Source organism: Amblyomma americanum, chromosome 8 (assembly GCF_052857255.1).
Source record: "Amblyomma americanum isolate KBUSLIRL-KWMA chromosome 8, ASM5285725v1, whole genome shotgun sequence".
In the NCBI taxonomy this organism is placed as follows: domain Eukaryota; kingdom Metazoa; phylum Arthropoda; class Arachnida; order Ixodida; family Ixodidae; genus Amblyomma; species Amblyomma americanum.
In genome coordinates, this window is record NC_135504.1 from 43732399 (window position 1) to 43793346 (window position 60948).

At 42.4% G+C, this 60948-nt stretch overlaps 2 long non-coding RNA genes across 4 annotated transcripts; both read left to right on the forward strand.

The window, feature by feature from the left end:
• Window positions 1-31719: 31719 nt before the first annotated feature.
• LOC144100268 (uncharacterized) lies at window positions 31720-40716 on the forward strand. The gene is made up of 3 exons (XR_013307579.1): window positions 31720-31796; window positions 36101-36158; window positions 40502-40716. It is a non-coding gene; the product is annotated as an uncharacterized LOC144100268 (long non-coding RNA).
• A 10279-nt stretch (window positions 40717-50995) lies between these two features.
• Window positions 50996-60584, forward strand: LOC144100269 (uncharacterized). Of its 3 annotated transcripts, none has more exons than XR_013307580.1 (4): window positions 50996-51211; window positions 51364-51419; window positions 55780-55837; window positions 60179-60584. It is a non-coding gene; the product is annotated as an uncharacterized LOC144100269 (long non-coding RNA). The 3 variants fall into 3 exon arrangements; XR_013307581.1 differs by having other exon boundaries at window positions 50996-51206; XR_013307582.1 differs by having other exon boundaries at window positions 50996-51131.
• The last annotated feature ends 364 nt before the right edge of the window (window positions 60585-60948 follow it).

The window sequence follows — 60948 nt, forward strand, 5'->3', positions numbered from 1 at the left end:
ATCAAATGTTTTGTTTGAGCTCTGGCGGAACTGCTACACCCTAAAAGATTGGTCATATTTTCTTTCTTTTATTTCAATTTGAGTTTATTTGTTTTAAGACTTTCATGTACAAAAAACTAAAAGGTCAGGGAGAAATGGTACGGTCTACCTCACTGGGTCCCTAAACCTTTAACTTAATTTAGAAAGAACACAATTTTCTTCTAAAAAAACAGAAATACGCACTTATAACGCATCTAGTTGTAATGCAGAAATAAAAAAGATCGTTAATAACAGCACGTCACAGCACCCGATACGTGCATGCCCAGAAATTTTGAACAGCAGAATTTTTAACCGGGAAATCCTTTATGACCGCAGTTTTTTCATATCATTTAAGATTACACTATAACAAACAACATATCTGCAGACCACCCGGCGGCAGTATTCAATTTTTTTTTCTATTAACGTTTTTGGTATTCCAAAAGCCCCATTGGTTTTCTATGGTATTCTTAACTGTTCTATAAGACCAATCGAAACACTTTAAAAGAAAGATTTTGCTACATGCCAGAAGAATGAACCTTTACCATCGATATTTTCATAACAGTATCTTATAAGTTTTGAAATTTCAAAATTCTTGTCTGGAATTGCTGAACATGAAGCAAAAATTTCTTGAATCACTCCTTTCTGAAATACAGTTGGGGGTTACAGTGGTAAACAAAAATTCAACATATAAAATACAGCACTAATGACAGGACAGTGCAACAAATGACTCAGAATATATAAATTAGAACAAAACATTTTGCACGAAAAAAATGATAATTTTTATTCTTGATTTTCGATGTCTTTATCAAATAGAGGCAGCAAGAAAACAGAAAAGCATTTTATCTAATCATACATTGAAACGCTGCTAAGCAAAGTATTTAACTTAATCTAATCCTATTACATACATAGCTGCGTCTTTGTCTCCAGCTATTTTTTCTCCCACCTCCCGGTCAACGGACAGTGGCACCTGATATTTACCGGTATTTAGGCCCAGAATACGAGCGCTAAAGATTTTTACCGCGGATTATGGCCTCAAGGCATACAAGGGGATGATTGTGTGAACAAAAAAGGTTGCTTGAGGTATTGAAGTCTTGGATAGATCGTTATTCTGGTTCCTGCGTGTAAGGAGTACTGGAAGTTTACGCAAACTGTCAGATACGTTTTAACATGGGCTAATGCCCCCCACCCCCTCCCTGCCGCCAAAAACAGAAAGAAAAAATAAATTGGAAGTTAAATTGAAACTCATTTTCTTTCTTTCGGACAGAAAGAGGGGGCCGAGACAAAAGGCCAATTGGCCAAACGAGGTCCCGGCACCTGAAACAGGTATGAACACTATAGTGAGGAACAATATAGAGGCAGTTGCAAAGAACACACCAGACCCATAGCAAAGTTAAGAATTTATGAGGTTAAAATAAGACCTTAACACTTCACCTACTTCCTTCGATGCCTACATGAGCTGCAATGAGCCTCGACAGGGGTCTACGTGGGCTCCACTGCACGCATACTCACTCACACTCCAATCAAGGGCTCAATACTATGGGGCCTTTGCGCCGCTTAGACTGACGGCACAATAGTGGTTTAGAGGCATAAAGACCACACCACCCGAAACGTATGAGAACCTTACTACAACACTAAGTAACATCCCAAATCTGTCCGCCAGGGCTAAGTAGCAATGAGGGATAAGGAGTTTGTTTGCTAGGATGTATTTCACTTTCCACGGTAAATTTCATTTTTGATATTCGCCAATTTGTCCATTATTTTTTTATAAGGCAGCCATCTTTCAATATAACCACTTTTATAGATGTGGGTCGTCTTTTTCTCTCGTCGGTTGTATAGCACCCCGTTTTCTTTGGCTGTCGAACTCGAGCTTCGATTCTAGAGGCATTTTTTAGGCATTGCAAAGATGGTCAAATGGGCTATAGTTGTTAATTTTCGAAAAAAAAAAACAGGGCACACTTAATACACGGACCTACTTTTCCTGCACATATTATTTCGCTCTGCACTAAAAGCACCAGCTGAAGTGAGAGCTGTGTGGTCCTATCTTTCTCGGTCCGTGTCTTAACGGTGCGCTGTTTCTTCCAAAAATTTGACGCAGTCTTTCTTGTCGACGATTGCTCATCAGTGAACAAAACATTGGACGTAGGTATTTCAATGTTAATGGTGAGCCTGAGTTTAGCCTGAACGCACAAATCGAGCTATTATGGCGGCAAGTTGCTGCATCTTTTTTTTTTTACTGCAGGAGAAGCTGTGCAGTGTCGTCGCACATTCGGCCTAACCCATCCTGCAAGTTGCACGTTTTAGAGCACCGATTCCCGCCGTAACATAAGCACTTCACTGCTTTCAGTGCCAATTAATGGTGTGAAATTCAGCTCGATCTGCGTTTATTACGGTGTTACTGTGAGATTCTAGGTGCTCATGCAAAAGCACTGAAAAGAGTGAACTTTTAAGAGAGGAATGATTTTGCTTTTCCATATTCGCAATATCGCTCCTAGGGTGTCCTTCGTTGACTGTTTTAAAAGCAGAAAGGAGCGGAATGAAGTCTTTTATTGCCGAGGCGGAAGCAGCAGACAGCCTGGAAAAAGGAAAACAAAAAGAATACAAATAACCTCCAGAAGCAAGTGCATTCGCTTTCAAGCGATGTCAGTAATTGCTGAGAATATAGAGCAGTAGTCAGGCGTTTTTATAAAAGTTACATTCATCATGAAAACGCATGAACTTTTCTAGTATTGAAAACTAGCTCTCACTTGCCTTTCAGAAAATTCTGCCCGGGGGTGATTTGTTGTATATTAGATTTTGGTTGAAAGACTTCCGCTTACAAAACATCAAGTCCAGTGCCTTCTGTCTTACCTTCTTGCCTTTGAATTGAAGGTTCTCGAAAGTTCCCGGGGTGTGTCAGTAATGAACCAAAAAATATAAAACTGGTTTCCGGACAGCTGAAAAAGCAAACGGCGGAGCCCAATTTTATCAAAATGAAACTAAGTTAAGTTAGAGAAAAACGGCAACGAAAACAAAATAACACAATATATCAGTAAGAGCCTCCTGCGCAGACATGGCTAGGTGTTCAGCAAAATGGTCCCTTGGAAGTTAATTTACGGTCTACGTTGAGTGACCCGGTGTCTGACTAAACCAGTGCTTAAAAAGCATAAACGAGTGCTTAAAAAGCAAGCTGCAACTCGCCCACAGTCACACCTGATAAAGGAACAGAGTAGGCTCTGAAACGTCGCGTTATTTGATTTGTTCGGTGGGAGTTGTTTTCCACCTTAAATTAAATTCCTTCTACAAGCAGACAGCCCTATTCGGAATCTGTTTTTCTTTTAAAAGACAACTAAGAGCGGCTTGTTCATATAAGAGGATTTGCTGGGCATGAGGCTGTCGTCGGGTTATTGCGCACTTCTCTTGGTCTGTGTCGGAAGGACGAATGCATTATTTCAACTTTTATTATTTTACTCCTGAAGAAACTCAGCATCTTCGCCGATTGCATTGTTGATCATTGTTTTACGTGCAGCATTGTTGAGCAGGGAGAAATGGGGAACATATTCTTTAGGAAGAGACGCGCCCACCACCGTACAATCTTGCCGGTTCTGTTTCATTGCTCAAGGTAGGCCAAAATGATTGCGTGCTCGTGAAAAACTTTTATTGAATGGGCGTTTAAGGAAACTTTTTACATCTGTTGACAAAGGAAAAAAACGTTACATTATGAATAAAACATCGCCCGAATCCCGAGGACATTCCTTCAAATTGCGGCAAAATAAAGAAAAGAACTGAGGAGAGGAGACTGAGCAACAAGAAATATAACTAGCGAAGTTTTTTATTGGCTCTGCAAATATGCCCCAGTGAACTGGTCTCGTTCATCCAGAGCCAAATTTTCACCGATCCTTTTCTTCTCACTGCTGCTTAAGGCTAACAGTAGCGGGGACAGAAATCTGTTCATTTTTATCTTGAGGCGCATGTGAGAACAAACAAAACATAAATAAAATCAAGACATAAATATGAATAATTATTACAAAATCTTGGAGGTTCCGTGCAACAAAATGAAGAATAAGCTTAAGGAAGGGCCACGGTGTGAAGAAGGGGTTCTTGCACTTCGTCTAACAATGCGTTCAATATATAATTTCATGTACAAAATTAATTCTATCCAGTTTGGTGACATAAATTATGCGCGGGTGGAAAAGGGCCGGAGCAGAGTCTGCTGCATCGAAGAGAGATACGGAGGACGTCTCCTTCAAAAGCGTGCGCGTGAAGCTTCAATGCCTGCATTTGCCGAAGAGAATGTGTCTGCGGATGTACAGATCATAAAGCATTTGTTAAGCAGACTTACAGACCAAACATCAAGTGCTATCAAGGAAGATGATTCAGATTTTTTACTAAGTTAAGTATTCTTAATACAAGCTTGTTCTTGAACGAAAGTCGCTTTCTCTTCTATTCTTACATTGTGTCGCACATTACATGACTTGCAAAATGAAGAGTTGATTTAACTGATGAATGCGATTTCTTCTTGCCTCACTCGCAGTAATGCGTGCCCATGCCCGTTTTGCCAGCAGGCGGCGCATGCAGGGTCTATTTATTTGTCTGTGTTTTTCCCGTTCATTTATCATATTTAATGCATGCCACGTCATTATTCACATATGAATATAAATAGCATGTAACGAGGACATGCTATGAAAGTGTGCCCCGTGCGCATTGAGAGCATGAGCACAAGGTGGACGCGACCATTGAGATATTTGCACACTGAAAGGCGATGGGGGTTATTGCCAGCAAATCGTAAGAGCGCCTCAGAAAGTAGGAAGGAAGTTGAAGAAATTGTTTGCCATTAGCCAATGCAGCAATGTGCTCGAGTATCAATCCCCTTGTCTATACGACAGAATTTAGCAGTTAGTTTGAAAATAAGGTTGATTGGACAGCATTGGTTGGTCATTTTTACTCGCCAGAATGGTCATGACGACCAGTCTTTATAGGGTCTGTGGGAGGGTTGTCAGCCACTCATTTTATAGTCGGAAGAAAACGAGAGAACGTGCAGAAATTGTGTTAAAGGCACCGTCAAAAGAGGGCTGTGACCCGTCCTAGTCATCGAGGTTTTTCAGTACTCATATAGTAGGGAATAAATAAAGCCGCCCTGTTTCTTGGCACTGCTTCTTTGCGACGATATATTGCCTTAATATCAGTTGCGCAAACTTAGGCGCTCCAGGCAGCGCAGAATTCTACCAAGGCTCTAGTTTAGATTTAAAATTGCTAGGGTACACTTTCGCGAACTCTCCGGCCAGTCTGGCTTAGAACCCTTTTCACAATGAGCTCCAGCACACTTGTTGCGGAATGTTGCTTTTACATTTTATTTCCCCATTTTGTACGTGTTTCCAGCAAGCCAGCAAGCACGTTTGTTGGCGAATTCCGGACAGAGCGATCTTTATTCCTCCAGTACTAAGCGAATCAGTGGTGATTTGCGGGAGTTCTTGCGCCGTTGTGAACGTATTTCCCGAAGTGATGTACTGGGTAACTCTCTTCTTTGTTGGGGTAGATTACATTTAATATAAAAAGAGGCATTCACTGTTGTTGATAAACAAACGTGGACCCGCTGGTGGCAATAAAATGCTGTACAAGAAGGCAGGTCAGAGGAACTAATAGAATGTAAATAGGTTACGACCTTCAGTGAGCTGAAGTTTTCAGTCTGCACGTTTTTCTATGAAAAAAAATTATTAAATTTTATTTTCGACTTTGAGCTTTCGCAAGACGCTCTTATTTGAAAGTAAACCTGAATGATTACTAGAAATGAGCTGGTTAGAACTTTATTTTTGTTAATTTACTTAACGGGCACCTAAAATTCTGTCAACAAAACATGTTCTTCAAGCCACATTAGCAGCTTTACCGTTTATGGCTTCAATACGGCGGAACATGCACAAACTGCCACGAAAGAGGCATGAATCCAGCCAAATTCTTGGATTTTTTATGTACCTGTCCTCACACCAAGAATTTTGTCCTATTTATTATCACAGACCCGCCACGGTCTCTGAGTGATTAGGGCGGTCGCCTACTAAGCCGGAGTTCTCGGTGCCGCACCCGGCCGCGGGAGCCGCGTCTCAGTGGAGGTGAAATTCAAAGGCGCCGATGTGCTGTGCTTTGTCAGTGCACGTTAAAGATTCCCAGGCGGTTGAATTTATTCCGCAATCCTCCACTATGGCAGCATTTTCTTTCTTTGTTTCGTTCATTCTCCCTTTCGTCTCTTCCTTTACGATGCGGTTAGGGTGTCCACCGATATGTGATACAGATGCTGCGCCATGTCTTTTAATCAAAAAGCAATTTTATCACCATAGACAAAAAACAACTCTCACACTATAAGTAAGGTATCAATGAGAGAACTGGCGTTTCGACGCCAACTCTGCACCTTCTTCAGGGTTAACTGTGTGCGACGAAGAGGCGCGCTTTTTTAACCTTCTTTCTGCCCAGTCCGACAGGCGGTTGCCCCAGTATGAGTCACAGTGGGTAATAATGTGGCCCATGAAATCACATATATCATATTTGCCAAGAAATGACAGCGGGGAAACTTTAACAACAGAATTATGACGCATGCAGCCTTACATATGATAGTGAATATCGCTATAAGGCGAAAAATAGCGCTGAGGAGAATGAAAATTTTGCCATTAAAGTTATTTTTTTAGAAAATACAACAAGAATAAGCGACGAATTATCACCCTGCAGAAACAAGACAACAGGCTCATAAAAAATCTCAAGAACAACGACAACCATGAAACAAATGGCAATCATGGTCTCTGACCAAGGCTGACACTTAATTAATGATAAGGAAGTACTTTCTTTTGGGGGACTGTATATTGAAAGGCAAGTAATAGCATAATGCTAGCCGTGTCTTTTTTAGCAACTGCTTGGAGTCAGCACCAATGATATGAGCGTGTGCGGATAGCCTTTGAATAAGGAAGTGCCCGCACACTAGCAAATGCGCATTCCTTGAAACAGATGACGAAATCCAGAGCCGGTGCTCAGTGCCTCATAAAGCAAATAATTTGATTGTTTACAGCAATAATAGGAGTTAACATCGTGAACCACACGATAAACGTGTACTAAGACCAGGCGGTTTGTCCACGATCACGGGCAGATGACCATGATTTCTACAAAATGTGAGAAGGAAGTAGTCTGTTTATTTCATTTTTGGTGGGGTGAAATAATCATCTATATAATTTATTCGCAAGTTCTTAAATTTTCTGTAATGATCATGTCTTATTCCGTTTACCCGCCTCGTCTGTTGAGGCGAACTGCTAACAACTGCCACCAACTCCTAACAATTGCTAGCAATATGTCACAGAATTTACACATTGACAATATTTGTTCTTCGGCCTTGCGTAAATTATATTTTTCGCGACATTAACATAAATACTGTCCACCTAACGTAAAATTGCTTGATTATTATTCCCTAATTAGACCTAAACATGAAAAAGCGTACGTTGTTTTGGACCCGTTTACAAGACAAAATATAAAATGTCTTGAGACGGCACAGAGGAAATCTGGGCGATTTGTCTATTAAAATTTCTCTCGATATGACTCTCCCTCAGAAATGATGAGTTATAATGGTACTGAGCACCGAATGAAAAATCTACGATAGCGGTTCCTTTTATGCTTCATAGTAGAGATTTAACAATTAACCCTTAATCCTATTTGTCTCGGTCAACACCAGGCTTACTTCACACCATCATTCGGACTCAGTGACCCCTTGATTTGCAAGGATGGATGTATTCAAGTTTTTATTTTTCCCCCGAACTATAACAGACTGGAATGATTCATTGTTGCCTGTTTTCATTTATTGGTGCATTGTTTCTTTTGTATTATTGAATTTATTGTTCTTTTTACCGCCTTGCTTGGACCTGAACAAGTTTTGCAGTATGAAAAAAAAATAAATTTGAAAGAATGCTTTCATGGCCAATTTTGTACACGAATTAGGCTTGTGATACTAATAGCAATGAAGGAACAACTCAAGACTAAAGACTCAGCCATGCCATCACCTGTTAAAGATGTGAAGTTGTTACCGTGTTATGACTCTCGCATATCTGTATTCCCTCCCGATAATAGTAACGTCATGCATAGGGAAGCAGCGTCCAATCGCGCGACACGTTTAGAAACGCTAAGAACACGTACGTTGTAGGTACGAACAAGAACACAACACAGGCGAAACAAGTGACCAAAATATTTGAAATTGACGCCACTTCACAGCCCAGCAAGAACGGGTTGTGAAAATCATCGAGCCACCGGCTGCATGCCTCGAATTGACATGATCCAAAGTGGCCACCGTTGACTGTCATCTAGGATACATTTATCCTTGTTGCAAGGTTGTCCGAAGAATACGCAAAGTAATGATTTATTAAGAAGTTTCTACTGCCAAACTTAGTGCGCGTGAGATAAATGCGATCCTTGGCCAGTATATTCTTTAAAGGCTCAATCCTTGTGGGCCAAAAATATATACAAACTAAATGCTGCAAATTTTTTTCCCGCACACTCCAGTGACCCATCAGTCACTCGCCAGCCAAGAAAGATCATTTCCGGCCGACCTGTTTGAAACTATTTCGTTCCGCCTTGAATCAGACTGGCTGGCCCACGGGGCTTTTCATGAAGTCGCTGCATAGAGACAGTGACGTTTACGACGTAACTGGTCATCATTATCCTGACCATCACGGCGGATGGGGCATTGGCGTTCTTCATGCGGACAGTTTTGTGCTTAGAAATTTAGAATACAAACAATACAGTGATGTCTTCAGGCTGGCGATCGATTGTACACTTCGATATCCTGCCCGGCATGCCCCGACGACAATATTCAATATTGATCTAGAATATTGGTTCTAAGTTAACGACCACTAAAAGCTATTTTAAATAACGACAGAAATGTTTCGGCGTTCGCAATCACGCAGCGAATGAAAAAGACTCATTTTGCGCAATTACAGTGGAAGAGCTTAACATTTTATACTAAAACTTAAAATCCTTTGGTAGCGAGAGAATTGTGGTGGGTTTAATACATGAATTCAAGTACGAATGCCTCTAATTTTCTGATATAAGCATGCACACTCACTGTCGCGAAAGAAAAAGTTAATAACTGATTTCATTTAAACAGAGGAATAACACGGACGTTTATCTCTAGTGTTGCGACCGCCTTGTTGTATAACTTACGAACGTAAAGATATCCAGTTCCCTATTCATCGTTTGTATTACACGTAACGTGAAACGCTAGTTCTGAACATTTTGTATATGTGAACTAACTTCTTCACATGTTATATGTGAAAATAGTAATGCTCACATAGCTTGTAGTTTCGCATGACAGCTCATAAGCTGATAAAATTCAGACACGGTTTCGCTCGCGATATTTCAGACGAGATGAGTACATTTCTCGCGCTTTATGCCAAGTCTCGGAGAATTATTCTACCCACTTGTCGGGATGTTTGGAGATGGCAGTCCGCTGGGCGAAGAAACGGTTCCATAGGTGATAAGTGTTGCTATTCTAGCGGAGTGCTTTCGCACGTACATTGCACGCCTGGGACAGCCATTTTCCTGTCGTCCATTCTTAGCGCCTGTTTCCCTTGCTCACTACAAACAGCAATCCGCTTTTCCTAAACGAAAAATGCAGGTCCTCTGGAATAGGCTGTCAAACGCATTATAGACTATGAGTAAGAAAGGTTTCTCGCAAATATAAACATAACTGTCTCTCGTCCGCTGTTTGCCTGAGATACACTGAAGTGCTCCGATTCTAACGTCATTCGTTAATCATACATTCAACCTCCAAATTCATGCAGGCAGTGATTTTGAAGTACAAGTTATATATAACTGGGTGTCGCCCCCGGCTGCTTTCTGGGTCCTGCTCACTGAAGCAATAACACAGCAAAAAAAAAAAGCTTGCGATAGGAAACCAGGCTTTCATTTCTCTTCACTTGCGGTGATAGCAGGAAAGTACAATCTACAACAATGGCGAGAACCTTCATCCTGCCTTGCTTTGTTTGTCCAGGCGGGTCTGTTTCAGCCGCTTCACGTTCACATCATTCGTAGATGATGGTTGGTGCGTCTAGACTTGAGCAAGTTTCAGCTCTATGCTTTTAGATTACCCGTGGCCGGGCGTTTCCTTGACAGCCTCATCTTTCTTTGCAACACTCTCATTTTAGATAGTGCTTTTATTTGTGTGGAAGTATGGATGTCAGGGCATTATTTCAGCGCGGATACCGATGCAGACAGCGGGTACACTCAAATTTTCTTATGGACCTCTCACTGTATCCTGACTGAGAGAAAGGGCACAGTGGTGTTTTGTTCTTGACTCTGTCCGTGAGATTTCCGTGTAATGCTATTTTTTGAACCCGAAGAGCAAGCGTTCATGAAAGGTTCCCGACAGCTATTCGATTGAGGTATTTTCACACGTATCGATGACACTGAGCAGCAGCTCTAAGCCCGCTCTGCCCGAATCAAATAAAGAAAGACTGGACGCCATCAAAATTTATTGTCTGCTGACGGACGCCGCTTTATTTTTGTGCTTCATTAGTATCATTCTGCTATTCAGGGTAAAATTGTGATGCAAACAGATCTTTCCGAAGGTTGACTTCTGCTGAGATTGCGAAAAAAAGAATCAGGGCAAAATAATGCCTGTAGAAAAATTAAGAACTGCCGTGACTGATGCTCAGTTCTGGCTAAATTTTTGTTGTGTTAAGCTTTTGCTAGTTATCCGAAGAAACGTTCGCTTCGAGCATTTCTGGACTTGGTTCAACCTAAAAGTATCGCCGAATCTTCCCGCTTTTAGCACACCGATATTCGAAACACAGAATGGTCTTTCCCAGCGGAACATTTTTCTGGCTTGCGTCCAATTTAATTAACGGAAGCACCCGAGATTTTTCTGTGATATCTCCGGAACACGAGGTAAGATTTTTTCCCAATTGTTTATGGCCTCACGGTACAAAATGTAGTCAAGGTAACGTTATATGAGTACGAAAAGTTGGTTGAGGTGCTGAAGTATAGGAGGACTGATGAGCAGCTGCACAGTATAAGCAGTATTGTATCTCTGTGCGAAATCTAAGAAACATACAAACATCTGCCAATGACTCCTTTCTTTCCTCCGAAAAAAAATACAAGTGCTATGAAAGACAAATTTAGAAAACACAAGAAACGTCGCACACTTAAGAGTTTATAATGTGAACCCAGAATCGCTTAACATCCACGTACTTCTTTCGATAAGTACTTGAGCTGCTGTTAGCCCAAAGAGAAGTCTACGTAAGCTACACTACGTGCATACCCACGCAAATTCCCAACAAGTTTTCCCATCACACAGTGGTCAGTGCGCCGTTTTGCCTGCTATCTCGATATTAGTTCACAGGCACAAAGATAAAACGTCGCTGAATGTTGCTGAAGCCGACCATACCACAAAGGAATGTCAGAAATGTGTCCACCAGCACGGAGCAGCCTTAACGGTTAGGGTTAAATACCTTGTTTCTTCGGGCGGTTTTTGTTTTCGGCTTTTGATTTTTATTTTATCCTTCGATTCTCTGCTTTTCGTGACTTTTTGCGTTTTTATACCTATGGGGCACACGGTTTTGGATATGAGTACTTTTTAGTGGCATTCCGTGTTATTCTCTTGTCCATTCTATTGCTGGCTCTTTAGCGCTGTGATGACACACTGTTCTTTTGCTGCTAGGTTCGTGCCTTGAGTCTCGAGTTATTTTTAATGCATTCTTTATAATGTCGATTATTCATCTTTGTTTTGTGCAGTGTATAGACAAAATATAGGAAGGACGCATTTAAAAGTGCTTAGTACGCAAGAGATTCGCCGAAACATCAGCAATTTCGGCCAGAAAGGCCGCCAACTGCTGTGCCGACTGGGAAGACGTCTCATCCCATAGCACCCACTAAAAAGCACCAAGGTCCGCCTTCGGCAACGTTAACGTTCATCTCATAGAGAAGTGTTCTTGAGGTGAATCCGTTTCTGGTTGATGGCATATATCTCGATATGAAATCATAAACCATGCCATGAAGCATGCTACACTGCCTACTCAGCGTAGAATTAGCCGTAACTGTTTGACCGGTTCCTGTATTGTCCCCATAACCCTCTCTCCATTGGATGCTGAGCTAACACTTACATATAGATGGAAATGCAGGTTCACCGAAATCTTCTGAATATGAATATGAGCGCCACGTGTGCATATATTGCATGGGAACGAGGTAGATCAAAACCTTGCGAAGTCTGCTGGCAAAAAGAGCAGCAAGCGTTTGTTGGGAGGATAAGGAGATCAAACATAAAGTGCCTACAAGGAAGATATCTAAGATTTCTCTCTCAGATCTAAGATTTCTCTCTCAGACTAAGTCTTACTGATGCAAGGCCGTTAAGTCAGCGCAGTCGCTTTAATCTTCCAAACTGGGATAAATGAATCTTAACCGCCGGAGACAATCTGCGGTACATTACACCACCTGCACAGTGCAGAGCTGGTGGAACTTATGAATGCGATTTCTTGTCCATACTCCTCTAACCGTAATGCATGTCCATGCCAGTGGGCCTACCGTTGGTGTGGGCAGTGCGTGTTTACTTTTCTTAGTTTCCTGGAACTTTTAACGTGTATGATGAATGCCTACCCATTACTCCGACATAAATTTATATAGCTGGTCATTAAGACATGATCTTAAAGTTAAAGTGTGCGCTGTGTGCACTCATAGCGCAGGCACGTGGAATATGTGGTCACTGAGATGCTTACAGAACGCAAATGCACACGTTAGGCAGAAAGATGGGGGCAAACATAATGAAAAACATAGGTGCCGTTTCATTTTTCTTTCATGTTGCTGTTCAATGAAAGGCCTTATTTTGTCGCAGTGCGGTAATCACTTGCTAGATATGATGCGCGTGTGTTTGCCATTGCACCAGTTGCCTGCCAGGGAGAAGAATGTCCCCAAATTTCGAATAGGAGGTTTGCAAGAACTTGGGGAGAGAGAGGGGGAGGGGAAAATAGGAATTGTCAACTAGAAAGCTTGCTCTGCATTGCTTTCTCCTGACCTGGTAGTGGGCTTCTCCGTTGTAGTGCTTCGTAAAATATGCCCACAGGCCAATTTCCTGCTAATCGAAAAACGCTGACAATGCCGCTGTTTGTAGAACAAGCCTTCGCTGCATACAGTCGATTCATCTTTTGTTGCTACCACTTGGATTATTATTTGAAAGGCCTCGGGAATGAAATCCACAACCGGCTCTCTCTAGTCATTCACTCACACAGTGCGTTGCTTGCGGCCCAGAGCAGTTTGCTCACACACTGCGCGTACATTCGCGAGTAAAAAAAAAATCGACATTGGCTTAGCTCTGGTTAAGCCTGGATATACAAGCGAAAAGCTTCAGTTACGCTTCTATATCACGGCTTAACCAGAGCTAAGCCAATGCCTATTTTTTTTCTCCTCTCGTCTCGCCTGCGCACGCTGCTGCAGACGACAGAATCCCAGCGGCCGCCGGGCTACCCCCCTTCCCCAATGGAGCCGAGCGTAAGAACGCGTTTTGCATCGGCAAATATTGTGTGTATGTGTGCGTCTGTGTTCGCGTTACGAACGCGATGCTTCCTTGTAAAGCGACGGGGGCGGTAAATCGAGTAGCCACGACACCGGTTCGGCCGGGTGGAGGCGACGAGGCGCTGTTGCGACATGCGCGGCGCGTTTCCGAGATCGATATAGTCGAGGGGCGCCTGCGAATGCGGGTCTCTGTGTCATGTTTACTGGTATGTTCACAACTGGCCGTTTTATTCCATACTGTCCGTTTCTCCAATTTAGTAGCCGTCGTATTTGGACGAACGGGATGCGTGGTGAAATTAGTCTTTCGGCTATATCGTTTAGCAGTGGCAAACCAGGTGGCATAGGTGGATAGCAATACCCATTGCTAGCATTGTAGAGAGGAATCTTCTGTTTCAACAGAGATCCCTTGCACGACGCGCACACCCTAGCCACGGTACCACTCAACTCGACAGATGCTAAACTGAACGTCTCACGGATATTGTCACTTAGCGGCGTCAAATCTCGCAAGTGCCAGTCTTTTGCACACATCACAAACATGGCCGAATGAGCTGTTCACAAAGTCTGTCGTAAACACCCTAGTCGCACTCGCACTTTCACTAAGTCGTACCACGTGGTCGGTGGAACGGCAATAGAGTCTTGGGATTTTCCTCTTCTGACTCTCTTGTTTCCTCTTCCTCACTCGCTTGGCTGCTGCTGGCTGAAGATGCGGCCAAGACACGCTTTTCGGCTTCTTTATGACGTCGTTTAGAAAGGCGTATTTCCCGTTGTTCAGGCGTTTCGGCTGCACGTTTAGCTTTTGGCTTTATCATTTTTTTCCCTGTTGTGCAGCCAACTCCCAATCGAGTACTTTTGGATAGGACGAATTTAGTTTCTCAGCTTTTCTGCGTAGTCTAGCAGCAGCCGCACTCTCCTCCCCTTCCATGTCGAGTACGCACGCCTATTCTATGGCAAGCGCATAATATCGCCTCCTTGCGCATGCACATGACGCACATGTGCAGTAGCGCGGCTGTGCCGAAAGGTCAGGCGACGGAGTCGGCGGCGGCGACGGCTGAGGCAGCGGCGAGGAGCGACCACCTGCGCGGCGCGTGAAATCACTCGTTTTCGCGCATGCGCATAACTCACCAGTTCGGCTCACGCGAAGCTCGCCTCTGAACCGCGTAGTGAAGCTTTTTGCTTCAAAATATTAGCACTAGTGCCGTTTCCACAGGAGCGGCAGCCAGCAACACTCGGTGCTGCGATTACGAACACAACGATAATAGAAGTGCCAGCGGTGTTCTCAAAGATCAGCGCCGCTTTAGCCGCGCCTGCGATTTTCATCGCTCCGGTGATGTGAGTGCGCTAATCTATTTACTCGCCACTTTACACGCACCCTAGGCAAAATCCTAAACAGGAGCTGCACTATTGTTCACAACAGCACGCTGTGAACATACGATTTATGTTTACAAAAAGTGGTCATACTCGTGATTTGTACTATGAACACAGTTACGTATAGGATAATAGGCCGCACCATGCCTCGGTGTAATGATAAACTCGATACGTATACTGGAGTAAAAGTCATATAAGTATCAACCAAGACTGTGGTTTTAGTCTAGCTAAAGAAAAAAAACACTTTATTCACTCAATATTTGAGAACGAAATAGAGGAGCCAAAGAGCAATAGGTTCAAAGGGTCTGAAGAAAACAAATCTTGCGTCACGTCTGGCGCATGTCAGAGTGAACATAGAGCTAACATTTAATGTGAAGGTCGCACTGGTTTTGTTCGGATCACACGCAAACATTTCGCATTTTGATGAGGCTGGTGAGTAGAAGCGTAAAATCAAATAGGAAAACAATATTTAGCTATGAGTTTCTTGCAGAGTGGTTTAAATAGCGGGAATTTTTTCATTGTTCATTGAATAAATCAAATAGTTTGTTCCGTTAAAATGTATTGCATAGGCGCCTCTAGTGGTACTTATAAAACTGAGTGAATAAAGATTTCTTTCGCATATGAAATACTACATTCGAGTTAAGTAATACAGCGCAGATAAAATTATCTCTCATAAAATTTTACTTTCACATGCGGGATCATTGAATTTTAGAGAATAGTTGGCTGGTAAGCCTTAACGCGAAATGCATGATCATCATCCGGTACGTTAAAATGCAAACTGTAAACAAAGCATGATTGTCAGAACACAATGGCTTAATTTTTGCTTTGCATATTAGTCGGATCGCTGCCATGGTTCGCTCCATGGATCGCTGCCATCGCTGCCAGCTCAGTGGTTATGGTACTCGGCTGCTGTCCCGAAAGACGGTGGTACGAGCTTGGCCGCAGCGGTCGCATTTCGATGGAGGAGAAACGCTAGACGCCCACGTACTGCGCGATGTCAGTGCACGTTAAAGAACACTAGGTGGTATAAATTAGCGGAGCCATCTACTGCGGTGTCCCTAATAGCCTAAATCATTTTGAGACGTTAAACCTCAAAAAACCAAACCAAAACCACATTAGGCGGATCTCGGCCTGCCATGTTAAAGGGAAAAAAAAAGAATTGACTGTCGTCTCATATACTTAAGTGGGTGTTGATCTGCAGTAAGGATCAAACTAGTGGCTATCTTCTCAATGTCAGAAAGTATATAACATATTTCATGCCCCCTTTTAAACAATGTTAGTATTCTTTCATTGCCATGTAATTTCATTTTCTCATGGGAAAAGATTTTTATTTACTGCACATCTCATAGAAGAGTGTAGCCACGTTAATTGCTCGTGGTTATTGCATCCGGGGGACAATGCAAATTTTTAGATAATTCCAGCGGGAAGGAAGACGATAAAGATCCTTTAATGTTCTTTAGCATTCTGGGATGACACATTGTTAGTCAGGATAACAATCATAGTCCCTTCTTCAGAGTCCCTACTTCAATTTTACTCTTCGGTTGTCGCATTTCATGTGCTTTAGACGGCCTGCGCGAGTGTAGCGACCGATGGCAGGCGATTCAAAGACTTCTCTCATGCGTTCATTAGAGCCGCAGTATCAAAGCAAATATCTGCTGGCAAGCCGGTTGTGGCCGAATGGCAATGACGTAACTGCAGCGGCAGTTCTGTACTGCCACAGGGCCAAACAAATGCCGTTTGTCTGCTCGGGATGTGAAGTTTATGCAGCCGGAGCATCCATAATGAGATGAGTAAGTGACGTCCATGGCGAGGGATGAGAAATAAATGGCGAAGCGCCGAGTTCTGGCTAGCTGTGCGTCTGTACGCGCTCGCACAACCCCAGTGGGACGTAATAGAGGAGATGTACGCCCCACACTGTCTTTGCCCAGAGGTAAGAAAGTGAACATGTTGGACGCCACTGAGGGCTCAGATACCGTTCGGCCTGTGTGGCGCTCCGATGGGCAATGACAATGGATACCCACGCAATGACACCGTTAAGCAAAAGAGATTGCAGGTCCATTTTCGACCGATGCAGAAGCCGGTGAAGGCAGGCGCGCTCGCTTAGCGGAACAAGCACGACTTCGCTATTAGCGTAGAGCCGCACGAGACAACACGTTCGAGCACCTACAAGAAGAAAAAAGCAGCAGTATACTGGCGTCGTTACCAGCTGCTTATGTTGACCAGTTTCACCGAATTGTATGATGGAATGAATTGCCAGATTCTACTGTCATGGAAAGTGACCCTGTCAAATTCAAAGACTGGTTACGGTCTGTCTTTGAGCATTAAATTTGTCTATATTTCTTCTCTCGTCCTTAGTTTGATGTGTTTGAGCAACTCGTTTGTAAATCCTCTTCTCTACTCGAGTTTTTTTTAAAACTGTTTTAATTGTGTTCTCATTTGATGTTACTGATTGTATTCGTTGTCCTAATTGCCGTCATTGTATGTTTATATATACGTTTTACTAGATTTGTTCTTTTTTTTCAACCTCTTTGGCTTTGTTCTTGTATTGTCCTACGTACGTCCCCCCCCCCCCCCTCCTTGTGTAATACCCTGTGAAGGGTCCTTAAGGGATCAATAAATGATGATGATGATGATGAAACTCTGATTATTTTTTCTTCTATTCGCCCTCGCGTACTCCTTTAACAAAGAAGCTGCGCAAAACGCAATGCACCATACGGATTACGCTGTTTTTATGCCGGCAGTCCGAATCCCTGTACTTCCCGATTATGACTTTTTTTTGTTTCCGGTTCGTTTGTGTACGCTGCGTACACCAGATTTCAAAGGCGACTCAGTGCCATCGATCTTCTCCTATGTGCTTATAGTAGGAGCAGTAGTAGAATAATGGTTGTATAGTCACAGTCTATAAATTATTTAGCTGTTAATAGCTATCATGACAAAAAGATGATGAACGGAGAAGCCGTGCTAATATATGTTGCCTTTTGCGAACCATACCAAGAAATTCCTTGAGAGAAAAACAAATTACCCTTGTAGATCTCTTCCGCATCTGCGCTTCGTCTGAGATACTCGTACCCTGCAGAATATCGACATATTGTTACAAGTGCGCGTTCAAGTTGCAAAAAAATATATAAAGAATATTATTATTCTCCCACTAAAATTTTCAAACATTCGCACGCCTGTGATCCGAACGTTCTCAAGCTTTAGCGCTAATCTTGCATACAGCACATAAAGTCAACTCAGAGGAGCAATACTGAGTCTAAATTCAAACAAAGTAATACAATAATTTTCTTTCAATATCACATTAATTTCTTTTTGTCAGATTGAATATGTTTGTGAGGCTGCGACATTGCGCATTAAAGAAAAATTCAGCCATTTGGTACAAGAAAAATTTGGTAAATAAATTTCACTTTATGCAAATAATGCAGCGATAGTTCTCAGTTAAGCATAAATTACAAATTATCTTATGAAATGTTTTTCGAGAGTCTTCACGCAATCTGTGCCTCATAAAATTCAGTGTTATTTATTCATTTTTGTTGTTTTTGTTCTGTGACAGCCGTAATTAGGCTCATCATGACATCATGCATCTCACTGGAGGCTGGACACATCATGAGGTCATCGTGCAAGAACTGGGTGAGGAATTTGTTTGAATGCAGTGCAACAATCAGTTCCGATATGACTGAGCAGTTCACAGGCGGACAGCTCCGTTAATCACTTTATGGATGCTTCAGCGGTGTCACAGCAGCTTGCAGAGCTGCGTTGTCCAACCTCAATCACCGGCACGCAGCAAACTTGAAAATAAATGATTTTCCCGCAGCTTCTTCCAGCATGCCCTGGGGCCCTCCTATCCCGTATTTCCCAGAATGGCTGGTTGCAGCGCAAAACTTCCTGTGTGCTCTAGAAGCGTTATCTTCGTAACTCGATGCAATAAACGGCTCTTTTTCCTCAATGCTTTGCGATCCTCATTTAGGAATATTTTCTAGGTAAAATGTTACAATCACAGTGCCGGTTATTGGCCGGTGAGTTACATTGCATGCGCCAATTTTTGAAAGCAGGATACCAATATTTGAAAGCCGGGTAGCAATGTTTTAATTCGGGAAGCTTGATACCAATATTAGGAAGTTGAAAACCAATGTTCGAAAGCTGGATGCCAGTGTTCCAAAACTGGAAAGCCACACCCAGTCTTTTACTGGCCTATGTCGCGGAACGAACGCCAGGAATGCGTTGGACACTCGATCGGCCGGACGTTGGCCCAAAGCTGGCCTGAAACTGCGGCCAATGTGCCAAAATGGTAGCGCTATGCCTAAATGCCAGTGTAGGACCAACGTTTATGGCAATTTTTGCCAATGATCGCCCGGCATCCTCCCTATGTTGTTTTGGTGCCTGGGCACCTGGCAGGATGGACGCATTGCCCATCTTGTATGCGGAACGCACTCAACGTTAGAGGCCAAGCCGCGTCTACTTACCCAATACTACACAGCTTTCGCTCTCTTACTAGGTTCAGCTGTAATTGAACCGCAGCTAAATTTTTCTTTCGCTTTAAACTCTCTCTTAGCGACATTTTGACCAGACTGCGTCCAAAAAGATTAAGACTAACGCCAGTTGTATTGGCCTTGGTACTGTTCGCATCCAACGAAAGAAGGATTCTTGGGTATCTGGTTGTGTATGACAGAGATATTGGGAATAAAAAAAAGAAAAATGTGTCTCAGTCCAGACAGTCGGTCCCTAATCATTGCCGTGTCCAACAATTGTGTCAGCGAACGAGAAGGTTTAGCTGTTCTTCGGGATATCGAAAAATTTAGCTCCTACGTCTACTGCAGACCGTTGTATGTATTTACTCATCGCCATGCTCTGTGCTGGCTGTGTTTTCTGAACGACCCTTCGGAAGCTGCATGACCGGTATCATGGTCCTTACAAAGCCCTTCATCAAATGTCTCCTCCGAATGGCCTGGATGATCCCATTGCGCCCTCTGCAGACTTGCGTTGCCACGGCAGCGGAACTGTCCATGCAAACCATTTGAAAATTTACTGAAATCCCTCTATTATTTTTTCCCCATAAGTCGCCGAGATGGCTCCTTTTTGCCGGGTGAAACTGTAGTATTGTAAGGTGGAAAGTTAGGCGAGTTGAATTCATTTCATGGTGAAAGGTGGCGAAAGATAGCGCGAAAAGAATGAAGACCAAAGGAACGAGCAAGACATGACACGAGTGCTTTTTCGGAACTAAAACTTTATTAGAAAGAACACAAAACATATACCCACCTCGTAAAAAGGTAACCAAAAGGATAACGCCATGAAATGTGCCGGGCAAGAAATTCAAAAGCTGGGAATGCGGAGTACCAAGAAATGTGATGCAAACAGCACGAAACATCATTGCCACAGTCAAGGAAGACCAAAAGAAATAAAAAAAGAAATCAGTTCCACGTGCAGTATAGGTATGCTAGTTCCTTTGCAATTAAAGAAATATATGGTGTGCTAATACATGAACTTCCCTGTTCCCAGGCCTTTAAAGAAGAAACAAATGAAATGAAAAATGTAAAAAGCTTCAATGATTTCTCGTGAAAATCACTCCTTGTGGGGTGCTACTGCTTCAGCTTGTTCAAAAGGGGGTTTACAATGTATACATTCGCTGCAGTGATCAGCCAAGTTCGAGGACTTCGATTCTGAGAGCGATTTTTCCTGTTTTTTTCAGGCGTACGTTTACACAACGTTCTGTGTGACCTATTTAGGTCTTGGCAAAGGAAACTCGTAATGAACCTGATGCTATGACGTGCTTTAGCTCTTTTTTCTATTTTGTCCCTTTTATAGCTTTGTTATTTTTCTGCTGGCCAGGCCACGAACTTTAGGAATTTTTTAGGGACCGAAAAGATTGCTTGTACATTATAGCACTTGGCCACGCTGCTGAGGTTATGTGGAAGTCGCATAATTTTCACTCTCTCCTTTATCCCTTCACTTACGGCCCGGTTCAGGTGTCCAACGATATATGAGACAGATACTGCGCCATTTTCTTTCACCAAATACAAATATTATTAATATTATTATTATTATTATTATTATTATTATTATTATTAAGTCGCATAATGGCAGAAACGTTTGACAAAGGCTCCGCAGATGTATGACTAGACTCCGTAATTGTACCCTGCGCAATATACTGTGCCAAATTGCGTCACATGAATGTTGAACTGAAGGCAAAAACACACAAAAAAAAACGAGCGTCTCAGCATTGGAAGGTGAGGATGAAAATACAGGAAAACCTCAACGCACAGCAGGCTGCTGGTAGCGGTATTGATCGCTGCTTGCAGCCGCGACGACTTTATGACCGTTCTTGATTAAGAAATATCGGGATGTCTGGGAGAACGTGGCAAAAGACCATAAATCAGGGCGCCTGTGATTAACGGGCAAGGTGTCCATATAAGCAGAGGAGGAAACTTTTGTCATTAAGCGGTGATATGGATATAACTCTGTAAGGTACGTGCTAGCCACGACTTGTCCGGTAGTGTTAGCAGTGCTACCTTCAGTAACGCAGAAAGACCGCGTTCTTACGAAATATCTATCAAATATGTGGCATTACCTATTAGGGCTCGTGCGGAGATCACCCTCTCACGAACGATTGCGAGATATTTGTCATTAGCTATTTGCTGCAGGCTTCATCTCAAACAGTAAGTGTGGCAAATGCGCGAAAATTACTGGAGCAAGGCGACATCCGTCGAGTACTCATGTAGGCGTGACAGAGTTTCTGTTCTTTTGAAGAATTGTCTTTTATGCCTGACAAATTTGCTCTGATAGCCACCCTACACATTTCATTCAAAATTCTGTTTGATAAAAATATTATTAGATCTAAGCTAGCCGGCTTAGCGCATCAACCAGCAAAAGCTGATAGGCATTAGCTGCCTAGAGGTCAGGAGTGCCCAGCCCATTTTGTCGTTTAACAAGCGACTGCCAGGTTGGGCGTCTCACAGGCCCCCTTTTAAAAGGCGTCTATACGCTCACGTACAAATTCGGCCTTCTGCCGCTTAACCTTGGCTTCTTCTGCTCGATGGCATTTTCGGCACATGTTACGGAATCTAGATCCCGCTTTGACGAAACAAATAGTCAGATGTCAGTGTTGTCTTTTTAAATTGGTGCTTTTTGAGGAACTCAAACGACGGAGTAACTGGCATCTTTCATCAGTGGACAACTCAACCACACTTTGAGGTACTTGGTGGGGATGGCCGCCTAGCTCTTTAAGCGGCTGAAATTGTGCCCCATGAATTGTTTCTACTAAATGGCTTGTTCCAATCTCTTTGAAAAATAAATCGATGGCCGTCTCCCATTTTTGGACCTGCTTGTCACAAGCGAGTCCTCAAGATTAAATTCCAGCGTTTACCGGAAACCCACACATACCGGCCGTAACGTCAGTAACAAGTCAGTTTATGCAAATTGTCAAAAACGTTAGGTCGTCTCATCGCTCCTCCGACGAACGAAAGTATGTTGCAGGCAGGAAAACCAAGCGGCTGAATCGAAGCACATACGACGTGATTTGACGACCTGTGGCTACCTGGTGCACATCATTGACTCTATGCAGCGAAACCTGAACCGCCCTAGGATAGAGCGAACCGAAAGCACCTAAATGCGAACGGCCATCTCATACGTTCCGGGCATTAGTGATGCAATTGCCCCTATAATACGCTGCTTTGGTGTTTACAGTGCTCATGTAACATCTCAAAAACTGAGAAGACAACTTCTCAATGTGAAGTACGGGCTGAAGGAAGGAAAATTTCCAGGCTTTGTGTATAAGATTTCACGTGCCGACTGCCCATCAGTGTACACAGGCGAAACAGAAGATTATGCACTCAGATTACGTGAACTTATTAATGATGTGATGAGTGTGCATGCGGAACAAAATGTGCTTGACGAACATTCATTATCTACAACCCGCAAAGTCAACTGAGCAGCGGCACGGGTTGTCGCCTAAGAGAAAAACGAGACATCTCAGCTCCATCTTGAGTCGCTGATTATTCAAAATAACCTACTGCGCATATTACGAATCGCAATGACGAGCATTTGCCACCTATCTACGCAAGATGCCTGGTGTCGTATGTACGCCGTATATCAGAGGCACCGCCATAACGTATCGCCTCATTGTGAACAAGGCTCCCGTGTTGGGAGCAGAAACGTCATTCCATCATTGTTTTTGGTCGGTGCGGCTTACTAATATTATATACCATCCCGACCAGACGGAATTCTGTCCCACCCTTGAATTCAAACCACGAGTCACCGGAACTCTGTGAATGACACCCTGCCACATCCTCTCACAGTCAAAAATATCAACATGGTCCACTGCGCACTGTCGAGATGAAAATAATAGATTAACTCAGTGCAAAGACGGCACGAGAACAAGTGCACTTTGGAGCCGGAGATTCAATTAACATGCTCTGCCTGGGCACGAATGGAACTCCCCGGTGGTTTTATAACACTAGCTTTATTATGTATTTAAGAGATTACTAAGTGGATCTCACTATATGTACAGAAAAAATTCGCAAGTTAGTCTTGTTGGCAACAAAATGGCCTCTATGCAGAAACGTAGGCGCTAGCTTGTCTTCTTTCTTCAAGAAGATTACGGCGATCTCCCTCAGGGACTGTCTGGCACGCATCTCTTCGGTTTTTACGGGCTTCTGTCTGCGCTGTTATCCATTACATTGCCGCGCTCAGTACTCACTACATTTCTGCGTTCTCTTCTCAGCTCTTTTTCCTACATCGCCATCAATAACGCTATCCTTCACCCCCACTGGAAGGTCTAGCGAACCGATGTTTTCCCCTGTTTAACCTGTGGGAATAAGTGTTGCCCTGGATGGCTTCAGCCCACAGGAGCGCAAAGCATGTGTACTTATACGCAATTGTAATAAAGGCTGCTATGTATTTTTTTCTGAGTATTGCAGATTTCCGCTCAGATTGCGAAATTATTGTGTAAACTGTTTTCGTAATGGCTGCGTGCCCAGAGATCATACATGAGCGAAACGATAATAAGCGGATATTTGAAGCAGAATAATAGTGCGTCAGTAGCGGTCACGCTTCCGAAACATAGGTCCAAGAGTTTTGACGGATTTCAAATAAGGAAACAAGCGTCATGAAAAAACGTGCTACAAATTTGGTATGTAATACTGAGGGTGTTCATGGAAGGCGACAACTGAAGGAAGTTCCAAAACCTTTTTATCATGAACTAGATTGAGTCATTTCTGAAATATTTTCATTTATGTACTCCTGAAGGAGAGAGTAATTTTGTAGTCCTCGCAGCCTTCTCTTTACACTATCCGTCTTCCCAACGGTAGCCTTTTTCTTGTGCGACAACAATCAGATTAGAACGAAAAGTGTACCCGGGTTCGAACCCGACCGCGGCGGCTGCGTTTTTATGGAGGAAAAACGCTAAGGCGCCCGTGTGCTGTGCGATGTCAGTGCACGTTGAAGATCCCCAGGTGGTCGAAATTATTCCGGAGCCCTCCACTACGGCACCTCTCTCTTCCTTTCTTCTTTCACTCCCTCCTATATCCCTTTCCTTACGGCGCGGTTCAGGTGTCCAAAGATATGAGACTGATACTGCGCCATTTACTTTCCCCCAAAACCAGTTATTATTATTATTAACCACACATCAGTGACACAAGCAGCAACACCACGCTAAAGGCTTTCGCCTCACCGCTATATAAGTCAATAAAGTGTCCCCCTGTATTTTTCCAGTCAAGTGCGAAGGATAGCAGAGAGCTTTATGAAGATTGCACGAAAGGCAGTTCGCATTAACAGCTTGTATCTGGTTCGCGTCCGTTGTCGCCTTCTCTAAATTACCATAAACGATACGCGTGCTACTAGAGCATCAGCTTTTGGAACAGCAGCTTTGTGAAAAGCACAAGCAGAATTGGGCGCAAACCCCGCGTTTCGGGTTCGTGCCCTTTCCCTCGTTAGATTTGCTTTAATATAATCGTTACGCGTGATCTTAGAGCATCGGAAAGTTGCGTTGCCAGCTGTTGTGTCGTGTTTCTAGCGTGTCACATAGGCAGAATTATATTCGCGACAGCCTTCGAAACACTCTGTCGTGCGGGTTTTTTTTCCAACGGTATTGTCTCTTTCCGCTCCTGTGTTAAAATAATGTTGTTGCCGCCCGCGGTTCTTCATTTTTTCGTGTTTCAAGCAGGCATTCAAGGGTTGTTTACGCTAGTTCAGAAGGCAAGTTCACTCGCGTACATGGAGTCCATGTCTCGCTCTTGCCACATCAGTTGTCAGTAAACAAGCAAGCGTGCCTTTACGTAATGGGGCAGCCAACATGAAAGAAAAAAAGGCCGAGGATTTAGGCCTACCATGGCTGCCTTTGACGGATATGAAGCATGCGTCTCTTTATGCTCGTAGGCATTATACACTATTGGTTTAGTAGGATGTTTGTATGCTCGTCGTTCCCTATGTCCTCGTCTTTTGTGCAGTTTTAGCATTTCTTGAACTACGTGTTTGCATGGTGGTGCAGCCTTTTCCCGCGTGTATATGCATTATGGAGGCAAAATAATGCTCAATATTTTATTCTTTATTTCATTACAATGATGAATGTGTTGAAAAAATAGTCAAACATCATTTATATTCAGAACGCACGACGTTTGCTTTCATTATTCATGCGTTTTTATTGTGCACCTTCACAAATGGCAAGTGTTGTCTATCATAGCAGGTATCCTTCTTGACGTTCCTCCCCAATCCTGCATTAGAAAAAACTTCGAGTTGCACTTAGGTATCCTTACGTGCTGAAATGCGAAAGCTGTGTGCTTTCCGCCACTTGCGTCATCTGGTGCGGTAGCGCCGTACATTGCGAGGTTGGTTTTCAGTGGGTGCCGCATGAAGGCGCTACGACTGCACGCCAAGCACGGAGGATATTTACCGTAAACGGAGGAAATTTGTTACCTTATTGCGACATCTGTAAATAAATTCATTATAATTACTCATATAGGCTTCAGTACATGACTCGAAGATAAGTTTTAAGAACTATGCATCCACAACGCCACGCCGGCGGCCTGGTTTAATTCACAACTAGACCCCAATTTTCTTTTCTTATTTTAATTTCTATACAACTCCGGTCTCTCTTGCAGACAGCCTTTGTCTACAACCTCCGCGCACACCACAGTGGACATTCTTTTTCCACAACTTCCGTCTACGCTAACTTACTCATGAGCCAAGAAAGGCTTTCGCCTTCAAAGATATGTATTGAGGTGACAAATGGAGACGGGGACAAGGAGATGAGCCTACAGAAGCACTTCCTCCACAGTCACTTCTATGAAAACTAAGTTTCTAGGACCATAAAGCATCAAGGTTGGTTTTGGGTAAACTGCGTTCAGTTTCCCACGAAAGCCACATAAAGCACAAAAGAAGCGACACAAAGATCGTCGCATAGAGAATGCTGCTGGGCATGCTGATGTGCTAATAATAACACATGATGAAAGACAAGCTGCAGAAAGCTGTCATGATGTACTTTGTGCAAAGACGCGCACATTTCAGTATGGTGCATCATGTGCGGATGATGAAATTGACAATGGCTCCGCGCGTGCAGAGCCACCTGACAGCGCACTGGACATCCTGGACGGAAGGAAGCGATGGTTCTTGAGAGGACCGTGAATGAACTCAGCCATTCAATGACGGTAGTAAACAACGAAATGCATGCCAGCAAATAACAACAGTTACATGTGGAGGGGAAGCATCAAAGAGCTTAAGAAATAAGCCAGAAAGGAAGAAGAAATCGCACAGAAAATAAACAGTATTTCATATCAGGACAGAGTTACAAATAGAACTACTGAAACAAAGCGATGACGACAAGCGGCTTTATACCGGCCTGTCATCGTAAGTAATGCTTGAAAGCACGTTAGCTTTCGTTAGTCATGGAGGAGGAGGGAGAGAACACAAAACTCAAAAACACAGTTTCAGGCAGATTTCCTATTTGTTACGGTCGTACGTCACGGCTTAGCAAGAAGCGTCTAATAGTGTTTAGGGAATAAACAGCACGAGTGCTCCCTGCCTTCTGCGACTATTCACGACAGGCTACTGACTCCTGACACAAAAAGAGAACACCTTCTAGCTAAGGCGCACTCGACTGCAATTAGGAAAAGCTGCAAGACGTCAGTACTTTATATTTATTGAGTGGGACCTCTTTGTATATTGTGTATACTCTATATAAAACGTAATATATATAGATTACTTGATCTATATCACTGATCAGCACTACACATTAAAAAAATTAAACATTCCTCTATGCATCTCACTTTCGGTGACTGTTGGCTCCCTTCATAAGTATATATATATATATATATATATATATATATATATATATATATATATATATATATATATATATATATATATATATATATATATATATATATATATATATATTAAGGCAGCCAACAGTCACCGAAACCATGGTGCATAGGAGAATGTTTCTAAATTGTTTTTGTTTATTGTTTTTCGTTTTTTTTAATTTATAGTGCCAATGATTTGGTTTAAAGAAAATTACTTAAAAGCAGCAGAAAAAAACCATGCCGCCGGTGGGACCCGAACCTACGACCTCTGAATATCGCGTCTGGTGCTCTACCAACTGAGCTACGGCGACGGCTGTCCAATCTGCTGCTCTCGTGGGTATTTATGTTCATTGGGGCACCGGACGCGATATTCGGAGGTCGTGGGTTCGGATCCCACCGGCGGCATGGTTGTTTTTTCTGCTGCTTTATAAGTAATTTTCTTTAATCGGTTTATTATTCTAAGTACTATAATATCCCACTGATAAGCACAACACATAAAAAAAAAACATTCCCCTATATGCACCTTGTTTTCGGTGACTGTTAGCTCCCTTAATAAGTATATATATATATATATATCTATATATAAAGGACATTTAGCGCTTCGACTACTTGCTTGCTACGGTGTAGCTACTTAGTGTACGTACAAAGAAAGCCGACAGTCACCGAACGGAGAGCACTGATAAACAATCCTCTCCGTTGTTTCCCGTTAGTTGACGCTGTGGAGATGTTTACTACTTTTTAATCGGCCAGTGTCGTTCATTCGCGACGTACGACTTGCACGCCATTTATTCATTTCTCCTTCGTGTTTTAAAACAAAGTTCGACGTCAACGTGTTCTCATCAACCATCGTATTCCGGTGAGTGTGTTTGTAATCAATGTTGAGAAAAATAAGGGGGATCGAATATGCCATTTCAAGACAGTGTCGAACAATTCGTTGTCTGACATTCTTTGAATACCTCAGCTGGAGAATTCCACCACAAAAATTTCTTCCTTTCGGAATTGCAATCCGTTCGAAGTTTTTCATTTGTTTTTTACACAGCTCAGAAGACAGGCACACAGTGGACGCAGTGAAATTGGTTCCTGATAGTATAGGCCACCAACTGATTTCTCAAATTTTATGAGCGCTATCAAAAATTTCATACAGGTTTCTGTACTGGGTGCACGAAATGATATAACATGGAGGAAACGATTTTCTTTTTTGATAGGCATTTACAAGCACTCACAAGGCTTTGTCACTGAAATCTGTAGGATTGCAGCGCATATGGTTGCCACTGAGCTCTAGCTATTCACAAACACTAAAAAGATCCTAAAGGTCAAGCGCTGCTCATGCTCTTTCAAGAAACACTGAGCACGATTTTATTGAGCGTGAATTTGGTTCAAGAACTGCTTAGTTCACTTATCCTAGGCAAGTCGTTTTTTTTATAGTAGTTTCACAATATGATTCGACCGAAAATGTTTTTTGGATATTTAGTTTTTATTTCCTGCCTTCCCGTGTAGCAGTCGATGACCGCCGCGGTTTCTCAGTGGTTAGGGCGCTCGGCTACTGGGCCTGAGTTCCCCGTTTCGATCCCGGCCACGGAGGCCGCGTTTTGATGGAGGCGAAACGCTAAGGCGCCCGTGTTCTGTGCTATATCAGTGCACGTTAAAGATCCCCACGTGGTCGAAATTATTCCGGAGCTCTCCACTACGGCACCTCTTTTTCCCTTCTCCTTTCACTCCCTCCTTTATCCCTTTCCTTACGGCACGCTTCAGGTGTCCGCCTATATGTGTGACAGGTAGTGTGCGATTTCCTTCCCTCATATACACTTTAATTTTTTTTTTGAAATTTGCGACATCAAAGCACCAGTACGGGCCGAGCAGAGCCGTCAAGGCTGTTTCATAAGCTGTTTCTCTTTTCATACGGAACGAAGAATATTCCAAGCTGTGTACATACAAAAAAGCATAATACCGCTTCGTCACAAAAAATAGCCTAAAATGGTTTCATCGCCAGATGCTCTTAGAATTCTAATTATATCTACCAATGGAACCTTAAGCGTAGATAAAAAATTGATGCTGTGTTTCCTGTTCTCTATGTCAACTACAATATGCGGGAACAAGCGAATTCTACTTTTAGGAAGGCCTTTCAACAGAACATTTAAGACGCGTACGAAATTGAGGCTGAAGAAATTCTGCGCAATTTATTGATGAAAATAAAATGAACTCGACATAAATCCCCTCCTGACAAAATTTTGACCTTTTTTATTTTCGGACGATCTATATGCCTGTGAAGGAGCAGGTGGCGAAGTAAATAGACAATCTGGTAGGCATTTCCCATTTTTCAACTGATACTTTGTCGTGATCCTGGGTCTTCGTCTGTCTCGTAGCAAGAATCACAGCAAACAATGTAGTGCAAATCGAAACAAAACGTTTTCATCATGTGTAGTGCTAAAACGCTCTGAGCAAATCGCACTTCTCATGGTCCTGGCGCATCGTGGATTCCACGAATTTGTGGCAAGCGAACTCAAAGATCTTAAAATTGTTAGGTGTCATCGTAAAGCGGAGAGATCAGAGCCTCCGTTATTTGCTTAATTCAATTTCCTTGAAAAGAAGGAAAAACAAGAGAGGCCATTAACAAACTGAACAAACTTTGTCTTTTTCTCAGATTTATTTTTTTGTGTGTGCGATTGCTGTCTTTCATTCCTTCCGCATTTCATAAACGATGGCAGCATAATTATTCTCTTTCTTTTGCATGAATATTTTGACCTTCAGCAGTGAAATAAAGCTGTAGATTTTTTTTTTCATATGCACCCGGTATTGTTTTTAAGGTAATTTTTGAAGAAATGTTGGATTGTTGATTAGCGTACTTCAGTTTTCTTTTTTTTAATAAGTATTTAAAACCTAGAGCACAAGTAATATCTTCACTAAACAGCACAGAAAGTTTTGAACATTATGAGATTAAAAGTTTAACAATTTTTCTTTACTGACTTCCAGCATCAGGGACGACTTTTGACTAGTCTAAAATCTATTTCACTAAGCAACCACAAATTCAAGCGCAAAAGAAACCGCCACTCTGAAATTTACATAGAAGTTCAGATAACGGTGCGAAATTTAGTTATGTTTTTCTAAATAACCAAAAGTGCTTCAATTCCAACGTCAAATGCCAGAGAGGTGTGTTCCGCTGGACGTTCAACACCACTCTATGCAAGCATTTTTTAAAAGCTAGGATCATTACTTTACTGGATGTTGTGCTAATTCTGCGGCTAGAAGCACGTTTGGAGGATGGCTAAGCATGTTGTTGCCGCCGTGAATATTGAATAAAATTATCTATTTCAAAATAATAGGACATTCAGCATAATACATCTCGAAATTTTTATATGAATGCAAATGCAATTCTACAGCCGGGAAAATATCATTCCACACAGTCTAAGCAATGAACGCACCCACCCCAAGAACACACCCTTCGCACGGTGGTGCGACGGAACAATTTTTCGTTTTCTCTAGTGTCAGCTCTCAGCACAATTGTAGCTGGACAATATTTACATTTTTTACAGCTGCGCAAAGGGCTGCAAAACATGCCGAAATGGCTTGAAATCGGTAACCAATGCATTCAAGCCGAACGTACTAGAACAAGGCGCTGGTCGAATACGTCGTCATCATCGTGGACATGTCTAAAAACGTCCTCAATCTGGGTATCCGGGTACTGTCCATACCTTTCTGTTCGCACGGTACACGGTCCCATAGCCCTCTCATCTTGTGCCCCTTGCATCGCCCCATTTCCAGCGGAGCTGCCTGGAGTACAATTAGGCCTGGTGAGGCAGGCTGAAAGTTTCTTGAACGATTAGTTTTGCCCCTAATAATAAATTTCTGTCCATCTCCCTTATTTGCACGACTTTAATTACCCAAATTGAAAACGCATGCTTGAAAGACAAAATTCATCTTGAAAAAATTACTCTTTAAATTTTTTGCGCAATTAGAAATCGTGCTGGAACGTCGACTAGAAACTCCGATTTGCACTGTTGCCATTTCGTCGCGTGGAGCTGCGAGAGCATACATTATTGCTCCTCTGAGGGCTATCCGACTAGGAAAAGGATCCTTCTTCTGAAAGCTATACGATGCCCACGCACTTTACATAAAGCAAATGGGATGTCACAAAGAAGTTTCATTATTGTGATTGCATAGCGCATCTATTAACCGAGCTTAATGTCATCGCATGCATCTTGAATTTTTAGCGGCCTGTTGGTAGCGGTGCTAAACTCTGTGAGACAAGTGCAATTTGTTTTTAAAATCCATGCTCTTCGTCATCGCTTGATTTTTTATTCCGTATACAACTAGGCAGGCGCTGCAGCTACAGCCAAGTAAGCTGCCTGTATTGTTATCTCTACCGGTGCTGTTGAGGACCTTGCACTAAATATTGCCGACAGGAGCCATCAGTAGGGTTGAGTACTGGTGTTATTGCTGAAAAGAAACACTAAAGATGTTCTAATCAGCTTGCTTTAACAATGAAAGGAATTTGCTGACGACCACTGTTTGAAGTCTATCTTTATCAAGAGAGCTGTCTTTTATTCCCTGTAACTTTTTCTTATCAATCTAGATGCGCCAGAGTGGGATCTACCTGCTGCTTTTGGCCGCAATGCTTGCTATCTCCGAGTAAGTACAAAATTGCTGCAATTTTCACAAAAAGGCCCAACCCTATAAGCAAAACAAGACACCCCATTGAATTGAGCGTTATAGTATTTTTGGTTGTGAATTGTTCACCTTAACGAGTGGAGCGCTGAGATCTTTTTAGATGGTCAGCGCTTAACTCTTTACTTATCGAGCCTATTCAAATGTTTCAATTTGAACGATGGCATCAGATATACCATTCTGAGCAATTCCAGTCGCTTCTGGACAAGTAGCGCCGTTGGGTGTGATGCAAAAGTACTTTACTTCGCGTTCAGAGTCGGTATTTTCGTCAGCCGTAAGATGGAGTATATTTAAGCTTCGCACGAGACCTGTGAGCACCGAGCGATCGCTCATGGCGCCCAAAGTTACGTCGTCTTCACGCACTGAGCCTGCTAACCACCGACGCTGTTGCTGTGATTTCAAGTCACCGAAACTTCACTTAGTAGACGCGAGCGACAGCTTTGTGCAAACAGAGGAGGTCGATTGATTTTATTTAGTTCGAACAGCAATGACCGCTCCCCTTTGCTCGGACTATTGAGCAGTGCCCTTCACTCCCTTTCGTTTCCATCGATGCCGAAGAAATTCTCTGCTTTCAGGGCTTCTTTGGAAGCACTGGGCATGTTCTGAACTTTTTCTTGCTACCAGAACTGTAGCGTAGAGTTATCTGCAAGATGGCAAGGTGTCCACCTTGGCTCTACACTGTCCAGTAGCCCAAACATTTGCGTGCGGAAAATTGTTTCATCTTTTTTGGCTGACCAGAATGTTTACCGTGAACAGTTGTTTAAACTGGAATGCTAATTATGTTTCCATAATAAAGCAAAAATGCGTATTTTATAATTTTATTCTATTTTCCAACCAAGTGTGTTTAATATTTTTGAGTTACATTGTGCAATTTAGGCAAAGAGGCTTCTTTCGTAAACAACATACATTATTTCTACTCGAAACACTACAACACGAGGTCAAAGCGGCAGAAAGGTTTTTTGAGACTTGACCTTTAGATAGAGCTTGGTTAAGCCATAAATAAATAAGTGACCAAAATGAAGACTCCTGCGACTGGGATTCGAACCCGCGGCTGCCCAGATACCTTCATTCTCTGGCCACTGCAAGAAAACACTAGGCTATCACCGCATATTTTAAAACATCCCATTCATTACACTGAAATTGTGTTATATTTAGATGAGCAATTTACAAAGGTTTTAGGAAATGCCACGGAAGACATCTCAAAAAGACACAGGAACAGACCACTGCACGGGTGGTAAGCCTGATCACATCACCAATAAGGAATGCCACTCCGGTTTAAAGTCGTCCGTTTCCTACACACGCTTCAGTTCGACAAACCTTTTGGTAGAAATCAAATTTCGCCGAAACAACTTATTCACCATTCCGATTTCTCATTCTAGTTTTCCATAAGGTGTGTAGTCTAGTCAGAAAAAAAACATATTAAGAGGTTCATCAACACAATGCACTGCGGGGAGGTATCGAATGTATGAGAAGTCAAATAAATTCGCCATTTCCAGGTCCGCATCAAGAAATCCCGAAACAAAATTGCGTCCTTAGAATTTTAGAGGCCCACGTACTGTGCGTTAAAAAACGCCAAGTGGTTGAAATTTCCGGAGCCCCTCACTACGGCGTCCGTAATAGCCTGAGCCGCTGTGGGACGTTAGGCCCCCATAAACCAAACCAAACAAAACCGATTGATGAACAATGTTATGTGAGTGTAGCGCAAAACGGGACAAGGGACAAAGAAAGGCGCACACAACACAGGCGCTAACTTCCGACTGACAGAAACCTAGGTGACCAAGACGAACATGATCCAAAAGGGGAAACCGGCGCATGCGTCCGGAAAAAATAATGAAAGTCAGGCTAATGAGGAACTACGCACATATACGAATAAACGATTGTCTAAGAAGGCCAGCTCTTTTTTGGACAGGGAGATTTACGGCTTGCTGACAGTTATCTTCGAAAGCCGCGATACGCGCTGCTTCAATAATTTGACGTGTTAACTGATCCCGGCGTCTGGCCACTATGGAGCAACTATGCAAAAATGGCACACAACCACACTCCTTACAGAGCAAAGCAAGGTTACGGCCAGTAAAAGTTCGCAAGTTGTTTTTGTGTTCACGAAACCTCTCATTCAAGCAACGACCAGATTGACCAACATACCGCTTGCCACAATAAGGTGGGATGTCATAAACAATGCCTTCTGTACATTTCACGAATTTTCCCCTGTTATTAATGGCGTACTGAAGCTTTTGGGGACGCGTATCGGTGGGCAAAGTATTTTTTTGGATAAAGTGCTTAGTTTTTCAGAGGCTGAAAAATCCACGCGAACATTCGCTTTCGTCCCAATTTTCTTCATATTGTGGGACAGGCAATGAAAGTAAGGAATGATGACAATTTTCTCTTTCTTTCTTTATGAAGGCACACACGGTAGTTCATGTTCCTGGCGCTTCTTCTTCTGTAGGCCTTCAGCGACAGAAACACAGATAGCAGCTGGGTAGTCTGCTTCTTACAACCTTGCGATTTATTCGTGAAAGCTCTGTCTGATGAAGTGGGGGATGACATTTATAGGGTATTTTTCAAGCATAAATTAACAATGCCTTGCTTTACGACCTCATAATGTGCAGATGTGTACAGGATTGTTATTGATGAAACATTATTGACTTGTTTCATGAAAATTATAGAGGCGGAAATTCAGAGATGACAAAAAATTGACCCTTTCTCTGAAGCTGTCTTCACAGGTAATGTTTCCGTATGCAACTTGTAGAAGAGAGACTTAGTGCGAGGTGAAACTAAAATTTTTCGCACCCGAATAAAGACATCATGTCCTGGCAATTCAAAGTAAATCGAGCGGTAAAAAGTAGGAGGGAAAAGTCTCGAAATGAAGTTTCCGCATAAGTGTTTTCTGGCGACACTGAAAATATGATCAGCGTTGAAAAACGGACTGTGTGAAGCCGCAATTAAAATAGACCTCATGCTTAGACCCACACAAGCAAGCACGGTAGTGAAGTTAGAGGACATAATCAGTTTGTCAAAATGACTGCTCTGACTGTCTGACTGCTCAGTTAAGCGAACAACTTCGTCCACGCTAGGCTTGCTTGCGCTGAAAACGCCAGATCATCTGCACCAGCTGATCTTTTGGTCTCGCTATAAGGAAACCTCGAATGGCACTCATACCTGACAATTTTGAACAAAAACATTTTTGAGCGGGAAACCATTTTTCAACGCAATTTTCTCATATAATGAAAGATTTCACCATAACAATCAATATGTCCGCAGTTGACCCGATGGCAATCTTGAACTTTTTCTGCAAACGCTTTTACTATCGTCAAAAGCTTCCCCCTTTGGTTTTTATGGCAGCCATAATTTCTCGATGCGATCGATGGAAACACCTAAAAATAAAGATTTTGCTACGTATCAGAAGAATAGATCATTGCCTTCAGTATTTCCAATAGAGCATCTTACAATAATCGAATATTCAAATCTTTTGTCGGTGAATGTTGTACATGACTCTGCATAATGCTGAAACAGAGCACCATAAATTAGAGTGCAAAGCGAAGTGGCGATAATTTACACCTCTCTTTCATAGACGAAAAGATGGTCATGGTTTGTGATAGAGAACCATTCACAACCTAGCGTGCGGAACAATTATTGCAAGGAAAACGTTTTCGCACGTAGACAACTGAACCAAGAATAGCACGCTGTAATAGCGAGAACAGGAAACTGTGGGATTTAGGTGAAAGACCTTCGCAAAGTTAGTGAAAATCGCAGTGGGAGGCCTCGCTGCTCAACTCGAAACCGGAGGATCAGCGGGTCACGAAGCGGGCCGAAGAAACCCCCGACCGTCATCGCAGGTCGGCCACCTTGTACCCTGCCTTGATGAGAAGCGCACCACGGGGAGGGGAACACACCCCAAAAATATATTACGTTTGGTATGAATTAGGTCTATGCTCTCGCATTTATTTTTGTAGGCCGGCTGCTCACCGTCTCCGAATTTGCTTGTTTTCCGGAAAGCGAATAAACGATTCCAGAGAAACAGACAAGAAGGGAACAAAATATTTATGTGACGTACACATATGAACGAAAACAATCAAGTGTAACTTGACTGTAAATATTAACTTCCCTTTCTCCTCTCTTACGAATGCTCTGTACGTAACAAATGCATTGAGTAATGCAAATCTTTACTTTTCCAGTAAGAATGCTCAGAAAACATGAATTAAATAAGACGCAATAAATGTTTCATAACAAAGGTATATCGCTGTGGATATATTTCATTTGTGTCCTTTCAGGGGCGGATTTAATCCAGAATTTCTGCCACGGCCTAGCATGCGATTTTGTCCAGCTGCAGTAAGCGAATTTTTTTAAAATTTTTTTGCAAATAACAGACACAAACACATTACTGTGTGTGACTAACAAAATCAATTGAAGTCGGAATATAAAAGCTGAGAAATATGATTCAAATAGAACAGGAAAACATAATATACAAACCGCAGCTGTGATGCCTTATAAGCCTGTGTAATTGGGAAACTCCAAAAGCCTCATTTGACCGAAAATACTGTAGCAGCTTTTTTAGCCACGCTGCCCTGCGCTTTACTGCGAAATCTACAGAGTCAGCCGTTAGACGTTAATTCTTTTGAGAAATTATTTATTTGACTTATTGATTTCCGAGCCGCCGCGGTGGCTTAGTGGTTATGGTAAGACTTTCTGACGGGATAGTTGGTACATATTGATTTTTGGTAGGATATGCGCTAAAAAGATTTTCACAGGGAAAAACACGGTAGAGACGTCAGGAAAATAGCGCAACTTTCAACTTAAATGACGACAAAAGAAGCCAGGCATATTTATAAATCCACCGATATACAGAAACGAGCCGCATCAAAGAGCGTGAACCTAACAACCAAACAAGAGAAGGACCAATGGTGCATATCTAATTGAGATTATAAAAACCCAAGAACATATCAACAGGTGCCGAGGCATGGTAAAAGAGCATTCACATGGGCTGACAATATTGCATAAAAACATGAGAATACAGAGCTTTATGAAAGCTGACAGTGAAAAGAAACAAGGGCATAACAACATGAAAAGATTCTGACAATGAAAATAAACAAGAAAGATTGGGATAAAAACCGTGTAAAGAGCGGCAAAAATGACATAAGCACATTTAAAATTCTAAAAGCAAACTAACATACAGAGCACCGAACGGGTTGAGAGACTAGATGTAACCATCCAAAAATGATAGTTCATTCTTATAAATGTTAGCAGAAGGCGTGCTAATTTACTTCTCTTTTCCTAGGCTAATGAAAAAAGCCTGAATTTGTTCTCTCTAGGTCTTTGCGTCAGCCTTAGATAGAAACTTAGCTTCATTAAACTTGGGGTAGCATTTTTGGCAATTGCTGCAGTGTAACAGAAGGTTACCTCCAAATTTTTTCTTTAGGGTAAGGTTGTGCTTGCTGGCGCGCTCATTGAAACATTTCCCGGTGTTCCCCACATACACTTTGCCGCACGTCAAGTAAATCTCATACACAACATTGGCAGTTCATTGTGTGTACGTGGTTCGATGCATGAAGCCTTTTTAACACGTTTCTTCCTCACCATTGGAAATAATTTCGCCAGTTTGCAGAGAGCCGAAAAAACCAGCTCAACACCGTGACGGCATCCAAGTTTCTTCAAATTGTGTGAAAGACCGTGCAGGTCAGGCATTACCTGCACAGGTTTATGTTCTCTCTCCCGTTTAGCATACTCCGGTTTTTTAATTTTTTGCAAAATGTTTTCAGACATGCCGGTGACGAGATGGGCTAGGTAACCTGCAGATAAAATTTGGTCGGTCTGGTACTGGAAGCTTTCACCTATATTGTGCGCGAATGAGTTTTCTAATGCAGATTTCATTCAAAGAGACACAATGCCACGCTTTACCATCTTGGAGTGGGCACTACCACAGGACAAAAGTGACTTCTTTGAGCACGGCTGATAAGCCTAAAACACATGAGCATCTGTAAAAATAAGTTGTAGGTCAAGAAACGGGAGTCGAACTTGATATGCACGTTCATGCGTGAATTTCAGACCCCTAGCTAAAGAACCAAAAGCAGTGAGAGTTTGGTTTACAAGTGTATCTGCGGCAGAATGTGTAGGTACATTAAGATGGATAAGATAGTCATCGACGTATCTAAAAATACGTGCTATCCATGCGCCCTGCAAGCTGGCTTCAAGGTGCCGGGAAAATTATGCCAAAAATATTTCGCATGGAACCGGTGCGACTGACGAACCCGTACGAATTCCCGCCTGTTGTAAGTTAAAATCTTCCCAGAAGCAAATAACAAATTGGCGAAATTATGTCCGATGGTGACCAAGAAGCGTGTTAAGAAGGCCTGTAATGTCCAGCACCAAACCGTGTACACACAATGCACAATGACGTGTGGCAAAGTGTATGTGGGGAAAACCGGGAAATGTTTCAATGAGCTCACCCGCAAGCACAACGTCACCTTGAAGAACAAATCTGGAGGAAAGCTTCCGTTACACTGCAGCAGTTGCCGAAACTGCTACCCCAAGTTTAATGAAACTATGTTTCTAGAGAAGGGTCAGGATAAGACCTAGAGCAAAGTAATTGAAGACTTTTTCATTGAGTTAAAGAAAGACAAGTGAGTTAGCACGCTTTCTATTCACCTTTCTTTGAATGAACTATCCTTTTTGAATAGTTACATCTAGTCTCTCAATCCGGTCGCTGCTCTGTATTTTAGTTTGTTTTTAATTGATTTTTATCTTTTTTGCCGCCCTTAACTGGGTTTTTATCCCCGTCTCTCATGTTTTTTTTAAATTTAAAAATGTTTTTCTGTTGTTATGCATATTTTCACGCTGTTATGCACTTGTTTCTTTTCGCTGTCATCTTTCATGCAGCCCTGTATTCTCATGTTGTTACGCACTGTTGTCAACCCATGTGAATGCTTTTTTACCCTTCCTCGGCACGTGTTGATATGTTTACCTTATTGGGTTTTTTATAATCTCACTTAGACATGCCCCATTGCTCTTTCTCTTGTTTGTTTGTTAGGTTCACGCTCTTTGATGGAGCTCGTCTCTGTGGATACATATGTGTGCCTGGCTTCTTAAGTCGTGATAAAAGTTGAAAGTTGCGCTTCTTTCCTGTCGTCTCTACCTCATTTTTTCCTGTGAATGTCTTTTTAGCGCAAAGCCTATCAAAAGTGGCTACTGCGCTCGGCGCGGGGGCGAATTTTGATGGAGTGGAAATTCTAGAGGCCAGTGTACTGTGCGATATCAGTCCACGTTAGAGAACCCCATGTGTTCGAAATTTCCGGAGCGCTTCACTACGGCGTCCCTTGTAACATGAGTCGCATTGAGACGGTAAGCCCTCTTAAAGTATAAACCATTAATTTCCTTTAAATACCCAAGGTAATATACATCGATTCAAGTGCATCAATTCCGTTGCCAGCTGACAAACTCGGCAGGTGGCGGCAGCCTACAAAGGTTGGCTGTTGGCAAAGTCCATAGTGTAAAATCTCTCTTCCTTCGTTGAGACAAGAGGAGGGAGAGGGAATATGCGAGAGGGAAGAGATAGGTGGGTGGAAGGCGATAAGAGGCCAGATCAGTATTCGCGGAATCCCCCAAGAATGCTTTGGATTAAAGGGTGCAAACATGCATTCGCTATTAAAAACTGTATTAACAGCCAGAGCGCCCCCCCCCCCCATCATTATCAGGTGCACTGTCTGGCAGCATGTGCCACCTTCACATGTAGATGGCACGGTACCAACCGACGCGTCACTACATTGACCCTTTTGACAAGCCAGAGATGGCTTTTCAGCGTCACTTATGTCCATCGAAAGCCGCCGTGCTCTGGATCTATCTTGAGTTCCCGAGTTAGATCGGAAGTTCAGGCTTGAGGCATTAGTGGGCATGGGTATGCTTCGCGCCATCGCGAACCTCTGAAAACTTCAGCTGCAAACCTCCGAGAGTATGCATGAAGAGAAACACAGCAAGGGCTTTTTTTGAGCTCATGCATTTTGGTTTTTTACTCCACAAAAATAGAAAAACCAGAAAGCGGAATCTCGCGGTTCATGCACTGCCTGCTTAAAACGACTAAATATGGTAAATTAGCGTCTGCACAAAGGTCTGATCCCACCAGCTACCTATGTTTGACGGTGTTGCAGAAGACAGCGCGCACTAAAGAAGCCTCATTCCATGAGACGCGAATTGTGGAATGAGTCCTCTGCAGATCCAGCTAGGTGAGGTCCCCATTACCGTTATCAGGCCCTACCCTAAAAGGCGAAGCTTAAATGGCTCTCCAATTTTTTGCTACAACCTGCTCTCTGGGAAGAGATGGACGTCGTGTGTTTTTTACTTATTTCTTAAAGCAAATCATTCGAAGCAGCACATTACGAAGTTATCGAGAAATATCTCATGAAAATCTCTACCCATTTGTTGAAGCCAATATTCCGCTTAATCCTGCACCAAATCCCCTCTCACCTATTACAGCATTACAATATGAGGACCATAAATCAGCACAAACATTCGGTATGAAAGCACAGTACGCACTTCGCATGAAAGGTTCTCATTCGTGTAAGAAAAACTAATTTTCCTTACGCAGGCCGTGTTTCAATGTGATTAGATAAACATTCTCTTGTATGTACAAAAGCCTTCCCGCATTTTTATTTTAACGCATTGCTCTGTTTACAACTTTCTAGTGTCACCCTGGACAGTGGAAATTGCCCTGCCGTCAAGGATGTATATGCCGGAGAAGGATAATGGAACGGAACCACCTTTTCTGCCTGCATAAGGACTCTTTCGTCCCAGGTTATATTGAATAGTTGGGAGCAGGCACACTACGTTACGTATGCTGAATATGCAGGGCCTGCATGCTTTCTATAAAAGGGAGCAAATAAAATAGGCTCGCTGGATATTGCGCTCTATTTTAATAGCAGACGCTTAAGATTCCGAATAGCTGCGTTGACGAAAACCTGATTGCACAGAAGGATCACAGGCGACTATAAAATTTTTCGACAGATGGGACATACTGTGTTATGGTAAGCACGTCTTCACATGATCTCTTCAAGAATTTGTCATGCATGACAATGAACGATTGACATAAAAAGTAAAGAAAAATATTCATAAAGAATAAAAAATTCATGTAATAATACCAGCATACGGATGTGTTCAGACAAGGATGGCAACCGAGGTTCCATCCGCATTTGTTTTTTCTATGAAAATTTTGTGTGATCGCTAAATATATTGACGCGAAGATGTTGGACCCGGTCTTCAAGAAACGGTGTAGTTTTCTCCAAGAAACATGCGTATATCACAACAGAACGCAAAACGTTACTTTTGCGATTTCGCAGTAAAGCAAGACCAGATCGCCACAGGAAAAGAAAAATTAGAACCTCAGCTTTTTTTACCGTCTATAAAAAAATCATGTTGCGACTCGAATGTTTACATTCCGCAGGAGAAAAATCGCACATACGGTGTACAAGGGGAGCTTTGAACGCCCCTTCCGTAAAACGCGAAAACGCGAATCTGTAAAACGCGAAAACGGGAAATTTCGGCTCGTGCGCATAAGGCTTGTTAACCAATTAATTAAAAAAATTGTTTCATTACAGCACATCATTGTGTAGCAAATATATTATTGTTTTCAATGATACGCAGAATACAGAATATATGTCGCTTAGTAAAAAAAAATTATCTTTGATTCGCAAAATTTGAATGAAAGAAAAAAGGAGAAAAATTCACGATTTCCGTTCTGTCCGTTACATAGCGTTCTGTGCGTTACATGTATTCAAAGTTACAAAACTCCTCACCCTAAACTTTTCAGCGAGCGAAAAAAATAGTCAATCATGTTCAGTGCGGTGCCAAGGTGGCCCATGAGCACAGCGGCTGTGCTCTGCCAAGGTGGTCCATGAGCACTGCTTGGTTTCCTCTCCCATTCCATATTCTTATGCTTTTGTGTTTTCAGATTTGTCTGGTGAGCCCTGCAGTGCACTTTGGTGCGAGGATTGTTCTACTGCTGTGGCTGCTGTTTAGAGCCGTTCCTGCTTTTTGGCCAGGGAGCCCTTAGTTAACAATATCGGTATATCATCCGTGTAAAATTCACGTCTTATACTTTGAATGTTTTTAAATTTTCTTGCGAGGCCGATCATGGTGGTAGTGAAGAGATTGGTTGAGATTACCCTTTTCCTTAGAGGTCCTCTGTTTCAGGAGGTGAAAAAGTTAGTGTTCCCAGCTCTCCGAGATTTAGCTATGCTGTTTTTTGGTGTAGGAATCTTCGTGCGGAATTTTTCAGGGGCGATAGAAAGAAAGGCGAACAGAGCGGTGCATACAGGCTCCACCGTTCGCATCTCCTTTCAGCATGTTCTTACCTCGGTTTTATCAAAAAGATGCTAAGTAGCCCATGACACATACCAGGACGATTCTAACGTCTTTTTCTTACTACTCAGGATGAAAAAAATTAGAACAGAGGAGCGCGTAGGCACCACGTTGTTCCTGTTTCTTTCCTCCATGATAGCACGTTTGCTCCCCACAGTTTGTGTTTGCTAGTCCTTCCAAGATTCGTCCGTGGCTCACATTGTCATAAGCCTCTTTGTTATCTATCGCTAGGACAACGCGTTCGCCTCCACTACCTTGCGATCTGAAGCTGTACCAGGAAAGCCCGAATCCCGAAAACCTGGACCCGAAGCTTCCCAAGCAGCACAAGTAATTGGCCCAATATCGTAATCGTATTGGCAAAGGTCGGCCTTACAAAGGACTAGGATGGGGCAATCCTGTTGCAATATTGGGCCGATGACCTGTGCTGCTTGGGTTCGCCCCGGCAAGAGATTGAGACTAGCCTAATACACCGAAAAGGAATTCATATTTATGAATGCTGCCTCATTTGCAAACGCCGCACTCTACGCAGGCAACGTTAAGAAAGCATTAACAGTGGTGACCGATCCCAGATAGCAATAACATCCGGCGTGTCGATATCTCGCAGATCAATCACGGAAGCAGGGTACGAAGTCATTGCTCTCGCTACCCAAGAGAGAAGAAACTCAAGGAACCGCTGCCAATCTTGACAGATTATACAGATTAGATGTATACTCTATAAAAAACGCAAAATATATATAGATTAATTGAAGTATTATTATCCCACTGAGCAGCACTACACACACACACACACACACACACACACACACACACACACACACACACACACACACACACACACACACACACACACACACACACACACACATATATATATATATATATATATATATATATATATATATATATATATATATAGGCTTATGAAGGGAGCCAGCAGTCACCGAAAGCATCGGGGCATAGGGGAATGTCTAATTGTTTTAATGTGTAGTTCTGATCAGTGGGATAATAATACTTCTACTAATCTATCGCTTAAAGAAAATTACTTATAAAGCAGCAGATTGGACAGCCGTCCCAGTAGCTCAGTTGGTAGAGCACCCGACGCGGTATTCAGAGGTCGTGGGTTGGGATCCCACCAGCGGCATGTTTGTTTTTTCTGCTGTTTTGTAAGTAATTGTTTAAGCGATAGATTAATCCAAGTATTATTATCCCACTGATCAGCACTACATATTTTAAAAAAATTAAACATTCCCCTTTGCACCTTGGTTTCGGTGACTGTTGGCCCTTCATAAGCTTATCAAACGGGCCCCTCATTTCCTTAACTTTGCCTGCTAATATATATATATATATATATATATATATATAGATATATATATATATATATATATCTTGTTATGTTTCTTCAATTCTTGGTGATTTTACATTACATTATATATATATATATATATATATATATATATATATATATATATATTAAGGAAGCTAACAGTCACCGAAATTAGGGTGCATAGGGGAATGTTTCTTTTTTTTAATATCTAATGCCAATCAACTATTTTTTTTTAAGAAAATTATTTATAAAGCAGCAGAAAAAACAACCATGCCGCCGGTGCTCTTACCAACTTGGTAAGTTGGTAAGAGCACCAGACGCGATATTCGGAGGTCGTGGGTTCGGATCCCACCGGCGGCATGGTTGTTTTTTCTGCTGCTTTATAATTTTCTTTAAAAAAAACTAATTGATTGGCATTAGATATTAAAAAAAAGAAACATTCCCCTATGGACCTTAATTTCGGTGACTGTTAGCTTCCTTAATATGTTTGTCAAACGAGCCCCTCACTTCATTTGCCTTGTCTGCTAATATATATATATATATATATATATATATATATATATATATATATATATATATATATATATATATATATATATATATATATATATATATATATATATATATATATATAGTGAATGCATGTTCTTCAAGGTGCTGGGGTTTCACCCTGCGAAGAAAACGAAACGAAACAGAAAAGAAGACATTTAGCGCTTCGACTACTTGCCTGCTACGGTGTAGCTACTTAGTGTATGTGCGAAGAAAGCCGACAGTCACCGAACGGAGAGCACTGATAAACAATCCTCTCCGTTGTTTCCCGTTAGTTGACGCTGTGGAGATGTTTACTACTTTTTAATCGGCCAGTGCCGTGCATTCGCGACCTACGACTTGCACGCCATTTACTCATTTCCCTTTCGTGTTTGAAAAAAAAGTTCGGCGTCAACGTGTTGTCATCAACCATCGCTTTCCGGTGAATGTCTGTGTAATCACTGTTGAGAAAAATAAGGGGGAGCGAATATGCCACTTCAGACATCATCATCATCAGCCTTACTACACCCACTGCAGGGCAAAGGCCTCTCCCATGTCTCTCCAATTAACCCTATCCTTTGCCAGCTCCATCCACCCTTTGCCTGCAAACTTCTTATTCTCATCCGCCCACCTAACCTTCTGCCGCCCCCTGCTACGCTTACTTTCTCTTGGAACCCACTCCGTTGCCCTTAAAGACCAGCGGTTATCTTGCCTTCGCACTATATGCCCTGCCCAAGCCCATTTCTTTCTCTTGATTTCGACCAGGATGTCATTAACCCGTGTTTGTTCCCTCACCCACTCTGCCCGCTTCCGATTTCTTAACGTTATACCTATCATTTTTCTTTCCATGGCTCGCTGCGTTGTCCTTAACTTAAGCTGAACTCTTTTCGTTAGCCTCCACGTTTCTGCCCCGTAGGTGAGTACCGGTAAGATTATGCTGTTGTACACTTTCCTCTTGAGGGAAATTGGTAAACTGCCACTCATGATCTGCGAGAATTTTCCATATGCGCTCCACCCTATTCTTATCCTTCTAGTTATCTCCCTCTCATGATCCGGATCAGCTGTCACTACCTGCCCTAAGTAGACGTATTCCGGCACAATTTCTAGGCTCTCGCTGCCAATTGTGAACTGTTGTTTCCTTGCTAGGCTGTTGAACATTACCTTGGTTTTCTGCATGTTAATTTTTAGACCCATCGATCTGGTCTGCCTGTCTAACTCGTTGATCATGATTTGCAGTTCACCTCCTGAGTGACTCAGCAAGGCAATGTCATCAGCAAATCGCAGATTATTTAGGTATTCTCCATTTATTCTTATTCCCAACTGTTCGCATTTCAGGCCTCGAAAAACCTCCTGCAAACATGCGGTGAACAGCATTGGCGAGATCGTGTCTCCATGCCTGACGCCCTTCCTTATTGGAATTTTATTGCTGACTTTATGGAGGACTATATTAGCTGTGCAGTTGCTACATATATTTTCCAGTATTTTGACTTAAGGCTCTTCTACCCCCTGATTACGCAATGCCTGTATGACTGCTGAGGTTTCCACTGAGTCGAATGCTTTCTCGTAATCAATGAAAGCTATATATAGAGGGTGGTTATATTCTGCGCATTTTTCTATCACCTGATTGATAGTGTGAATATGATCTATTGTGGAAAATCCTTTACGAAAGCCTGCCTGATCATTTGGTTGATTAAAGTCTAACGTTGCCTTGACTCTATTAGCGATTACCTTAGTAAATACTTTGTAGGCAACGGATAGTAAGCTGATCGGCCTGTAATTTTTCAAGTCCTTGGCGTCTCCCTTCTAATGAATTAAGATAATGTTTGCATTCTTCAAAGCTTCTGGTACAGTCGAGATCATAAGGCATTGCGTATACAGGGTGGCTAGTTTTTCTAGCACGATGTCCCCTCCATCCTTCAACAGATCTGCTGTTACCTGATCCTCCCAAGCTGCTTTTCCCCTTTTCATTGCTTCTAAGGCTTTCTTTACTTCATCTTTCGTTACTGGCGGGATGACGCATTGCTATGCACTGCTGTCTTTCTCATTAGCGCTCTGATTACATTGGCTACTGTACAGGTCTGTGTAGAACTCTTCGGCTACGTTAACTATCTTATCCATATTGCTAATGACATTGCCCTGCTTGTCTCTTAATGCATACATCTGGTTTTTACCTATGCCTAGTTTCCTCTTCACTGTTTTTAGGCTACCTCCGTTCTTTATAGCATGCTCGATTCTCTCCATATTAAACTTCCTTATGTCGGCTTCCTTGCGCCTATATATTAACTTTGATAGCTCCGTTAGCTCTATTCTATCGGTAGTGTTAGATGCCTTCGTGTTTTGGCGCTTCTTAATCAGATCTTTCGTCACCTGAGATAGCTTCCCGGTATCTTTTCGAACTGTCCTACCGCCTACTTCTATTGCGCACTCCGTAATTATTTATGTCAGGTTATCGTGCATTGAATGAACATCAAGATCATCTTCCTCAGTTAAAGCCGAATATCTGTTTTCCAGCGCTATCCTAAACCCCTGTGCTTTCCTTCTTACGGCTAACTCGTTAATGGTCTTCTTCTTCGCTAGCTTCTTCCGTTCCCTCTTCAAGTCTAAGCTAATTCTAGACCTTACCATTCAATGGTCGCAGCAACGCACCCTTCCGAGGACGGCCACATCCTCAGTGATGCCAGGTTTAGCGCATAGTATGAAGTCGATTTCATTTTTAATCTCACCATTGGGGCTCTTCCAGGTCCACTTCCTGTTTTCTCGTTTGTGGAAGAAGGCATTCATGATCCGTAAATTATTTCTATCCGCGAATTCGACTAATAACTCTCCCCTGCTATTTCTAGAGCCTATCCCATAGTCACCTACCGCGTGGTAGTCAGCCTGCTTCTTGCTCAATTTCGCATTGAAGTGGCCCATCAGTACAGTGTACTGTGATTTTACTTTATTCATTGCCGATTCCACGTCTTCATAGAGTCTTTCAACGTCCTGGTCATCATGGCTGAATGTAGGCGCGTCGTAGGCCTGCACCACTTTCAGCTTGTACCTCCTATTCAGCCTAATTGCAATAACTGCTACCCTTTCGTTAATACTATAGGGCTCCTCTACGTTGCCAGCTATATCCTGATTAATGAGTAATCCCACACCTAGTTCTCGTCTATCCGCTAATCCGTGATAGCACAGTATGTGTCCGTCCTTTAGTACTGTATAAGCATCACCTGTCCTCCTAACTTCGCTAAGCCCTATCACATCCCATTTAATTCCCGCTATTTCCTCAAACAGCACTGCTAGGCTAGCCTCACTAGCTAAAGTTCTAGCGTTAAACGTTGCCAGGTTCAGATTCTAATGGCGGCCCGTCCGGAGCCACAGATTCTTAGCACCCTCCGCTGCGTCACAGGTCTGACCTCCGCCGTGGTCAGTTGCTCTGCAGCCGCTGGGGACTGAGGGCCGAGGGTTAATTGGTTTATTCATAGAAGGTTGTGGCCAAGTACTACACTAGGGTGGCCAAATCCTGCTCTGGTGAGGGAGTGCGTTGTCGGTTTTGGTCACCGAGATCAGGCCGCACTCCAGGCCTGGTAATGCAATTTCATCGACACGCGGATTTTTTTTTTTGTTAAACCCGGTGGAGAATTGCGCGGCACCAGGATTTGAACCCCGGTCCTCTTTCACGCGAGGCGGATGTTCTACCTCTACGCCAGCGCTACTTTTGCTTTCAAGACAATGTCGAACAATTCGTTGTCTGATATTTTTTGACTACCTCAGCTGGACCATTTTACCTCACAAAAAATTCTTTCTTTCGGGGTGGCAATCCGTTCGAGGTTTTTCATTTGTTTTACGCACAGCTCAGACGACCGGTACACAGTGGACGCAGTGAAATTGGTTCCTGATACTATAGGTGATAAACTGATTTCTCAAATTTTTTCAGAGTTATGAAAAATTTCATAAAGGTTTCTGTACTGGGTGCACAACACGATATAACCAGGCGGAAACGATTTTCTTTTTTGATAAGCATTTACAAGCACTCACACAGCTTTCTCGCTGAGTTCTGTAGCATAGCAGTGCATACGATTGCCGCTGAGCTCTATTCACAAACACTGAAAAGAACCTAAACGTCAAGCGCTGCGCATGCTCTTTCAAGAAACACTGAACACGATTTTAATAGGCGTGAATTTGGTGCAAGAACTGCTAGTTTACTTATCTAAGGCGCCTTTTTTTTAAGTAGTTTCACCATATGCTTGGACAGCAAATGTTTTTTTGATATTTAGTTTTCATTTCCAGCGTCCCCGTGTAGCAGTCGATGACCGCCGCGGTGGTTCAGTGGTTAAGGAGTTCGGCTACTGGGCCAGAGTTCCCCGTTTCGATCCAGGCCACGGAGGCCGCGTTTTGATTGAGACGCAACGGAAAGCCACCCGTGTACTGTGCGATGTCAGTGCACGTTAAAGATCCTCAGATGGTCGAAAGTATTCTGGAGCCCTCCACTAATGCACCTCTTTCTTCTTTTCTCCTTTCATTACCTCCTTTATGCCTTTCCTTACGGCGCGGTTCAGGTGTCCAACGATATGTGTGACAGATAGTGTGCCATTTCCTTTCCTTAGATATAATTATTGTTTTTTTTTTAAATTTGCGACATCAAAGCACCAATACGGACCGAGCAATGCCATCAAGACTGTTCCAGAACCTGTTTTTCTTTGCAAATGGAACGAAGAATATTCCAAGCTGTGTACATAAAAAAAAGCATAATACCGCTTTGGCACAAAAAAATAGCAGAAAATGATTTCATCTCCCGATGCTTTTAGAATTCTACGTATATGTGCCAACAAAACCTTAAGCTGAGATAAAAAATTGATGCTGTGTTTTCTGTTCTCTATGACATCTACAATATGCGGGAACTAGCGAATACTACTTTTAGAAGGCATTTCAACTTTGCATTTAAGACGCGTACGAAATTTAGGCTGGAGAAATTCTGCGCAATTTATTGAGGAAAATAAAATGAACTCGACATAAAGCCTCTCCTGACAAACTACTGATCTTTTTTTCATTTTCGCATGTTCTATATGCCTTTGAGGGGGCAGGTGGCAAAGTAAATAGACAATATGGTAGACATTTCCCATTTTTCAATTGATACTTTCTCGTGAACCTCGGGTCTTCTTTTGTCTCGTAGCAAACGTCACAGCAAAAATACAGTGCAAATGGAAACAAAACGTTTTTGTCATGTGTAGTGTTAAAACCCTCTGGGCAAATCGCATCTCTCATGGTCCTGGCGCATCGTGGATTCCACGACTTTGTGGCAAGCGAACTCAAAGATCTTAAAATCGTTCGGTGTCATCGTGAACCGGAGAGATCAGAGCATCCGTTATTTGCATTATTGAATTTCTTTGACAAAAAGGATAAGCAAGCGAGGCCATTAACAAACTAAACAAACGTAAAAAAAATTACGTTTTTTTCTCGGATTTTTTTTTTGCGCGATTGTTGTTTTCATCCCTTCCGCATTTCGTAAACGATGGCGGTATAAGTATTCCGTTTCTTTTTGCATGAATATTTTGACCTTCAGTAGTGGAATAAAGCTGTAGATTTTTTTCATATATACGCGGTATTGCTTTTAAGTTAATTTTTGAAGAAATGTTAGATTCTTGATTTGCGTACTTCAGTTTGCCTTTAATTTGTTAAGTAATATCTTCACTAAACAGCACAGAAAGTTCTGAGCATGACCAAAAAAAAAGTGCAACAATTTCTTTTTACTGATTTCCATCATCAGAGACAACTTGAATAGTCTAAAATCTATTTTAATAAGCATCCACCAATTCAAGTGCAAAAGAAAAAGCCACTCTGAAATTTACATAAAAGTTCAGATAACGGTGCCAAATTTAGTTATATTTTTTTAAATAACCAAAAGCGCTTCAATTCCAACGTCAAATGCCAGAGAGGTGCGTTCCGCTGGACGTTCAACACCACTCTATGCAAGCATTTTTTAAAAGCTAGGATCATTACTTTACTGGATGTTGTGCTAATTCTGCGGCAAGAAGCACGTTTGGAGGATGGCTAAGCATGTTGTTGCCGCAGTGAATACTGAATAAAATTATTCAATTTCAAAATAATAGGATATTTAGCGTTATACATCTCGAATTTTCTATATGAATGCAAATGCAATTCCACGCCCGGGAAAATATCATTCCGCACAGAGTAAGTAATGAACGCACCCACCCCAAGAGCACACCCTTCGCACGGTGGTGCGACGGAACAATTTTTCGTTTTCTCTAGTGTCAGCTCTCAGCACAATTGTAGCTGGACAATATTTACATTTTTTACAGCTGCGCAAAGGGCTGCAATACATGCCGAAATGCCTTGAAATCGGTAACCAATGCATTCAAGCCGAACGTACTAGAACAAGGCGCTGGTCGATAACGTCGTCATCATCGTGGACATGTCTAAAAACGTCCTCAATCTGGGTATCCGGGTACTGCAAATACCTTTCTGCTCGCATGGTACACGGTCCCACAGCCCTCTCATCTTGCGCCCCTTGCATCGCCCCATTTCCAGCGGAGCTGCCTGGAGTACAGTTAGGCCTGGTGAGGCAGGCTGAAAGTTTCCTGAACGATTAGTTTGACCCCTAATATTCAATTTCTGTCCATCTCTCTTCTTTGCACTACTTTCAAGAGTCAAATTGAAAACGCATGCTTGAAAGACAAAGTTCATCCTGAAAAATTTACTCTTCAAATTTTCTTCGCAATTACAAATCGTGCTGGAACGTCGACAAGAAACTCCGAATTGCACTGTTGCCATTGCGACGCGTGGAGCTGCGGGAACATGCATTATTGCTCCTCTGATGGCTATCTGACTATGAAAAGGATTCTTCTTCTGAAAGCTATACAATGCCCACGCAATTTACATAAAGCAAATGTGATGTCACACAGAAGTTTCAATATTATGATTGGCATAGCGCATCTATTAACCGAGCCTAATATCATCGCATGCATCTTGAGCATTTAGCGGCCTGTTGGTAGCGGTTATAACCTCTGTGAGACAAGTGCAATTTTTTTTAAAGTCCGTGCTCTTAGACGTCACTTGATTTTTTATTACGTATACAACCAGGCAGGCGCTGCAGCAACAACCAAGTAGGCTGCCTGTATTGTTATCTCTACCGGTGCTGTTGAGGACTTTGCACTAAATATTGCCGACAGGAGCCATCAGTAGGGTTGAGTACTGCTGTTATTGCTGTAAAGAAACACTAAATATGTTCTAATAAGCTTTAACAAGGAAAATAATTTGCTGACGACCACTGCTTGAAGTCTATCTTTATCGCGAGAGCCGTCTTTTAATCCCTGTAACTTTTTCTTATCAATCTAGATGCGCCCAGGTGGGATCTACCTGTTGCTTTTGGCCGCATTGCTTGCTATCTCCGAGTAAGTACAAAATTGCTGAAATTTTCACAAAAAGGCCCTAATCTATAAGCAAAACAAGACACCCCATTGAAATGAGCGTCATAGTATTTTTGGTTGTGAATTGTTCACCTTAACGAGTGGAGCGCTGAGATCTTTTTAGATGGCCAGCGCTTAACTCTTTACTTATCGAGCCTATTCAAATGGTTCAATTTGAACGATGGCATCAGATATGCCATTCTGAGCAATCCCTGTCGCTTCTGGGCAAGTAGCGCCGTTGGGTGTGATGCAAAAGTACTTTACTTCGCGTTCAGAGTCGGTATTTTCGTCAGCCGTATGATGGAGTATTTTTAAGCTTCGCACGAGACCTGTGAGTACCGAGCGATTGCTCAAGCATGGCGCCCAAAGTTACGTCGTCTTCCCGCGCTGAGCTTGCTAACCACCGACGCTCTTCTTGTGATTTCAAGTCACCGAAACTTGACTTAGTGGACGCGAGCTACAGCTTTGTGCAAACAGAGGAGGTCCATTGATTTTATTTGGTTCGGACAGCAATGATCTCTCCTCTTTGCTCGGACTATTGAGCGGTGCCCTTCTCTCCCTTTCGTTTCCATCATTGCCGAAGAAATTCTCGGCTTTCGGGCTTCTTTGAAAGCATCGGGCATGTTCTGAACTTTTTCTTGCTACCAGCACTGTAGCGTAGAGTTAGCTGCAGGATGGCGAGGTGTCCACCTTGACTCTACACTGCGCAGTAGCCCAAATCTTTGCGTGCGGGCATTTGTTTTTTCTTTCTTGCTGACCGGAATGTTTACCGTGAAAAGTTGTGTAACTTGGAATACTAAATGTGTTTCCATATTAAAGCAAATATGCGTATTTTATAACTTTATTCTATTTTCCTACTGAGCACGTTTATTATTTTTGTGCTACATTGTGAAATTTAGGCAAAGAGGCTTTTTTCGTAAACAACATATATTATTTATACTCGAAACACTACGACACGATGCCATAGCGGCAGAAAGGTTTTTGTGAGGTTTGACCTTTAGATAGAGCTTGGCGAAGCCCTAAATAAATAAATGACCAAAATGGACACTGCTGCGACTGGGATTCGAACCCGCGGCTGCCCAAAGAGATCTTCATTCTCTGGCCACTGCAAGAAAACACTAGGCTATCACCGCATATTTTAAAACATCCCATTCACTACACTGAAAGTGTGTTATATTTATATGAGCAATTTGCAAAGGTTTTAGGAAAAGCCACGAAAGACACCTCAAAAAGACACAGCAGCAGACCACTGCACGGGTGGTAAGGCTGATCACATCACCAATAAGGAGTGCCACTCCGGTATAAAGTCGTTATGTTCCTACACAATACTCAGTTCAACAAACATTTGGCAGAAATCAAATTTTGTCGAAACAACTTATTTGCCATTCCGATCCCTCCTTCTAGTTCTCCATAAGGTGTATAGTCTAGTGAGAAAAAAAAACATATCAAGAGGTTCATCAACTCAATGCACTGCGGGGAGGTATCGAATGTATGAGAAGTCAAATAAATTCGCCATTTCAAGGTCCGCGTCAAGAAATCCCAAAACAAAATTGCGTCCTTAGAATTTTAGAGGCCCGCGTACTGTGCGATGTCAGTGCACGTTAAAAAACCCCAAGTGGTTGAAATTTCCGGAGCCCTTCACTACGGCGTCCCTCATAGCCTGAACCGCTGTGGGACGCTAGACCGCCATAAGCCAAATCAAACCAAACCTATTGATGAACAATGTTATGTGAGTGTAGCGTAAAACGGGACAAGGCACAAAGAAAGACGCACACAACACAGGCGCTAACTTCCGACTGACAGAAACCTCGGTGACCAAGACGAACATGATCCGAGAGGGGAAACAGGCGCATGCGTCCGGAAAAAATAATGAAAATCAGATTAATGAGGAACTACGCACATATGCGAATAAACGATTGTCTAAGAAGGCCAGCTCATTTTTTGGACAGGGAGATTTACGTCTTGCTGGCACAGTTATCTTCGAAAGCCGCGATACGCGCTGCTTCAATAATCTGACGTGTTAACTGATCCCGGCGTCTGGCCACTATCGAGCACTTATTCAAAAGTGGCACACAACCACACTCCTTACAGTGCAAAGCCAGGTTACTGCCAGTAAAAGTTCTCATGTTGTTTTTATGTTCACGAAACCTCTCATGCAAGCAACAACCAGATTGACCAACATACCGCTTGCCACAATAAAGTGGGATGTCATAAACAATGCCTTCTGTGCATTTCACGAATTTCCCCTGTTAATGGCGTACTGCAGCTTTTGTAAACGCGTATCGGCGGGCAAAGCATTTTTTTTTTTTGGATAGCGTGCTTAGTTTTTCAGAGGCTGAAAAATCCACGCGAACATTCGCTTTCGTCCCAATTTTCTTCATATTGTGGGACAGGCAATGAAAGTAAGGAATGACGACAATTTTGTCTTTCTTTCGTTCTGAAGGCACACACGGTAGTTCATGTTCCTGGCGCTTCTTCTTCAGTAGGCCTTCAGCGACAGAAACACAGATAGCAGCTGGGTAGCCTGCTTCTTACAACCTTGCCAGTTGTTCGTGAAAGCTCTGTCTGATAAAGTGGGGGATGACATTTCTACAGAATTTTTCAAGCATAAATTAACAATGCCTTGCTGTACGACCTCATATGTACAGATGTGTACAATATTGTTATCGATGAAACATTATTCAATTGTTTCATGAAAATTATAGAGGCGGAAATTCAGAGATGACAAAAAATTGACCCTTTTTCTGAAGCTAAGCCTTCACAGGTAATGGTTCCGTATGCACATTGTAGATGAGAGCCTTAGTGCGAGGTAAAAGTAACATTTTTTTGCACCCGGATAAAGACATCATGTCCTGGCAATTGAAAGTAAATCGAGCGGTAAATAGTAGGAGGGAAAAGTCTCGAAATGAAGTTTTCGCATTAGTGTTTTCTGGTGACACTGAAAATATGATCAGCGTTGAAAAACGGACTGCGTGAAACCGCAATTAAAAATAGACCTCCTGCATAGACCCACACAAACAAGCACGGTAGTGAAGTTAGAGGACATAATCAGTCTGTCAAAACTTACTGCTTTGACTGTCTGACAGCTCAGTTAAGCGAACAACTTCGTCCACGCTAGGCTTGCCTGCGCAGAAAACGCCAGATCATCTGCACCAGCTGATCTTTTGGTCTCGCTATAAGGAAACCTCGAATGGCACTCATATCTGACAATTTTGAACAAAAGCATTATTGAGCGGGAAACCATTTTTCAACGCAATTTTCTCATATAATGAAAGATTTCACCATAAAAATCAATATGTCCGCAGTTGACCCGATGGCAATCTTGAACTTTTTCTGCAAACGCTTTTACTATCGTCAAAAGCATTCCCCATTGGTTATTATGGCAGCCACAATTTCTGGATGCGATCGATGGAAATACCTAAAATTAAATATTTTACTACGTATCAGAAGAATAGATTATTGCCTTCAGTATTTTCAATAGAGCATCTTACAATAATCCAAATTTTCAAAATTTTTGTCGGAGAATGTTGTACATGACTCTGCAGAATGCTGAAACAGAGCACCATAAATTAGAGTGCAAAGCGAAGTGGCGATAATTTACACCTCTCTGTCATAGACGAAAAAATGGTCACGGTTTGTGATAGAGAACCATTCACAACCTAGCGTGCGGAACAATTATTGCGTGTCCGCACGTAGACGTGTCCGCACGTAGACAAAAACGTGTCCGCACGTAGACAACTGAACCAAGAATAGCACGCTGTAATAGCGAGAACAGGAAACTGTGGGATTTAGGTGAAAGACCTTCGCAAAGTTAGTGAAAATCGCAGTGGGAGGCCTCGCTGCTCAACTCGAAACCGGAGGTTCAACGGGTCACGAAGCGGGCCGAAGAAACCCCCGACCGTCATCGCAGGTCGGCCACCTTGTACCCTGCCTTGATGAGAAGCGCACCGCGGTGAGGGGAACACACCCCAAAAATATATTACGTTTGGTATGAATTAGCTCTATGCTCTCGCATTTATTTTTGTAGGCCGGCTGCTCACCGCCTGCGAATTTGCTTGTCTTCCGGAAAGCGAATGAACGATTCCAGAGAAACAGACAAGAAGGGAACAAAATATTTGTGTGACGAACACATATGAACGAAAACAATCAAGTGTACCTTGACCGTGAATATTAACTTGCCTTTCTCCTCTCTTACGAATGCTCTGTACGTAACAAATGCATTGAGTAATGCAAATCTTTACTTTTCCAGTAAGAATGCTCAGAAAACATGAATTAAATAAGACGCAATAAATTTTTCATAAGAAAGGTATATCGCTGTGGATATATTTCATTTGTGTCCTTTCAGGGGCGGATTTAATCCAGAATTTCTGCCACGGCCTAGCATGCGATTTTGTCCAGCTGCAGTAAGCGAATTTTTTTAAAACTTTTTTGTAAATAACAGACACAAACACATTACTGTGTGTGACTAACAAAATCAATTGAAGTCGGAATATAAAAGCTGAGAAATATGATTCAAATAGAACAGGAAAACATAATATACAAACCGCAGCTGTGATGCCTTATAAGCCTGTGTAATTGGGAAACTCTAAAAGTCTCATTTGACCGAAAAAGCTGTAGCAGCTTTTTTAGCCACGCAGTCCTGCGCTTTACTGCGAAATCTACAGAGTCAGCCGTTAGACGTTAATTTTTTTGAGAAATTATTTATTTCACATTGATTTCCGAGCCGCCGCGGTGGCTTAGTGGTTATGGTAAGGCTTGCTGACGGGATAGTTGGTACATATTCATTTTTGGTGGGATATGCGCTAAAAAGATTTTCACAAGGAAAAACACGGTAGAGACGTCAGGAAAATAGCGCAACTTTAAACTGAAATGACGACAAAAGAAGCCAGGCATACTTATATATCCACCGATATACAGAAACGAGCCGCATCAAAGATCGGGAACCTAACAACCAAACAAGAGAAGGACCAATGGTGCATATCTAATTGAGATTATAAAAACCCAAGAATATATCAACAGGTGCCGAGGCATGGTAAAAGAGCATTCACATGGGCCGAAAATATTGCATAAAAACATGAGAATACAGAGCTTTATGAAAGCTGACAGTGAAAAGAAACAAGTGCATAACAACATGAAAAGATTCTGACAATGAAAATAAACAAGAAAGATTGGGATAAAAACCGTGTAAAGGGCGGCAAAATTGACATAAGCACATTTAAAATTCTAAAAGCAAACTAACATACAGAGCACCGAACGGGTTGAGAGACTAGATGTAACCATCCAAAAATGATAGTTCATTCTTATAAATGTTAGCAGAAGGCGTGCTAATTTACTTCTCTTTTCCTAGGCTAATGAAAAAAGCCTGAATTTGTTCTCTCTAGGTCTTTGCGTCAGCCTTAGATAGAAACTTAGCTTCATTAAACTTGGGGTAGCATTTTTGGCAATTGCTGCAGTGTAACAGAAGGTTACCTCCAAATTTTTTCTTTAGGGTAAGGTTGTGCTTGCTGGCGCGCTCATTGAAACATTTCCCGGTGTTCCCCACATACACTTTGCCGCACGTCAAGTAAATCTCATACACAACCTTGGCAGTCCATTGTGTGTACGTGGTTCGATGCTTGAAGCCTTTTTAACACGTTTCTTCCTCACCATTGAAAATAATTTCGCCAGTTTGCAGAGAGCCGAAAAACCAGCTTAACACCGTGACGGCATGCAAGTTTCTTCAAATTGTGTGAAAGACCGTGCAGGTAACGCATTACCTGCACAGGTTTATGTTCTCTCTCCCGTTTAGCATAGTCCGGTTTTCTAATTTTTTGCAAAATGTTTTCAGACATGCCGGTGACGAGATGGGCTAGGTAACCTGCAGATAAAATTTGGTCGGTCTGGCACTGGAAGCTTTCACCTATCTTGTGCGCGCGTGATTTTTCTTATGTAGATTTCATTCAAAGAGATACTATGCCACGCTTTACCATCTTGGAGTGGGCACTACCAAAGGACAAAAGTGACTTCTATGAGCACAGCTGATAAGCCTAAAACACATGAGCATCTGTAAAAATAAGTTGTAGATCAAGAAACGGGAGTCGATCTTGATATGCACGTTCATGCGTGAATTTCAGACCCCTCGCTAAAGAACCACAAGCAGTGAGAGTTTGGTTTACAAGTGTATCTGCGGCAGAGTGTGTAGGTACATTAAGATGGATAAGATATTCATCGACGTATCTGAAAATACGTGCTATCCATGTGCCCTGCAAGCTGGCTTCAAGATGCGGGAAAATGATGCCAAAAATATTTCGCGTGGAACCGGTGCGACTGACGAACCCGTACAAATTCCCGCCTGTTGTAAGTGAAAATCTTCCCGGAATCAAATAACAAATTGGCGAAATTATGTCCGATGGTGACCAAGAAGCGTTTTAAGAAGGCCTGTAATGTCCAGCACCAAACCGTGTACACACAATGCACAGTGACGTGTGGCAAAGTGTATGTGGGGAAAACCGGGAAATGTTTCAATGAGCTCACCCGCAAGCACAACGTCACCTTGAAGAACAAATCTGGAGGAAAGCTTCCGTTACACTGCAGCAGTTGCCGAAACTGCTACCCCAAGTTTAATGAAACTATGTTTCTCGAGAAAGGTCAGGATAAGACCTAGAGCGAAGTAATTGAAGACTTTTTCATTGAGTTAAAGAAAGACAAGTGCGTTAGCACGCCTTCTATTCACCTTTCTTGGAATGAACTATCCTTTTTGAATAGTTACATCTAGTCTCTCAATCCGGTCGCTGCTCTGTATTTTAGTTTGTTTTTAATTGATTTTTATCTTTTTTGCCGCCCTTAACTGGGTTTTTATCCCCGTCTCTCATGTTTTTTTTAAATTTAAAAATGTTTTTCTGTTGTTATGCATATTTTCACGCTGTTATGCACTTGTTTCTTTTCGCTGTCATTTTTCATGCAGCCCTGTATTCTCATGTTGTTACGCATTGTTGTCAACCCATGTGAATGCTTTTTTACCCTTCCTCGGCACGTGTTGATATGTTTACCTTATTGGCTTTTTATAATCTCACTTAGACATGCCCCATTGCTCTTTCTCTTGTTTGTTTGTTAGGTTCACGCTCTTTGATGGAGCTCGTCTCTGTGGATACATATGTGTGCCTGGCTTCTTAAGTCTTGATAAAAGTTGAAAGTTGCGCTTCTTTCCTGTCGTCTCTACCTCATTTTTTCCTGTGAATGTCTTTTTAGCGGAAAGCCTATCAAAAGTGGCTACTGCGCTCGGCGTGGGGGCGAATTTTGATGGAGTGGAAATTCTAGAGGCCAGTGTACTGTGCGATATCAGTCCACGTTAGAGAACCCCATGTGTTCGAAATTTCCGGAGCGCTTCACTACAGCGTCCCTTGTATCCTGAGTCGCTTTGAGACGGTAAGCCCTCTTAAAGTATAAACCATTTTTTTCCTTTAAATACCCAAGGTAATATACATCGATTCAAGTGCATCAATTCCGTTGCCAGCTGACAAACTCGGCAGGTGGCGGCAGCCTACAAAAGTTGGCAGTTGACAAAGTCCATAGTGTAAAATCTCTCTTCCTTCGTTGAGACAAGAGGAGGGAGAGAGAATATACGAGAGGGAAGAGATAGGGGGGTGGAAGGCGATAAGTGGCCAGATCAGTATTCGCGGAATCCCCCAAGAATGTTTTCGTTTAAAGGATGCAAACATGCTTTCGCTATTAAAAAACTGTATTAACAGCCAGAGCGCCCCCCCCCCCCCTCATTATCAGGTGCACTGTCTGGCAGCATGTGCCACCTTCACATGTAGATGGCACGGTACCAACCGACGCGTCACTACATTGACCCTTTTGACAAGCCAGAGATGGCTTTTCAGCGTCACTTATGTCTATCGAAAGCCGCCGTGCTCTGGATCTATCTTGAGTTCCCGAGCTAGATCGGAAGTTCAGGTTTGAGGCATTAGTGGGCATGGGTATGCATCGCGCTACCGCGAACCTCTGAAAACTTTAGCTGCAAACCTCCGAGAGTATACATTAAGAGAAACACAGCAAGGGCTTTTTTTGAGCTCATGCATTTTGGTTATTTACTCCACAAAAATAGAAAAAACCAGAAAGCGGAATCTCGCGGTTCATGCACTGCCTGCTTAAAAGGACTAAATATGGTAAATTAGCGTCTGCACAAAGGTCTGATCCCACCAGCTACCTAAGTTTGACGGTGTTGCAGACGACAGCGTGCACTAAAGAAGCCTCGTTCAACGACACGCGAATTGTGGAATGAGTCCTCTGCAGATCCCAGCTAGGTGAGGTCCCCATTACCGTTATCAGGCCCTACCCTCAAAGGCGAAGCTTAAATGGCTCTCCAATTTTTTGCTACAACCTGCTCTCTGGGAAGAGATGGACGTCGTGTGTTTTTTACTTATTTCTTAAAGCAAATCATTCGAATCAGCACATTACGAAGTTATCGAGAAATATCTCATGAAAATCTCTACCCATTTGTTGAAGCCAATATTCCGCTTAATCCTGCACAAAGTCCCCTCTTACCTATAACAGCATTACAATATGAGGACCATAAATCAGCACAAACATTCGGTATGAAAGCACAGTACGCACTTCGCATGAAAGGTTCTCATTCGTGTAAGAAAAACTAATTTTCCTTACGCAGGCCGTGTTTCAATGTGATTAGATAAACATTCTCTTGTATGTACAAAAGCCTTCCCGCATTTTTATTTTAACGCATTGCTCTGTTTACAACTTTCTAGTGTCACCCTGGACAGTGGAAATTGCCCTGCCATCCAGGATGTATATGCCGGAGAAGGAGGATGAATCGGAACTACCTGTTCTGCCTGCATCAAGACTCTTTCGTCCCAGCTTATATTGAATAGTTGGGAGCAGGCACACAACGTTACGTATGCTGAATATGCAGGTCTGCATACTTTCTATAAAAGGGAGCAAATAAAATAGGCTCGGTGGATATTGCGCTCTATTTTAAAAGCAGACGCTTAAGATTCCGAATAACTACGTTGACGAAAACCTGATTGCACAGAAGGATCACAGGCGACTATAAAATTTTTCGGCAGATGGGACATACTGTGTTATGGTAAGCACGTCTTCGCATGATCTCTTCAAGAATTTGTCATGCATGACAATGAACGATTGACATAAAAAGTAAAGAAAAATATTCATAAAGAATAAAAAATGCATGTAATAATACCAGCATACGGATGTGTTCAGACAAGGATGGCAACCGAGGTTCCATCCGCATTTGTTTTTTCTATGAAAATTTTGTGTGATCGCTAAATATTTTGAAGCGAAGATGTTCGACCCGGTCTTCAAGAAACGGTGTAGTTTTCTTCAAGAAACATGCCTATATCACAACAGAACGCAAAACGTTACTTTTGCGATTTCGCAGTAAAGCAAGACCAGATCGCCACAGGAAAAGAAAAATTAGAACCTCAGCTTTTTTTACCGTCTATAAAAAAATCATGTTGTGACTCGAATGTTTACATTCCGCAGGAGAAAAATCGCACAT